We start from the raw sequence: 72,089 nt of genomic DNA, 5'->3' as shown, positions 1-72,089 counted from the left end.
ACTTATGGACTCCTTTAGATGTTAAATAAGCCATACAGAGGACCTTTTTTGACCTACTGAACAAATTTCTGGCCCAAGAGTACTTCATCTTGAAATTTCTATACACACTCATAGACTCCTTCTGATGCTTCAGAGGCCATATGAAAGTACATATCTCTCCTATTGATCTTTTTCTGCTATAAAAGGGTCCTCAAATTGTAACTTTATATCCTCATAGACTCTTTCTAATGTTAAATCTGCCAGACAGTAGTCCATATCGGACCTATTGAACTTTTTTCTGGTCAAAGGGTCCTCAAAAGGTTTAAACAATATAAACGTATAAACTTCTTCTGATGTTAAATCATCCATACAGAGGACCCTTTTTGAACTACTGAACAAATTTCTGGCCCAAGAGTACTTGATCTTGAAATTTCTATACACACTCATAGACTTCTTCTGATGCCTCAGATGCCATATAGAAGTCTATTGCTGACATATAGAATTTATTTCTGGTCAAAGGGTCTTCAAAAGGTTTAAACAATATAAAATTATAAACTTCTCCTGATGTTAAATCAGCCATAGAGAGGTCCCTTTTTGACCTACTGAACAAATTTCTGGCCCAAGAGAACATTATCTTGAAATTTCTATACATACTCATAGACTCCTTCTGATGCTTCAGATGCCATATAGAAGTCCATATCTCACCTATTGAACTTATTTCTGGTCAAAGGGTCCTCAAAATGTTTAAACAATATAAACTTATAAACTTCTTCTGATGTTGAATCAGCCATACACAGAGGACCCTTTTTGACCTACTGAACAAATTTCTGGCCCAAGAGTACTTGATCTTGAAATTTCTATACACACTCAAAGACTTCTTCTGATGCTTCAGATGCCATATAGAAGTCCATATCTCACCTATTGAACTTATTTCTAGTCAAAGGGTCCTCAAAAGGCTTAAACAATATAAACTTATGGACTCCTTTCGATGTTAAATAAGCCATACAGAGGGCCCTTTTTGACCTACTGAACAAATTTCTGGCCCAAGAGTACTTGATCTTGAAATTTCTATACACACTCAAAGACTTCTTCTAATGCTTCAGATGCCATATAGAAGTCCATATCTCACCTATTGAACTTTTTTCTGGTCAAAGGGTCCTCAAAAGGTTTAAACAATATAAACGTATATACTTCTTCTGATGTTAAATCATCCATACAGAGGACCCTTTTTGAACTACTGAACAAATTTCTGGCCCAAGAGTACTTGACCTTGAAATTCCTATACACACTCAAAGACTTCTTCTGATGCTTCAGATGCCATATAGAAGTCCATATCTCACCTATTGAACTTTTTTCTGGTCAAAGGGTCCTCAAAAGTTTAAAAACCATATAGACTCCGTCTGCTGTTAAATCAGCCATAGAGAGGTCCGTTTTTGACCTACTGAACATATATCTGGCAAAGGAGTCCTTGAACATGAAGTTACCATAAATACAGATTTACTTCTTAAAATGTTATTTTAGCCAGAGAGAAATTTGATCTGCTGAACATATTTTTGGCCAAAGGGCTCTTGAACATCAACTGACAGTACAAACAGATTGACTTGTTGAGATGATAAATCAGCCAGACATTTCACATTTGACCTACTGAACATATTTCTGGCCCAAGAGTACTTGATCTTGAACTTTCTATACATACTCATAGACTCCTTCTGATGGCTTCAGTTGCCATGTAGAAGTCCATATCTCACCTATTGAACTTATTTCTGTTCAAATGGTCCTCAAAAAAGTTTAAACAATATAAACTTCTTCTGATGTTAAATCAGCCATACAGAGGTCCCTTTTTGACCTAATTAACACATTTCTGGCTAAAAAACCCTTGAACATTAACTGCATATACATACAGATTGACTTCTTGAGATGATATATCAGCCAGACAGGAGTTCACATTTGACCTACTGAACATATTTCTGGCCAAAGAGTACTTGATCTTGAACTTTCTATACATACTCATTGACTCCTGATGCTTCAGATGCCATATCGAAATCCATATCTCAAATATTGAACTTATCTCTGGTCAAAGGGTCCTCAAAAGGTTTAAACAATATAAACTTACGGACTCCTTTCGATGTTAAATAAGCCATACAGAGGACCCTTTTTGACCTACTGAACAAATTTCTGGCCCAAGAGTACTTAATCTTGAAATTTCTATACACACTCAAAGACTTCTTCTGATGCTTCAGATGCCATATAGAAGTCCATATCTCACCTATTGAACTTATTTCTAGTCAAAGGGTCCTCAAAAGGTTTAAACAATATAAACTTATGGACTCCTTTCAATGTTAAATAAGCCATACAGAGGACCCTTTTTGACCTAATGAAAAAATTTCTTGCCCAAGAGTACTTGATCTTGAACATTCTATACATACTCATAGACTCCTTCTGATGCTTCAGAGGCCATATGAAAGTCCATATCACTCCTGTTGATCTTTTTTCTGCTATAAAAGGGTCCTCAAATTGTAACTTTATATCCTCATACACTCTTTCTAATGTTAAATCTGACAGACAGTAGTCCATATCGGACCTATTGAACTTTTTTCTGGTCAAAGGGTCCTCAAAAGTTTAAAAAACAAATAAACTCATAGACTCCGTCTGCTGTTATATCAGCCACAGAGAGGTCCCTTTTTGACCTGCTGAACATATTTTTGGCCAAAGAGCTCTTGTACATCAACTGACTGTACATAAAGATTTACTTCTTATGATGTTATTAAAGCCAGACAGAAATTTGACCTACTGAACATATTTCTGGCCCAAGAATACTTGATCTTGAAATTTCATCGAAAGGATGAAATTTCATCGAAAGGAGTCCATAAGTTTATATTGTTTAAACCTTTTGAGGACCCTTTGACCAGAGATAAGTTCAATATTTGAGATATGGATTTCGATATGGCATCTGAAGCATCAGGAGTCAATGAGTATGTATAGAAAGTTCTCTATACATACTCATTGACTCCTCCTGATGCTCCAGAGGCCATATAAAAGTCTATTGCTGACATATAGAATTTTTTTCTGGTCAAAGGGTCCTCAAAAGATTTTAAACAATATAAACTTGTAGACTCCTTTTGATGTTAAATCAGCCATACAGAGGTCCCTTTTTGACCTACTGAACAAATTTCTGGCCCAAGAGTACTTGATCTTGAACCTTCTATACATACTCATAGACTCCTTCTGATGCTTCAGTGGCCATTATAGAAGTCCATATCTCACCTATTGAACTCCTTTCGATGTTAAATAAGCCATACAGAGGACCCTTTTTGACCTACTGAACAAATTTCTGGCTAAAGTATCCTTGAACATTAACTGCATATCCATACAGATATTTTTGGCCAAAAAGCTCTTGAACATCAACTGACTGTACATACAGATTGACTTCTTGAGATGATATATGAGCCAGACAGGAGTTCACATTTGACCTACTGAAGACATTTCTGGCCAAAGAGTAGTTGATCTTGAACTTTCTATACATACTCATTGACTCCTGATGCTTCAGATGCCATATCGAAATCCATATCTCAAATATTGAACTTATCTCTGGTCAAAGGGTCCTCAAAAGGTTTAAACAATATAAACTTATGGACTCCTTTAGATGTTAAATAAGCCATACAGAGGACCTTTTTTGACCTACTGAACAAATTTCTGGCCCAAGAGTACTTCATCTTGAAATTTCTATACACACTCATAGACTCCTTCTGATGCTTCAGAGGCCATATGAAAGTACATATCTCTCCTATTGATCTTTTTCTGCTATAAAAGGGTCCTCAAATTGTAACTTTATATCCTCATAGACTCTTTCTAATGTTAAATCTGCCAGACAGTAGTCCATATCGGACCTATTGAACTTTTTTCTGGTCAAAGGGTCCTCAAAAGGTTTAAACAATATAAACGTATAAACTTCTTCTGATGTTAAATCATCCATACAGAGGACCCTTTTTGAACTACTGAACAAATTTCTGGCCCAAGAGTACTTGATCTTGAAATTTCTATACACACTCATAGACTTCTTCTGATGCTTCAGATGCCATATAGAAGTCTATTGCTGACATATAGAATTTATTTCTGGTCAAAGGGTCTTCAAAAGGTTTAAACAATATAAAATTATAAACTTCTCCTGATGTTAAATCAGCCATAGAGAGGTCCCTTTTTGACCTACTGAACAAATTTCTGGCCCAAGAGAACATTATCTTGAAATTTCTATACATACTCATAGACTCCTTCTGATGCTTCAGATGCCATATAGAAGTCCATATCTCACCTATTGAACTTATTTCTGGTCAAAGGGTCCTCAAAATGTTTAAACAATATAAACTTATAAACTTCTTCTGATGTTGAATCAGCCATACACAGAGGACCCTTTTTGACCTACTGAACAAATTTCTGGCCCAAGAGTACTTGATCTTGAAATTTCTATACACACTCAAAGACTTCTTCTGATGCTTCAGATGCCATATAGAAGTCCATATCTCACCTATTGAACTTATTTCTAGTCAAAGGGTCCTCAAAAGGCTTAAACAATATAAACTTATGGACTCCTTTCGATGTTAAATAAGCCATACAGAGGGCCCTTTTTGACCTACTGAACAAATTTCTGGCCCAAGAGTACTTGAACTTGAAATTTCTATACACACTCAAAGACTTCTTCTAATGCTTCAGATGCCATATAGAAGTCCATATCTCACCTATTGAACTTTTTTCTGGTCAAAGGGTCCTCAAAAGGTTTAAACAATATAAACGTATAAACTTCTTCTGATGTTAAATCATCCATACAGAGGACCCTTTTTGAACTACTGAACAAATTTCTGGCCCAAGAGTACTTGACCTTGAAATTCCTATACACACTCAAAGACTTCTTCTGATGCTTCAGATGCCATATAGAAGTCCATATCTCACCTATTGAACTTTTTTCTGGTCAAAGGGTCCTCAAAAGTTTAAAAACCATATAGACTCCGTCTGCTGTTAAATCAGCCATAGAGAGGTCCGTTTTTGACCTACTGAACATATATCTGGCAAAGGAGTCCTTGAACATGAAGTTACCATAAATACAGATTTACTTCTTAAAATGTTATTTTAGCCAGAGAGAAATTTGATCTGCTGAACATATTTTTGGCCAAAGGGCTCTTGAACATCAACTGACAGTACAAACAGATTGACTTGTTGAGATGATAAATCAGCCAGACATTTCACATTTGACCTACTGAACATATTTCTGGCCCAAGAGTACTTGATCTTGAACTTTCTATACATACTCATAGACTCCTTCTGATGGCTTCAGTTGCCATGTAGAAGTCCATATCTCACCTATTGAACTTATTTCTGTTCAAGTGGTCCTCAAAAAAGTTTAAACAATATAAACTTCTTCTGATGTTAAATCAGCCATACAGAGGTCCCTTTTTGACCTAATTAACACATTTCTGGCTAAAAAACCCTTGAACATTAACTGCATATACATACAGATTGACTTCTTGAGATGATATATCAGCCAGACAGGAGTTCACATTTGACCTACTGAACATATTTCTGGCCCAAGCGTACCTGATCTTGAACTTTCTAAATATACTCATTGACTCCTTCTGATTCTTCAGATGCCATATCGAAGTCCATATCTCACCTATTGAACTTATCTCTGGTCAAAGGGTCCTGAAAAGGTTTTAAACAATATAAACTTATAGACTCCTGATGTTAAATCAGCCATACACAGGTTCCTTTTTGACCTACTGAACAAATTTCTGGCCCAAGAGTACTTGATCTTGAACCTTCTATACATACTCATAGACTCCTTCTGATGCTTCAGTGGCCATTATAGAAGTCCAAATCTCACCTATTGAACTTATTTCTGGTCAAAGGGTCCTCAAAAGGTTTAAACAATATAAACTTATAAACTTCTTCTGATGTTAAATCAGCCAAAGAGAGGTCCCTTTTTGACCTACTGAACATATTTCTGGCCAAAGAGTACTTGATCTTGAACTTTCTATACATACTCATTGACTCCTGATGCTTCAGATGCCATATCGAAATCCATATCTCAAATATTGAACTTATCTCTGGTCAAAGGGTCCTCAAAAGATTTAAACAATATAAACTTATGGACTCCTTTCGATGTTAAATAAGCCATACAGAGGACCCTTCTTGACCTACTGAACAAATTTCTGGCCCAAGAGTACTTAATCTTGAAATTTCTATACACACTCAAAGACTTCTTCTGATGCTTCAGATGCCATATAGAAGTCCATATCTCACCTATTGAACTTATTTCTAGTCAAAGGGTCCTCAAAAGGTTTAAACAATATAAACTTATGGACTCCTTTCAATGTTAAATAAGCCATACAGAGGACCCTTTTTGACCTAATGAAAAAATGTCTTGCCCAAGAGTACTTGATCTTGAACATTCTATACATACTCATAGACTCCTTCTGATGCTTCAGAGGCCATATGAAAGTCCATATCACTCCTATTGATCTTTTTTCTGCTATAAAAGGGTCCTCAAATTGTAACTTTATATCCTCATACACTCTTTCTAATGTTAAATCTGACAGACAGTAGTCCATATCGGACCTATTGAACTTTTTTCTGGTCAAAGGGTCCTCAAAAGGTTTAAACAATATAAACGTATAAACTTCTTCTGATGTTAAATCATCCATACAGAGGACCCTTTTTGAACTACTGAACAAATTTCTGGCCCAAGAGTACTTGATCTTGAAATTTCTATACACACTCATAGACTTCTTCTGATGCTTCAGATGCCATATAGAAGTCTATTGCTGACATATAGAATTTATTTCTGGTCAAAGGGTCTTCAAAAGGTTTAAACAATATAAAATTATAAACTTCTGATGTTAAATCAGCCATAGAGAGGTCCCTTTTTGACCTACTGAACAAATTTCTGGCCCAAGAGAACATTATCTTGAAATTTCTATACATACTCATAGACTCCTTCTGATGCTTCAGATGCCATATAGAAGTCCATATCTCACCTATTGAACTTATTTCTGGTCAAAGGGTCCTCAAAATGTTTAAACAATATAAACTTATAAACTTCTTCTGATGTTAAATCATCCATACAGAGGACCCTTTTTGAACTACTGAACAAATTTCTGGCCCAAGAGTACTTGATCTTGAAATTTCTATACACACTCAAAGACTTCTTCTGATGCTTCAGATGCCATATAGAAGTCCATATCTCACCTATTGAACTTTTTTCTGGTCAAAGGGTCCTCAAAAGGTTTAAACAATATAAACGTATAAACTTCTTCTGATGTTAAATCATCCATACAGAGGACCCTTTTTGAACTACTGAACAAATTTCTGGCCCAAGAGTACTTGACCTTGAAATTTCTATACACACTCAAAGACTTCTTCTGATGCTTCAGATGCCATATAGAAGTCCATATCTCACCTATTGAACTTTTTTCTGGTCAAAGGGTCCTCAAAAGTTTAAAAACCATATAGACTCCGTCTGCTGTTAAATCAGCCATAGAGAGGTCCGTTTTTGACCTACTGAACATATATCTGGCAAAGGAGTCCTTGAACATGAAGTTACCATAAATACAGATTTACTTCTTAAAATGTTATTTTAGCCAGAGAGAAATTTGATCTGCTGAACATATTTTTGGCCAAAGAGCTCTTGAACATCAACTGACAGTACAAACAGATTGACTTGTTGAGATGATAAATCACCCAGACATTTCACATTTGACCTACTGAACATATTTCTGGCCCAAGAGTACTTGATCTTGAACTTTCTATACATACTCATAGACTCCTTCTGATGGCTTCAGTTGCCATGTAGAAGTCCATATCTCACCTATTGAACTTATTTCTGTTCAAATGGTCCTCAAAAAAGTTTAAACAATATAAACTTCTTCTGATGTTAAATCAGCCATACAGAGGTCCCTTTTTGACCTAATTAACACATTTCTGGCTAAAAAACCCTTGAAAATTAACTGCATATACATACAGATTGACTTCTTGAGATGATATATCAGCCAGACAGGAGTTCACATTTGACCTACTGAACATATTTCTGGCCCAAGCGTACCTGATCTTGAACTTTCTAAATATACTCATTGACTCCTTCTGATTCTTCAGATGCCATATCGAAGTCCATATCTCACCTGTTGAACTTATCTCTGGTCAAAGGGTCCTGAAAAGGTTTTAAACAATATAAACTTATAGACTCCTGATGTTAAATCAGCCATACACAGGTTCCTTTTTGACCTACTGAACAAATTTCTGGCCCAAGAGTACTTGATCTTGAACCTTCTATACATACTCATAGACTCCTTCTGATGCTTCAGTGGCCATTATAGAAGTCCAAATCTCACCTATTGAACTTATTTCTGGTCAAAGGGTCCTCAAAAGGTTTAAACAATATAAACTTATAAACTTCTTCTGATGTTAAATCAGCCAAAGAGAGGTCCCTTTTTGACCTACTGAACATATTTCTGGCCAAAGAGTACTTGATCTTGAACTTTCTATACATACTCATTGACTCCTGATGCTTCAGATGCCATATCGAAATCCATATCTCAAATATTGAACTTATCTCTGGTCAAAGGGTCCTCAAAAGGTTTAAACAATATAAACTTATGGACTCCTTTCGATGTTAAATAAGCCATACAGAGGACCCTTTTTGACCTACTGAACAAATTTCTGGCCCAAGAGTACTTAATCTTGAAATTTCTATACACACTCAAAGACTTCTTCTGATGCTTCAGATGCCATATAGAAGTCCATATCTCACCTATTGAACTCCTTTCGATGTTAAATAAGCCATACAGAGGACCCTTTTTGACCTACTGAACAAATTTCTGGCTAAAGTATCCTTGAACATTAACTGCATATACATACATATATTTTTGGCCAAAAAGCTCTTGAACATCAACTGACTGTACATACAGATTGACTTCTTGAGATGATATATGAGCCAGACAAGAGTTCACATTTGACCTACTGAAGACATTTCTGGCCAAAGAGTAGTTGATCTTGAACTTTCTATACATACTCATTGACTCCTGATGCTTCAGATGCCATATCGAAATCCATATCTCAAATATTGAACTTATCTCTGGTCAAAGGGTCCTCAAAAGGTTTAAATAATATAAACTTATGGACTCCTTTAGATGTTAAATAAGCCATACAGAGGACCTTTTTTGACCTACTGAACAAATTTCTGGCCCAAGAGTACTTCATCTTGAAATTTCTATACACACTCATAGACTCCTTCTGATGCTTCAGAGGCCATATGAAAGTACATATCTCTCCTATTGATCTTTTTTCTGCTATAAAAGGGTCCTCAAATTGTAACTTTATATCCTCATAGACTCTTTCTAATGTTAAATCTGCCAGACAGTAGTCCATATCGGACCTATTGAACTTTTTTCTGGTCAAAGGGTCCTCAAAAGGTTTAAACAATATAAACGTATAAACTTCTTCTGATGTTAAATCATCCATACAGAGGACCCTTTTTGAACTACTGAACAAATTTCTGGCCCAAGAGTACTTGATCTTGAAATTTCTATACACACTCATAGACTTCTTCTGATGCTTCAGATGCCATATAGAAGTCTATTGCTGACATATAGAATTTATTTCTGGTCAAAGGGTCTTCAAAAGGTTTAAACAATATAAAATTATAAACTTCTCCTGATGTTAAATCAGCCATAGAGAGGTCCCTTTTTGACCTACTGAACAAATTTCTGGCCCAAGAGAACATTATCTTGAAATTTCTATACATACTCATAGACTCCTTCTGATGCTTCAGATGCCATATAGAAGTCCATATCTCACCTATTGAACTTATTTCTGGTCAAAGGGTCCTCAAAATGTTTAAACAATATAAACTTATAAACTTCTTCTGATGTTGAATCAGCCATACACAGAGGACCCTTTTTGACCTACTGAACAAATTTCTGGCCCAAGAGTACTTGATCTTGAAATTTCTATACACACTCAAAGACTTCTTCTGATGCTTCAGATGCCATATAGAAGTCCATATCTCACCTATTGAACTTATTTCTAGTCAAAGGGTCCTCAAAAGGCTTAAACAATATAAACTTATGGACTCCTTTCGATGTTAAATAAGCCATACAGAGGGCCCTTTTTGACCTACTGAACAAATTTCTGGCCCAAGAGTACTTGATCTTGAAATTTCTATACACACTCAAAGACTTCTTCTAATGCTTCAGATGCCATATAGAAGTCCATATCTCACCTATTGAACTTTTTTCTGGTCAAAGGGTCCTCAAAAGGTTTAAACAATATAAACGTATAAACTTCTTCTGATGTTAAATCATCCATACAGAGGACCCTTTTTGAACTACTGAACAAATTTCTGGCCCAAGAGTACTTGACCTTGAAATTTCTATACACACTCAAAGACTTCTTCTGATGCTTCAGATGCCATATAGAAGTCCATATCTCACCTATTGAACTTTTTTCTGGTCAAAGGGTCCTCAAAAGTTTAAAAACCATATAGACTCCGTCTGCTGTTAAATCAGCCATAGAGAGGTCCGTTTTTGACCTACTGAACATATATCTGGCAAAGGAGTCCTTGAACATGAAGTTACCATAAATACAGATTTACTTCTTAAAATGTTATTTTAGCCAGAGAGAAATTTGATCTGCTGAACATATTTTTGGCCAAAGAGCTCTTGAACATCAACTGACAGTACAAACAGATTGACTTGTTGAGATGATAAATCAGCCAGACATTTCACATTTGACCTACTGAACATATTTCTGGCCCAAGAGTACTTGATCTTGAACTTTCTATTGTAAGGGGTGTACAGTCAAAGACCCAGAACCAGATATGAAGAATGAAGACCCGGAGTCAGAATTATAAAAAATTAAAGAAAAGTTTTACTGAAGATAGTTTGCATTTTCATCAGCAGAAGTCAGCTTCAAGACTCACACAGGAGTTCGTAGGCCGCCCCCCTTACAGTTACAAAGATCACAGCAGTTATACCATTTCCAAGGTCTAAGCTACGTCATTGCTTACAGGTTGAATGATTCTCATTGGCTAAGAAACATTAAAGCCTAAACAATTTAACACATGTGAGGAGATAGGGGTGCCTATCGCCATTAGTAAAGATAGTTGTCGTCCACTCATTGGATTTAGGCCTGTGGTGGCCTCGCAGGTTAGAGAAGGGCGCCGGGGTGTCTGGTCCGACCGTCCAAAACCTACATAGAATGTCATACGCACACACACAAATAACAGACACTAGCAAATAACAGCTCCCATCAAGGCTGAAGAGAGTCTGAGCTCCTTATTATCAGTTAAGTATACCAAAACATACTGCTAAAACATTCACTCGTTTGGGAGAAAAACAGATCACTGGCATTTACTCCCAAGGAAGGAAATATACTGGAAAGAATACATTTTAATACAACAATTAAAGTTTGATAGTAACGCTCAATATAGCTTGACCATATGTCCAACGAAGAATCATATGTGCCCACGCTGCCTTTAGGACCCTCTAACCTTTCTACTGATCCCAGAGAAAGAGACAAACGGCCTTGTGGGTTACGTGGCCTTCGTGTCCTGCGTGTACTAAGTGCAATCTCAAAGTAAGATTGGAATGCACCTAAAAGAAACTGGTTACTTGCATCCATGCATTTAAGAAAATATAATTTCACAAGCACAAGAATATAAAAATTATTATGTGATAATGAATATATTTGATTATTGATTTTTATAAAGGAAGTATATAACCATTCAAAATGATATATGATTATATATGTATTTGAAGAGGCAAGGGATTTTGACCAACCCTTCAGTCCCCCGTTTTAGACCAATGTGGGGTCCAATACCGCCACGTCTGGTCTAACCAGTGAGGTCACTACGGAAGGGAGGAGTGGTGACGCATGCTCCCCTGACGGGTCACACTTGTCTCTTCACCTCGTCATGGACATGCTGGATACTAAAAATTCCAGTCCCCATTAAGAGGCTCTCCCACCTTCCACTCACAACAGGACATCAATGTCATTCTTCCTCAGTTTATCAGTCAGGTTAAAATTTTTATAAAACACATAACTGATTACGAAACAAGTACATATTTTTTCTTTGGAAGCCAGGCTAAATAAGCAAGCACTATTGCTGTATTCCTACTAGCATGGGCTAGATCCACAGTCACTACTCAGATCCTAAATAAAGACATTGTCTATAATCATGAATACCAGAATATATGCACTAGTTTTTTTATTTTTTTATAAAATTATGATTTCCAAATCCTTTTATTATAAACAAAGTTGGATGGTTAATCCATTATTTTCACTACCCCTTTTATAGACCCTTTAGGTTTAAAACACAATGGTTGTCTAACTAAAAATAAACAACAAACAATAAAATATTAATAATTAAGACCCATAATAATCGATGTAAGCACTTTAAGTCTTTACTGAAATCATCCTTCAGTTTACAGTCACATAGCATGTACCATTTTAATTGTATAACATCTTATACGCTTTTTTGTTTGTTTCAAAAATAGAAATAAAATAAAACAAATTCACATCATCATTTCAGTCATTATTTTACCACTAAAATATAGGATCGTTCCCCATTCTGCTTAATAAAGCTTTTGTTCATTCCTTATCCTTATATCACTTGAATCCCTGTCAATCATACAATGTCTAACCCTAACCTTTTTCATACCATTTAAACTTAATTTGACTTCCATAAATCCTATCAGAAATTGTATTTTCATAACATACATTTTCTTCTACTATATTTCTTCCATCTTGCCCTACATGCCAGTTCCTTCTGCATCCGAGTCTCTCACCACTGTCAGCCTAGTGACACTTAAAGTTCCCTCGTTAGGGAAATCATGGTATTTTATTAATTCTTCAATACTCTTGTTTTCTTATCATTAACTTCAACTTTATTTTTCATTATAACTACTTCTCACAGTATTTGTCTCAGTTCCACTTATCTTTACAGTTTTACAGAAACCAAAATATTATGTTACTCAGATCCCAGCCCACAGCCATATAGCTGCTTTCTCTTTTTACCTTTATTAAATTGTAGTTTTCTTAGACATCTAATGTCATACATACATTTAAGGGATTGAGAAATAAAACCTTTTCTTTTTAGAAGTTATATTCACTCCTCCTTTGTTCGCCCTCCGGCCTTTCAATAAAAATGAGGGAGCTCACTCTGGATAATTTGGATAGTGACTTAGCCAATGTGCCACTTTGTCTCTCTGCCGTCAAGTCTATATATATATATATTTTTTTTTCCCTACGTTTAACCTTATGATCCCACCTAGTTGTCTATTTAAATTTAGACCCTCAGTTGAATTTAGACAAGAGTTTTACCCCAGAATGGACGGCAATCTTCTTTACAATTCCAATTTATATAAAATACTAATCCAGAGAGTAATTCAGTTCAATATCATAAATGACAAAAGCATTCATAATTACCAATAGCAGACAGAGCTGGAAAACCACTCCAATTAAAGCTCGTCCCATGTTCTGCATTGTCTTTTCATCAGATTGTCTTAGAATTATCAACTTTTTTAAAGTTGGTCATTTCACTTAACCCATCTGTAATGATAAAACACTAATTCCAGAGGTTAATGACACAATATCCTCAAAATCAGGAAATAATAGTACCCCAAACTAATACATACAAGACATAAAGTGCTGTCACCATCATACGCACTCATACTAGACACACATATGTTAACTGTTCATTTTCAATATTAATTTTTCTTTATATTATTGCTAAAAGATTTAAATTTTAAATAAGATTTTAAACTTCCCATTTTCCGGTAGCTTCTACCTAATTTTACATGGTCTCCCAACCAGTTTCAAAGCATGTCTTGTTCATTATTCATTAGAATTTAACAAGGTCAGCTGGGTTGTTTTGTTTCATTATCATTATTTTGCTTCAGCTTGCTCTAGCAGGCCGATAATGGAAAGACAGACACAGTTACCATCCCTTCCTCTGCTCAAGCAGTCTCTCTCACTATAAATAAATTTCTAAGACTGTAACTTATATAAAATGTAATATTAAATTCGTTACAATAATCTTTGACCATTCACCTTTGTTATCCAGACTTTTCTTAAATCAAAAGCTGTCTTCATCTTTAGCCACCACCATGTCTAACGACCTTCAGGAGTTAAAACTATGTCATAGACCTATTAGTTCAAAATCAACACTATGATTTTCCTTGCCCATAAGGCAAACCAGTACATAAAAAGTTTTGCTACTGTCTCCACAACAACTAATGGGAATCACTTAATGGCCTCAGCTGGCTCTTGAAAGCCCACTCCTGTTAGCCCTTTATCTATAATCTCCATCAGGGTGTTTTCCCCTGGCATATTTGCAGACGCTTGTAACAATAAAAAAAACAAGCCATACAATGAATGCGGTTTCTGGTGATTGGTATTAGAGGAACATCACGTTTCTGGGTCAGACTGCCTGTAACTCCTCACAGCTCATCCGCCCTAACGATAAAGGATGCTGCTGGCCTCACAGTCATCCGCTCCACTCTCATACCTTTCTCACATAAACACCTCCATCTTGAGATGCCCAGTGACTTTACGTGATCCACTCTGGCTTGGGTTGCCCCCTGTCTGGCCAATAGAAGGTCTTACCCGTCATCGAGATGGCCACTCGTGCCCACTGGTGACCGCTCTTTCCCATCACAGGCTGTTTGCTTCAACAGAACTCAGCTGTTTTCTAGAGCTTAGGAAAGGCACGTTCAAGAGTCACCAGAGCCATTCCGATTGCCTAATAGTGTTCACATAGGGAGACAGGTCAAAAACAACAGTATTTAATCACTTAAATCCATTAACTATCTTAAAAGCAGCAACCTAGCTACTTGGATTATACTCAGTGAATTCAGATCACAACTGTACATTCAGTGTACATTTCCGTCGGCCCCTCCCCCGTTTCATGGTGGGGACTAAGATCAGACAAAGAAGTTACGGGTCCTAAAATAACCTAATCAAAGATGTCACTACAAATAGCTTATTATCACTTATGACACCGACTCAGGTAACAGCTTTTAGCTGACATTGACTGAGAGAGAGACATTGAATGAGGGAGGGACTGGTACACTGCACTCTGAACGTCTAACTTTATCTACCATCTTTTAACTCTATTCCAGCTTAAGGCATCTTTGCCAGATATTACATACGGTTTCAAATAAACATATTATTTATATTTGTCTTTTGCCCACACATCAGGAAATTTAGGCATTACAAATTTCCACTCAGATTGAGTCTGTTGCACTGGCAGTTTCAGCCACAGCACACATCAGATTCAGATAAGCAAACTGTTTCATTACAGCCAATAACAAACTTATCTTTTGAAAGCAAAACATCAGCTTCTAGTTCTTTCATGGTCAACTTTTCAAGCTGTTTGTTTAATCAGCATTTAGCAACTGTTAATCCAGTACTGCTTTTGCTTATTTGTTCTTACATAAAAATAATTATTTTAGTTCTCAATAACGTTTCACATTTCTCAATCTCAATTTTAGTTGTCAAGTTCTCAATTACCATAACTTAATATTTGACTTAAGTTTTCTCTTGGAGTTTATCAATCTCCAATTAGGATTCACACTAAGTTTGAGGCAAGCACTCTCTGCTTGTGATACTTTTGCAGTTATTGTAAATCATCTGTGAGATTAGTCTCTCTATATCATCTAAAATCTTTTTAAAAATTTTAATTGCAACACAATCATCCTTTAAGTTACTTTGATATATTCTGCAACTCACATTTGTTGGAGTCATTAATTTTACATCAACTTATAAAAATTACTATTATAGATCTTTTCTTCAAAAGGATTCACTTTAAGACTTCAATCTTTTGACCTTGTTTTATCTCTTGTTCTTTCTCAGACGACAACTTTAATATCGTCATTTAAACACTGATCTACTTTCAAACTCACATTATTACCAGAAACGTGTTGTCATTCTATCACATTTTTAAACACCTTCTCGGTGGGAATTTAGAGTTACGTATTAAATGGTCCTGATGACCACCATTAAAACACTCTCTGTCATCTGGTGAATTTGTTTCAGCCTCAACTACAGTATCACACCCTTGAAGCAGTGTGTCCCATTCAGGAATGCAAACAGAGCTACTGATTAAGCAGTTCTCTGTATTCTTTTACAGTCCACCAGTGGCTGATTTAATCATAATAACCCAATCATAATCTTCATCATTATTATTGGCAGAACATTAATTTTCATAAGCTGCAAAATATTGTTTTCACAAAGTGTCTGTTTAACTTTAGTCGCTTGTCCAGGGAAATTATCCCTGACCCAGAATTTCTTTCACTTGCTTCTTGTAATCATCGTAAGCAATACGAGGCTAAACATTTTAATTTTTCAGTTTCTTTGTTTGTTTGTAGCCAGTCAAGTTTTTTAAATTTCCAATCAGAATCAAAATCCTGACTACCATTTACTTAATCATTTCTGCAAATTTATTTAAAGTGAGGGCTTTAGAGCACAGCTGCTTACAGCGTTTGCTTTTCCTGACTCACTATTTGTTTCAGGACTCTTCAGGTTACTGATTAAGTTATTACATTTTTCTGCCATATCCTAATCATGGTTCATACTCACCTGAAGTTATTGCAGAAATGGAGGCGGCGATCTTTGAACAACACAGCTTGGCTCCTGCGTGATGAAACTGCAAAGTATACTCCAAAATCACAGTTACATATACTGGTCCATGCCAATTTGGGTCACAACTTTTTAAATTTTTCTCTCGGAATTGTTCCTGATGCATCCCTGGCAAACAACCCTATTATTGTTAGTATCCCTAACTGCCTGATTCACTTCACTAAGTTCGGGGATCCCCTATCTGAGGTGGAAGAGATTGAGCAGGTTTACGGTGCCACTGGACCTCTAGCCCAGGGACGTGCTCTGCTGGGGTGGTGCTACACCAGTAATGCCCAGCGGGGCCCCCACAGAGCACGCTTCGCTTGCGCTGTCTGCTGCCGTTACCCTTAACGACGCTCTCAGCGACTTCTTATACTCTCAGCAGTATAATTAACTTACTCCTTCACTCGCCTCATCGGAGTGAAGCTTCACTCGCCTCATCGGAGTGAAGCTCTCCCGCTCTCCTTCAAAATCTCCTCCAGTCAGACAGCCCTAACAATTAACAAAAGCTTACTACCTTGTTTGTTGATTTGCCAGGGGTGTCACCGAGAATAATTGCCTGCGCATCCTCCACCATAACTGTAAGGGGTGTACAGTCAAAGACCCAGAACCAGATATGAAGAATGAAGACCCGGAGTCAGAATTATAAAAAATTAAAGAAAAGTTTTACTGAAGATAGTTTGCATTTTCATCAGCAGAAGTCAGCTTCAAGACTCACACAGGAGTTCGTAGGCCGCCCCCCTTACAGTTACAAAGATCACAGCAGTTATACCATTTCCAAGGTCTAAGCTACGTCATTGCTTACAGGTTGAATGATTCTCATTGGCTAAGAAACATTAAAGCCTAAACAATTTAACACATGTGAGGAGATAGGGGTGCCTATCGCCATTAGTAAAGATAGTTGTCGTCCACTCATTGGATTTAGGCCTGTGGTGGCCTCGCAGGTTAGAGAAGGGCGCCGGGGTGTCTGGTCCGACCGTCCAAAACCTACATAGAATGTCATACGCACACACACAAATAACAGACACTAGCAAATAACAGCTCCCATCAAGGCTGAAGAGAGTCTGAGCTCCTTATTATCAGTTAAGTATACCAAAACATACTGCTAAAACATTCACTCGTTTGGGAGAAAAACAGATCACTGGCATTTACTCCCAAGGAAGGAAATATACTGGAAAGAATACATTTTAATACAACAATTAAAGTTTGATAGTAACGCTCAATATAGCTTGACCATATGTCCAACGAAGAATCATATGTGCCCACGCTGCCTTTAGGACCCTCTAACCTTTCTACTGATCCCAGAGAAAGAGACAAACGGCCTTGTGGGTTACGTGGCCTTCGTGTCCTGCGTGTACTAAGTGCAATCTCAAAGTAAGATTGGAATGCACCTAAAAGAAACTGGTTACTTGCATCCATGCATTTAAGAAAATATAATTTCACAAGCACAAGAATATAAAAATTATTATGTGATAATGAATATATTTGATTATTGATTTTTATAAAGGAAGTATATAACCATTCAAAATGATATATGATTATATATGTATTTGAAGAGGCAAGGGATTTTGACCAACCCTTCACTATACATACTCATAGACTCCTTCTGATGGCTTCAGTTGCCATGTAGAAGTCCATATCTCACCTATTGAACTTATTTCTGTTCAAATGGTCCTCAAAAAAGTTTAAACAATATAAACTTCTTCTGATGTTAAATCAGCCATACAGAGGTCCCTTTTTGACCTAATTAACACATTTCTGGCTAAAAAACCCTTGAACATTAACTGCATATACATACAGATTGACTTCTTGAGATGATATATCAGCCAGACAGGACTTCACATTTGACCTACTGAACATATTTCTGGCCCAAGCGTACCTGATCTTGAACTTTCTAAATATACTCATTGACTCCTTCTGATTCTTCAGATGCCATATCGAAGTCCATATCTCACCTATTGAACTTATCTCTGGTCAAAGGGTCCTGAAAAGGTTTTAAACAATATAAACTTATAGACTCCTGATGTTAAATCAGCCATACACAGGTTCCTTTTTGACCTACTGAACAAATTTCTGGCCCAAGAGTTCTTGATCTTGAACCTTCTATACATACTCATAGACTCCTTCTGATGCTTCAGTGGCCATTATAGAAGTCCAAATCTCACCTATTGAACTTATTTCTGGTCAAAGGGTCCTCAAAAGGTTTAAACAATATAAACTTATAAACTTCTTCTGATGTTAAATCAGCCATATAGAGGTCCCTTTTTGACCTACTGAACATATTTCTGGCCAAAGAGTACTTGATCTTGAACTTTCTATACATACTCATTGACTCCTGATGCTTCAGATGCCATATCGAAATCCATATCTCAAATATTGAACTTATCTCTGGTCAAAGGGTCCTCAAAAGGTTTAAACAATATAAACTTATGGACTCCTTTCGATGTTAAATAAGCCATACAGAGGACCCTTTTTGACCTACTGAACAAATTTCTGGCCCAAGAGTACTTAATCTTGAAATTTCTATACACACTCAAAGACTTCTTCTGATGCTTCAGATGCCATATAGAAGTCCATATCTCACCTATTGAACTTATTTCTAGTCAAAGGGTCCTCAAAAGGTTTAAACAATATAAACTTATGGACTCCTTTCAATGAGCTTTTGATAAGCCATACAGAGGACCCTTTTTGACCTAATGAAAAAATGTCTTGCCCAAGAGTACTTGATCTTGAACATTCTATACATACTCATAGACTCCTTCTGATGCTTCAGAGGCCATATGAAAGTCCACATCACTCCTATTGATCTTTTTTCTGCTATAAAAGGGTCCTCAAATTGTAACTTTATATCCTCATACACTCTTTCTAATGTTAAATCTGACAGACAGTAGTCCATATCGGACCTATTGAACTTTTTTCTGGTCAAAGGGTCCTCAAAAGTTTAAAAAACAAATAAACTCATAGACTCCGTCTGCTGTTATATCAGCCACAGAGAGGTCCCTTTTTGACCTGCTGAACATATTTTTGGCCAAAGAGCTCTTGTACATCAACTGACTGTACATAAAGATTTACTTCTTATGATGTTATTAAAGCCAGACAGAAATTTGACCTACTGAACATATTTCTGGCCCAAGAATACTTGATCTTGAAATTTCATCGAAAGGATGAAATTTCATCGAAAGGAGTCCATAAGTTTATATTGTTTAAACCTTTTGAGGACCCTTTGACCAGAGATAAGTTCAATATTTGAGATATGGATTTCGATATGGCATCTGAAGCATCAGGAGTCAATGAGTATGTATAGAAAGTTCTCTATACATACTCATTGACTCCTCCTGATGCTCCAGAGGCCATATAAAAGTCTATTGCTGACATATATAATTTTTTTCTGGTCAAAGGGTCCTCAAAAGATTTTAAACAATATAAACTTGTAGACTCCTTTTGATGTTAAATCAGCCATACAGAGGTCCCTTTTTGACCTACTGAACAAATTTCTGGCCCAAGAGGACTTGATCTTGAACCTTCTATACATACTCATAGACTCCTTCTGATGCTTCAGTGGCCATTATAGAAGTCCATATCTCACCTATTGAACTCCTTTCGATTTTAAATAAGCCATACAGAGGACCCTTTTTGACCTACTGAACAAATTTCTGGCTAAAGTATCCTTGAACATTAACTGCATATACATACAGATATTTTTGGCCAAAAAGCTCTTGAACATCAACTGACTGTACATACAGATTGACTTCTTGAGATGATATATGAGCCAGACAGGAGTTCACATTTGACCTACTGAAGACATTTCTGGCCAAAGAGTAGTTGATCTTGAACTTTCTATACATACTCATTGACTCCTGATGCTTCAGATGCCATATCGAAATCCATATCTCAAATATTGAACTTATCTCTGGTCAAAGGGTCCTCAAAAGGTTTAAACAATATAAACTTATGGACTCCTTTAGATGTTAAATAAGCCATACAGAGGACCCTTTTTGACCTACTGAACAAATTTCTGGCCCAAGAGTACTTCATCTTGAAATTTCTATACACACTCATAGACTCCTTCTGATGCTTCAGAGGCCATATGAAAGTACATATCTCTCCTATTGATCTTTTTTCTGCTATAAAAGGGTCCTCAAATTGTAACTTTATATCCTCATAGACTCTTTCTAATGTTAAATCTGCCAGACAGTAGTCCATATCGGACCTATTGAACTTTTTTCTGGTCAAAGGGTCCTCAAAAGGTTTAAACAATATAAACGTATAAACTTCTTCTGATGTTAAATCATCCATACAGAGGACCCTTTTTGAACTACTGAACAAATTTCTGGCCCAAGAGTACTTGATCTTGAAATTTCTATACACACTCATAGACTTCTTCTGATGCTTCAGATGCCATATAGAAGTCTATTGCTGACATATAGAATTTATTTCTGGTCAAAGGGTCTTCAAAAGGTTTAAACAGTATAAAATTATAAACTTCTCCTGATGTTAAATCAGCCATAGAGAGGTCCCTTTTTGACCTACTGAACAAATTTCTGGCCCAAGAGAACATTATCTTGAAATTTCTATACATACTCATAGACTCCTTCTAATGCTTCAGATGCCATATAGAAGTCCATATCTCACCTATTGAACTTATTTCTGGTCAAAGGGTCCTCAAAATGTTTAAACAATATAAACTTATAAACTGCTTCTGATGTTGAATCAGCCATACACAGAGGACCCTTTTTGACCTACTGAACAAATTTCTGGCCCAAGAGTACTTGATCTTGAAATTTCTATACACACTCAAAGACTTCTTCTGATGCTTCAGATGCCATATAGAAGTCCATATCTCACCTATTGAACTTATTTCTAGTCAAAGGGTCCTCAAAAGGCTTAAACAATATAAACTTATGGACTCCTTTCGATGTTAAATAAGCCATACAGAGGGCCCTTTTTGACCTACTGAACAAATTTCTGGCCCAAGAGTACTTGATCTTGAAATTTCTATACACACTCAAAGACTTCTTCTAATGCTTCAGATGCCATATAGAAGTCCATATCTCACCTATTGAACTTTTTTCTGGTCAAAGGGTCCTCAAAAGGTTTAAACAATATAAACGTTTAAACTTCTTCTGATGTTAAATCATCCATACAGAGGACCCTTTTTGAACTACTGAACAAATTTCTGGCCCAAGAGTACTTGACCTTGAAATTTCTATACACACTCAAAGACTTCTTCTGATGCTTCAGATGCCATATAGAAGTCCATATCTCACCTATTGAACTTTTTTCTGGTCAAAGGGTCCTCAAAAGTTTAAAAACCATATAGACTCCGTCTGCTGTTAAATCAGCCATAGAGAGGTCCGTTTTTGACCTACTGAACATATATCTGGCAAAGGAGTCCTTGAACATGAAGTTACCATAAATACAGATTTACTTCTTAAAATGTTATTTTAGCCAGAGAGAAATTTGATCTGCTGAACATATTTTTGGCCAAAGAGCTCTTGAACATCAACTGACAGTACAAACAGATTGACTTGTTGAGATGATAAATCAGCCAGACATTTCACATTTGACCTACTGAACATATTTCTGGCCCAAGAGTACTTGATCTTGAACTTTCTATACATACTCATAGACTCCTTCTGATGGCTTCAGTTGCCATGTAGAAGTCCATATCTCACCTATTGAACTTATTTCTGTTCAAATGGTCCTCAAAAAAGTTTAAACAATATAAACTTCTTCTGATGTTAAATCAGCCATACAGAGGTCCCTTTTTGACCTAATTAACACATTTCTGGCTAAAAAACCCTTGAACATTAACTGCATATACATACAGATTGACTTCTTGAGATGATATATCAGCCAGACAGGAGTTCACATTTGACCTACTGAACATATTTCTGGCCCAAGCGTACCTGATCTTGAACTTTCTAAATATACTCATTGACTCCTTCTGATTCTTCAGATGCCATATCGAAGTCCATATCTCACCTATTGAACTTATCTCTGGTCAAAGGGTCCTGAAAAGGTTTTAAACAATATAAACTTATAGACTCCTGATGTTAAATCAGCCATACACAGGTTCCTTTTTGACCTACTGAACAAATTTCTGGCCCAAGAGTACTTGATCTTGAACCTTCTATACATACTCATAGACTCCTTCTGATGCTTCAGTGGCCATTATAGAAGTCCAAATCTCACCTATTGAACTTATTTCTGGTCAAAGGGTCCTCAAAAGGTTTAAACAATATAAACTTATAAACTTCTTCTGATGTTAAATCAGCCATATAGAGGTCCCTTTTTGACCTACTGAACATATTTCTGGCCAAAGAGTACTTGATCTTGAACTTTCTATACATACTCATTGACTCCTGATGCTTCAGATGCCATATCGAAATCCATATCTCAAATATTGAACTTATCTCTGGTCAAAGGGTCCTCAAAAGGTTTAAACAATATAAACTTATGGACTCCTTTCGATGTTAAATAAGCCATACAGAGGACCCTTTTTGACCTACTGAACAAATTTCTGGCCCAAGAGTACTTAATCTTGAAATTTCTATACACACTCAAAGACTTCTTCTGATGCTTCAGATGCCATATAGAAGTCCATATCTCACCTATTGAACTTATTTCTAGTCAAAGGGTCCTCAAAAAGTTTAAACAATATAAACTTATGGACTCCTTTCAATGTTAAATAAGCCATACAGAGGACCCTTTTTGACCTAATGAAAAAATTTCTTGCCCAAGAGTACTTGATCTTGAACATTCTATACATACTCATAGACTCCTTCTGATGCTTCAGAGGCCATATGAAAGTCCATATCACTCCTATTGATCTTTTTTCTGCTATAAAAGGGTCCTCAAATTGTAACTTTAAATCCTCATACACTCTTTCTAATGTTAAATCTGACAGACAGTAGTCCATATCGGACCTATTGAACTTTTTTCTGGTCAAAGGGTCCTCAAAAGTTTAAAAAACAAATAAACTCATAGACTCCGTCTGCTGTTATATCAGCCACAGAGAGGTCCCTTTTTGACCTGCTGAACATATTTTTGGCCAAAGAGCTCTTGTACATCAACTGACTGTACATAAAGATTTACTTCTTATGATGTTATTAAAGCCAGACAGAAATTTGACCTACTGAACATATTTCTGGCCCAAGGATACTTGATCTTGAAATTTCATCGAAAGGATGAAATTTCATCGAAAGGAGTCCATAAGTTTATATTGTTTAAACCTTTTGAGGACCCTTTGACCAGAGATAAGTTCAATTTTTGAGATATGGATTTCGATATGGCATCTGAAGCATCAGGAGTCAATGAGTATGTATAGAAAGTTCTCTATACATACTCATTGACTCCTCCTGATGCTCCAGAGGCCATATAAAAGTCTATTGCTGACATATAGAATTTTTTTCTGGTCAAAGGGTCCTCAAAAGATTTTAAACAATATAAACTTGTAGACTCCTTTTGATGTTAAATCAGCCGTACAGAGGTCCCTTTTTGACCTACTGAACAAATTTTTGGCCCAAGAGTACTTGATCTTGAACCTTCTATACATACTCATAGACTCCTTCTGATGCTTCAGTGGCCATTATAGAAGTCCATATCTCACCTATTGAACTCCTTTCGATGTTAAATAAGCCATACAGAGGACCCTTTTTGACCTACTGAACAAATTTCTGGCTAAAGTATCCTTGAACATTAACTGCATATACATACAGATATTTTTGGCCAAAAAGCTCTTGAACATCAACTGACTGTACATACAGATTGACTTCTTGAGATGATATATGAGCCAGACAGGAGTTCACATTTGACCTACTGAAGATATTTCTGGCCAAAGAGTAGTTGATCTTGAACTTTCTATACATACTCATTGACTCCTGATGCTTCAGATGCCATATCGAAATCCATATCTCAAATATTGAACTTATCTCTGGTCAAAGGGTCCTCAAAAGGTTTAAACAATATAAACTTATGGACTCCTTTAGATGTTAAATAAGCCATACAGAGGACCCTTTTTGACCTCCTGAACAAATTTCTGGCCCAAGAGTACTTCATCTTGAAATTTCTATACACACTCATAGACTCCTTCTGATGCTTCAGAGGCCATATGAAAGTACATATCTCTCCTATTGATCTTTTTTCTGCTATAAAAGGGTCCTCAAATTGTAACTTTATATCCTCATAGACTCTTTCTAATGTTAAATCTGCCAGACAGTAGTCCATATCGGACCTATTGAACTTTTTTCTGGTCAAAGGGTCCTCAAAAGTTTAAAAAACAAATAAACTCATAGACTCCGTCTGCTGTTATATCAGCCACAGAGAGGTCCCTTTTTGACCTGCTGAACATATTTTTGGTCAAAGAGCTCTTGTACATCAACTGACTGTACATTAAGATTTACTTCTTATGATGTTATTAAAGCCAGACAGAAATTTGACCTACTGAACATATTTCTGGCCCAAGAATACTTGATCTTGAAATTTCTATACACACTCATAGACTTCTTCTGATGCTTCAGATGCCATATAGAAGTCTATTGCTGACATATAGAATTTATTTTTGGTCAAAGGGTCCTCAAAAGGTTTAAACAATATAAAATTATAAACTTCTCCTGATGTTAAATCAGCCATAGAGAGGTCCCTTTTTGACCTACTGAACAAATTTCTGGCCCAAGAGAACATTATCTTGAAATTTCTATACATACTCATAGACTCCTTTTGATGCTTCAGATGCCATATAGAAGTCCATATCTCACCTATTGAACTTATTTCTAGTCAAAGGGTCCTCAAAAGGTTTAAACAATATAAACTTATGGACTCCTTTCGATGTTAAATAAGCCATACAGAGGACCCTTTTTGACCTACTGAACATATTTCTGGCCCAAGAGTACTTAATCTTGAAATTTCTATACACACTGAAAGACTTCTTCTGATGCTTCAGATGCCATATAGAAGTCCATATCTCACCTATTGAACTTATTTCTAGTCAAAGGGTCCTCAAAAGGTTTAAACAATATAAACTTATGGACTCCTTTCGATGTTAAATAAGCCATACAGAGAACCCTTTTTGACCTACTGAACAAATTTCTGGCCCAAGAATATTTGATCTTGAAATTTCTATACAAACTCATAGACTTCTTCTGATGCTTCAGATGCCATATAGAAGTCCATATCTCACCTATTGAACTTATTTCTGGTCAAATGGTCCTCAAAATGTTTAAACAATAAAAACTTATAAACTTATTCTGATGTTAAATCAGCCATACAGAGGTCCCTTTTTGACCCACTGAACATATTTTTGGTCAAAGAGTACTTGATCTTGAAATTTCTATACTGTAATGGTGGCAGCCGCCCTAATACAAATAAATGTCTTTAAAGGAAAGTTCGGGCTTCAGACAGGATTAAACCTGTCAAACAATTAACTTAACCCAGGATAGCAGAAAAGGTAACCACCTGTTACACAGCAAATTATAATAATAATCCCAGAAAAAAGGTCAGTTCGCAAGGGATATTTATTTTTCTTAACATTTTCATAATCATAAATCACACAAAAAACGAAATGGACCCAACCTATGGTTGTTTAGAAGGGAGAAAACGCAGATTAAAATCCTAGAAAATCTTCTTCATCAGAGGGTTCTTGAAACATATCCAGGAGTTTTTTCTTTTCCTGTAACTCCCATTCCGCAGCCGTTGGATAACACATTTTTATGTTACAAACGTGAGCTGTACGTACATCTTCTCCACTGTCTTCAAGGGCTATTTGATAGTTCAACGGACCCAGCTGTTTGAGAATACGGTAAGGACCTTTCCATTTTTGGGCTGGTTTTGCACTAAATTTAAGCTGTGCATCAGACTGTGGATAGTTACGCAACCATACTCGATCCTTGCTTTTGAATGTTACATCACTTCTATTTTTATTATAGTTTCTCAGTTGTCTCATTTTGGCTCTCTTGCTGTTTTCTTTGGCTTGAGTTTGCAGATGATAAAGATGATGAACTACATCATACGAGGCAGCGTCTGGGGTTAGATTAGGTCCAGAGAGCATTTTGTCCATTGGACTTTGGAGTTTCCTACCCAGCTGGAGTTCTGCTGGTGTTAATCACTGGATTGAGTGGTCTCTTGAACAGCTGAATTAAGGGGCGAATCTAAATTCAGGTAAGAACTGGTCCCACCTCTGATGGTTGTCATCCACATAGGCTGCCATCATGCTCTTGAGAGTCCGATTAACTCTTTCTGTCATGTTGGTTTAGGGGTGATAGGCTGTAGTTAATCTAGGAGTAACACTCCAGTTCTCACATAACTCTCTGAAAACAGATTAAACAAACTGAGCGCCTCTGTCTGAGAGAATGAAGTCTGGTACGCCCCATCGTGTCAGGATGTCTTTTCTGAAGATGGAGGCAACATTCTTCGCTGTGGCACTCCGAATGGGAAACAACTCAACCCATCGAGAATAATAATCAACATAGACAAGCAGGTATTCATTTTGATTTGTGCTACGTGGCAACGGACCCATGAGGTCGGCTCCCAGCATTTGGTTTGGGCGGCTTGTTGTGATTTGCTGTAATTTTCCAGCAGGCTTCCGGTTATCACTTTTCAGAGTTTGACATTTAACACAGGTTCTCACATGCTGTTTCACCGCTGACCACATTCCTGGCCAAAATACTACTTCCTGAAGACGCTTATAGGTCTTGTAGATTCCTCCATGGCCACAGATGGGAGTGGAGTGATAGTACTGAAGAAGGGTGGATCTGAGACTGCTGGGAATGTAGATTCTGTAATGCAGTTGGTTATTTGTCAGGTATGTTTTGTGATACAATTTGTCCTCAATGATTTCGTACTGGTCACTCAGACTGGCACAATTATCTGCAACTGATTGCAATAATTTTGAAACTTCGGGGTGGTTGTGCTGTTCTTCCCACAGGACAACATCTGATACAGGCAGTGCTGGGTCTTTTCCGCTGGTGTATAAGTTACACACTGGGGTATACGAAGACCTGGATAGAGCATCCGGAGCTACATTTAGCTTCCCTTTTCTGTACTCAATAAAATCGAATTTCTGCAATCGCAGAACCCAACGAATGAGGCGGCTGGTGGTTTTAGTGGAGTTCATGACCCATTGCAGTGCAGCATGGTCGGTAACAACTGTAAAAAGCTTGTGCTCCAAGTAATGTTGCCACCTTTCCAGGGCCCAGATGACTGCAAATCGTTCTTTCTCTGTTGCAGTATAATTGAGTTCGGCCCCAGTTAAGGTTCGGCTTGCATAGGCGATAACCTCCTCTCTGCCAGCATCCCTCCGTTGTCCTAATATGGCACCCAGACCGGTGTCACTGGCATCGGTGTACACGATGAATGGACGCTGAAGATCGGGATGGCCAAGAATAGGTGGTGAGGTGAGGCAAGTCTTGAGTTGGTCAAACGCTTGTTGACACTGGGTTGTCCATTTTGTAACTATGTCCCTTTTTTTTCAGTGCGTTGAGGGGTTCAGAAATCTTAGAAAAATTTGGAACAAACCTGTGATACCACCCCGCTAACCCGAGGAAACGCTGCACTTCCTTTACGTTCGCAGGCACAGGGTAGGCATGAATGGCTTGTGTTTTACATGGGTCTGCTGAAGTGCCTTGTACACTTACAACATGTCCTAGGAAAGTGAGTTCTTGAAGACAGAATTGACTTTTCTTTAAATTAATGGTGAGACCAGCAGTTTCGAGTCTATGGAGGACAGTTTGGAGGTCATGGAAATGTTGGGTTACGGAAGGCGAGTACACAATGATGTCGTCGATGTACACAAAGCATATTTTCCTCCTTAGTTCTCCCAGAACTGTCTCCATGAGCCTCTGAAAAGTTGCGGGAGCATTTTTGAGCCTGTTGTGGCAAAAATTCATCTCAAACAAACATCACTGCATAAGAGACACTCAGAGTCAAATTATATAAAATAGAAGTATTTATTCTTGCAAAAATAGGAGCAGTCTAATACACAGTTGTTACCCTGTGCAGAAGAGTGACACACCCCCAGACAGACTGAACTAGCTTTTATCTTAGTTTCAAGGCCTTCTTCCCCCCAGAGCCTTCCTCCCAGTAGTTTTCCATAGACATCACTAGTTGGCCCACTAAGCTCCCCTGCACCAAATGGCCTTCTGACATCTAGGTCAGAGGTCCTTGTTCGTCTGTTCTCTGGAGTGTCTCCCTATTCTGCCTCCCCAGGTACATAAACAGAATCTTCTCTCACTACAAGTGAGAGACACACATGTGACATTCTTTGAATCATCTATATTTTACTAAAGATCAATGAATATCATAAAATTGCCACCACAACTCCTCACTTTTTATCATTCTGATTACCCATAATCACAATAATAAACAAAAAGACAAATTTTAAGTCATATCATCACACTACTCTTCATCTCTGGTTTCCACATAACTGATCACTCTTCTTAAACATTTGTGAAAGAACATTTTGGAAAAGTAAAAAGCTTAGGCTGTTTTGTGGGGATAGTCCCTTAAGTATTAGCAAGCAAGTAAAGATTTTATCTGAAGCCGGGCTGAATGAATAAGCACTGTTATTGCACTCCTGACCTAGATCAGACCCTCAGTCACCTCAGAATAAACAAGAAATAGTTTACAGATTAGTAGGAAAACCATCAATCCAAACATAATGAATAAAAGTAGAAAAAAATCCCTCATTTCAAACCCTGTCCTTGTACGCCACCTCGTAACACGTATGACCGCTGTTTGTAACCTTCTTTAAATCTTTTGCCCTTAATCATTCTCAGAAAATAAACAAATAGAAGAAAAACAAACAGAACATACATTTAACACATATCTCACTGTAGCTCCCACTACCTGTATCGTCACATAATTTTGTTCATCCTTGGGATAGACTGTCATTTTCACCAATTGAACAGACAGCATGTTTCACCTGTCACTGTAATCGTATTCCCCCATGAATAACAAAATTATTAGAATAACAATCCTAACTGCTATCATTAAGCCTTTTCCATTAATCTACGCCCATCTCCATATTTCACCTCGGTTTTCCCAACCATATTTTGTTCACTTCTAATTCAATTTAGTAAGCTCTATTTAATGCCATATTTAACAAAATCTAACCAGAGAAGTCTTATAATTTTATCCATTCTTCTAACCAATGCAGTTGTTCAATATTAACTCTAATATTTCCATAACGGACACACTCAATATATTTTCTACATTTACAATCAAGTCAATACCTAGTTTGATTCAATCAAACAAAATCATCACAAAAACAGATTCTTCTGTTAAACTTAAACCATCAGTTGTGTTGATCATCTCGTTTGCCCCACGGACGTTCCGTGTTCTTTTACCTTTAACTTTTAATTCAAACATGCTGTGGTTCTACTTAATAAGCTTCAACAATTATGCCTATAATTTACATTAATTAATAGATCTTCTCTTCCCAAAAACATTTTCCTTAAATATTTCCTAATGAATAAGTAACCAATCAAATCTTTTGATCTACTGTATATCAATACTAAGCCCTATTTTGATTTAATCAAATAAAATCCTCAAAATAATCACAAAACCACATTCTTAAACCATTAGTTGGTTCACATCCTCCTCCAGGCGTGTTGATAATCTCGTTCGCCCCATGGACTATGGGATGGTTGTGGCCTGTTGGTGTAGGTGAGAGGCTTGGACCCAGGTGTCACACTCTCCAACCATTTTCTGATCCTTATAAGGTTTTCCCTTAAATCACGACCGCACCCCCACTGGAGTGAACTGTCACCTGTGAATGGAGACCTTAAGTATTTTGTTAGTGGCCGCTTGTCTTTCCCTCGTCCCTTTTGGTGTGACCTGTGGAATTTTCACCATCTGTTTACAAACTGAAACATTATCTCCGGATAATTTCTTGCTCACTTAATAGCACTCGGGGTCCTTTTACCCTGAAAAACACTCAACCCACTTTGCTCATGTCCACACAATATTTATACATTTGGAACAGAATTAGTTCTGTTTGATCCAATCCATCCTGACATTCTGTAAAAGGAAAATTTTAAGTTATGCGCTGCGCAGGTGTAGCACCTTTCTGCTACAATAATAACCCAGGCCAGGATAGTTAGCCAAATTCATCCATAGCCATCATTTTATTGGGCACATTTTGCCCTGTCTCCCAATCCTGCATGCTCTCTGTAAAGAGAAACAAATTTAGAGGTTATTGTCAGATAGTAAAGTACGTAGTTTCTTTTGTCTACTGTTCTCCCGTGGCCTTCGATGCCCTGGCGTTTCCTGTTGAAACAATCTTTGTTATTGGTGTGTGCGGCACACTCACAGACATCAATTTTGTTAGTCAGAAAAATGGCTTCTTTCAGGGCTTTTATCCAATTACCCCTAGTGTTCTCCCAACATTTCTTCAGCAAATGTGAACCCCTTAATAAACCAAATTTGGCAATTGTTATACCATCTCCCTCTTGATGCACGACACAACTCGAGCATCAATTTAACATAACATTTAACATAGTGTTTTTTTATAAAGTTTGCCATCAACACTAACCCAAACGTTGTCCTTCAGACAAATTTCCTCCAGACATCTTTCTCTGCCTCTGAAACAAAAATATTACATTCTTCACTTAAAGCCACAATCTCATCTTCTTATCGAAGTATTTGAAAGGCAACGGCCCTCAGTCTCACAGCGTATCCTGCTTTTCAGGCCTGTTGTTTGGTCTCTCAAGTCAGTCATCTACAAACATTTCCAAAGTCATCAATTTTCCCTATCAGGTCAGGTCGTGCTGTACAGACTTGGTCAATGTCAGTCAATCATTTCTCCCACTTTGTTCACAATAATCATAAATGTGAGGGGCTCTCTTGATAATTTCATGTTGACTTAGCCAATATGTCACTTTGTTGTTTCCCTCAAATCTACAACATTTTCATTTATCTCAGCCCATGCCAGATGGTGATCTACAACTACACAATTCCAATTTACTTAAACTGATCTTCAAATCTACATTATGTATGACAAAAGTATTACTACCAGACAGAGCTTGATGGCCAATCAACTTAAAGCTTGTCCCATGTTCTGTAATGTCTTTTCATCAGAATTATCAGCTTCTTTAAAATTTGTCATTTGCCTTAACCCATCTGTAATGATAAACTCATTCCAGAGGTTAATGACGCAATATACACACCATTCAGGCGCAATATTAGTGCCCCAAACTAATACATGCAAGACATAAAGTGATGTCACCATCACACACACTCATACTAGACACACATATGTTAACTGCTCATTCTCAATGTTCACTTTTCTTTATATTATTGCTAAAAGATTAAAATTTTAAATAAGATTTTAACCTTTCCATTTTCCTGTAGCTTCTATCTAATTTTACATGGTCTCTTAACCACTTTCAAAGCATGTCTTGTTCATTATTCATTTGATTTTTAGACAAGTCAGCTGGGTTGTTTTGATTCATTATCATTATTTTTCTTCAGCTTGCTCAGGCAGGCCGATAACAGAAAGACAGACACAGTTACCATCCCTTCCTCCAACTCAGGCAGTCTCTCTCACTATAAACAAATAATTTTTCCACCAGCCTCCTAAGGCTGTAACTTAGACAAAATTTGTATTCATTACAATAACCTTTGACCATTCACCTTTGTCATCCAGACTGTCCTTAATCAAAAGCTGTCTTCATCTTTAGCCACCACCATGTCTAACGACCTTCAAGAGTTAAAACTATGTCATAGACCTATTAGTTCAAAATCAACACTATGATTTTCCTTGCCCATAAGGCAACCAGTACATAAAAAGTTTTGCTACTGTCTCCACAACAACTAATGGGAATCACTTCATGGCCTCAGCTGGCTCTTGAAAGCCCACTCCTGTTAGCCCTTTATCTATAATCTCCATCAGGGTGTTTTCCCCTGGCATATTTGCAGACGCTTGTCACAATAAAAAACAAGCCATACAACTAATGCGGTTTCTTCTGGCGAGTGGTATATAGAGGAGCTTTGCTTTATTGGGGAGACATGCCGTGACTCGTCACAGCTTCATCTCCCTGTAACGGCATAAGGACGCTGCTGGCCTCACAGCTCCTGCTCAACCCTCATACCTGTCTCACATAACACACCTCCATTCAGGAGATGCCCAATGACTTTACGTGACCCCTCTGCCTTAGGTTGCCCCCTGTCTGGCCAAAGAAGGTCTTACCCGTCATAGAGATGGTCACTCGTGCCCACTGGTGACCGCTCTTTCCCATCACACAATCAGTTCTCTTCAACAGAACTCAGCTGTTTTCTGGAGCTTAGGAAAGGCACGTTCAAGAGTCACCAGAGCCATTCCGATTGCCTAATAGTGTTCACACAGGGAGACAGGTTAATAACAGCAGTATTTAATCACTTAAATCCATTAACCATCTTAAAAGCAGAAACCTAGCTGCTTAGATTATACTCAGTGAATTTAGATCACAACCGTACATTCAGTGTACTTCATCTGTAGCCGGAGCCATCGGTCCTGAATGGTGGAGACTAAATGAGACACAGAAGTTACTGGTCCTAAAATAAGCTAATCAAAATGTCATCTCTATCTGTATTATTATTTTAAATACTTCTTTAAAGTCAATCAGTTTTATTTTAAAAACATCTCTGTGTCTATGATCTTCAACTGAAACACTGTGCTTTACTTATTATCACAGATAACAGCTTTTAGCTGACTCATTGAATGAGAGAGACTCTGAGACTCTATTGGATGGTACACTGCTCTCTCATATACTTCTAACATCAAACTTTTATCTATCATCTTTTAACTCTATCCCAGCTTAAGGCATCTTTGCCAGAAATTACATACGGTTTCAAATAAACATATTATTTATATTTGTCTTTTGCCCACCTCAGGGAATTTAGACATCACAAATTTCCTCTCAGATTGAGTCTCTGTCGCACTGGCAGTTTCAGGCACAGCACACATCAGATTTTAGATAAGCAAACTGTTTCATTACAGCCAATAACAAACTTATCTTTTGAAAGCAAAAACATCAGCTTCTAGTTCTTTCATGGTCAACTTTTCAAGCTGTTTGTTTAATCAGATGCCTTTCAAGACATTTTACATTTAGCAACTGTTAATTCAGTAGCCTACTGCTTCTGCTTATTTGTTCTTACATAATGGTAATTATTCTAGTTCTCAATAACGTTTCACATTTCTCAATCTCAATTACCATAGTTTAATCTCTGACTTCAAAGTTTTCTCTTCTAGGAGTTTATCAGTCTCCAATCAGGATTCACACTAACTTTGACAAGGCTACTCTGCATCTTTTGCAGTTATTATAAATCATCTTTGAGATCTGTCTCTCTATATTACCTTTACATATTTTGCAACTCACATTTGTTGGAGTCACAAAAGGATTCACTTTAAGACTTCAATCTTTTGACCTTGTTTTTTATCTCTTATTTCTCAGACCAAAAATTGTCACTGTCGTCATTTAAACACTGATCTATTTTCAAACCAATATTATTACCAGAAATGTGTTGTCATTTTATCACATTTTTAACACCTTCTCCTCTTAACAGTTACCTATTAAATGGTCCTGATGACCACCATTAAAACACTCTCTGTCATCTAGTGAATTTGTTTCAGCCTCAACTTCAGCATCAGACACCTGTCCTTGACTATAGTTTGATCACTGTGAGCTTGCAAACGGCTCCAACTAACTGCACACCCTTGAAGCAGTGTGTGTCCCATTCAGGAATGTAAACAGACCTACTGATAAGCAGTTCTCTGTATTCCTTTGACCATGCACCAATGGCGGATTCAATCACAATAGCCAAATCATACTCTTCATCATTATTATTAGCAGAACATAATTTCATGAGCAGCACAGAAAATGCTCAAAATATTCGAATTTGTTTTCTGTCTTTACCTTACTAATTTGGTATTATCATCAACAACACCAATTACAATTACATGTCTAACATCCGGAAGCCGGGCGAATAAGCAAGCACTGTTGCTGTTATCCCAGCTTATCTTTTACAAAACATCATCTGCAAATCTCTTCAAAGTGAGATCTTCAGAGCAGAGCTGTTTACAGCATTTGCTCTCTTCTGTCTCACTATTTATTTATTTATTTATTTATTTATTTTCCTGGACTGTTCCGTTACTCTTCATAAAGTGTAACAATTTGTACATCATTATTTTTTAATTACAACTGGTTTGAAGCCTTTTTCCTTCCATCACATGGTTACCGGTAGTCTGCAGATTCAACTTAATATTATCATTATTGTCTCAGTCTTATCTCTACTGTTTCTCCAAAACAGATTATATTACTCAGTCCGTAAATTACACAGACAACCATTATAGCTACTTGCTTCAATACCCTTATTTTCTTAACATTAATAAAATAAAGCAGATATATCATCATTTCAATCATTATTTTATCAAAATCTAGAATTGTTCCCCATTCTGCTTAAAACATTCTTCATATCATGTTAATCCCTGTCAATCATACAATGCCTTAAGTTATTTTATTCTAAAACTTTTCATATCATTTAAACAGTTAATTTGACTTCCATAAATTCTGTCAGACCATGTCTATTTTCATCACATATAGTTTTCTACTATATTTCTCCTTTCTTTTCCCTACATGCCAGTTCCTTCATTATCCTCTCCTTTCTTTTCTCAAACATGCCAGTTCCTTCATTATCTAACCAGTACATGATTGTTTGCACAATCCCCACACACACCAACCTTTTTGTTTTTTCACTTCCCTCTTCCACCAAGTCTCCCTTACAGTTCCCTCTATTTCACACAGACAGCCTTATTGCTTCTTGCTACTTCAATCCTTGTCATATAAATTTAAGTTCTATAGACATCTAATGTCATGCATCCATTTACTGGATGAAGAAGTAAAAAACATTATTTCTCCTGGCAGTTCGACATTTTATCTTCAAGCCAACAATCCATTATCTGTTCACATTTTTTACACACATGTTGAACGCAGCCACAACAACCTTTTGTCCCGCTGCCCTGTTCCACTGATTCTCGCACACTCTTAGTCTATTTGTGCTCAGTGTTCCAGTTCTCAGTTTTTTCAATATCTAAAACATACATTTTCCCCCATACTTTCCTAGTTCTACAGAAAACCGGTGTATCAAATTTGGCATGCCTACTCTGAGATTTTCCCATACTGGCTGTTTTCTGTTCCCTGTGGATTTCTCTTCAACGCGCGTTTTCTCTAATCTGTTAGGCGTCCCCAACAGACCCGATTCTTTCTTTTAACCCAAATCGGTCGGGTTGCACTATTAGTGCCCTCCTAATTAAGGTTTACCAAAAACTGTTCTGGTTCCCCCAAATTAGCCTCAGTACCTAAAAACAATTTGCTCCGTCGTGGAACACCTAATTTTCAAGTTACCTATCTGTTTGAAATCTCTTGATCTGTCACAGTTCTCACTTAATCCCAGATTATTTATCTGCTTGAAATTTCTTGTTCTGTTACAGACCTCAATTAATCTCAGATCATTTTCCCTCGTATCTGTTTGAAATTTCTTGATCTATATAGATCTCAATTAATCTCAGATTACGTACCACAGAAACAGCCTTCAGCCAATATGGTTCAATTTCACTCTTCTCCCCAATTAAACTGAATTTAATTAACTTACCCAAAAGAAAATAAATTGAACTGTCTCTTACCAGAGATGCTTCTGTTGCCACCGGGTACTTTCAATTGATTCCAGTGGAGTTTCTCCTGGCCCTGATAGCGGTCGGCCCCTCTCTCTGAAATTTACGAGGTAGAGCTGGAACTGCTCAGTCCAGGTGGCCAAACACCGTCCGCTCTCAGGTCCAGAAGGCACTTCCAAGGAATCCCACTATTCTGACACCAATCTGTTGTGGCAAAAATTAATCTCAAACAAACATCACTGCATAAGAGACACTCAGAGTCAAATTATATAAAATAGAAGTATTTATTCTTGCAAAAATAGGAGCAGTCTAATACACAGTTGTTACCCTGTGCAGAAGAGTGACACACCCCCAGACAGACTGAACTAGCTTTTATCTTAGTTTCAAGGCCTTCTTCCCCCCAGAGCCTTCCTCCCAGTAGTTTTCCATAGACGTCACTAGTTGGCCCACTAAGCTCCCCTGCACCAAATGGCCTTCTGACATCTAGGTCAGAGGTCCTTGTTCGTCTGTTCTCTGGAGTGTCTCCCTCTTCTGCCTCCCCAGGTACATAAACAGAATCTTCTCTCACTACAAGTGAGAGACACACATGTGACATTCTTTGAATCATCTATATTTTACTAAAGATCAATGAATATCATAAAATTGCCACCACAAGCCCAAACGGCATAACATTAAATTGTTAGAGACCTACAGGAGTGATGAAGGCTGTCTGGGTTTTGCTATTGGGGTCCATGGTCACCTGCCAATATCCACTGTTTAGATCAATCGTAGAGAAGATGGCTGCCCCAGAGAGTGATTCCAGAATTTCTGTTATATTGGGAAGAGGATAAGCGTCACTTTCTGTTACAGAATTAACTTTTCTATAATCCACACAGAATCTGAATTTGCCGTCTTTTTTAGGCACCAAGACCACCGGTGATGCCCAACCAGAGTGGGAGGGTTCAACTATTCCTTGTCTCAACATTTTATCAAGTTGCTCATCCAGTGCAAGTTGCTTGATGGGAGACAAACGGTATGGTCGTTGTTTGATGGGTACTTGGCTGGTGGAATAGATGCGGTGTTGGAGTACCTCAGTACGTCCAGTACGGAGAGTACACACCTGAGGGCTGCCTTTCAAGATTTGGAGTAACTGTAGCTTACCTTCAAAGGGTAAATGAGTAGCATCCACAGCACAGAGGCAACAGAAGTTAATAAGGAAAGGTTTTGTGTGGCTTCCTTAAATTGACACCTCTCTTTTTGGGGACTTGCATTCGGCACACTTGGATTTCCTGGTTGAAAGGGGTACTCCTTTGAAGGATCAAGCTTGAAAGAGTATTTCTGATCAATGACATTGAGTTGCAGGCCACTGAAGAAAATAAAGTCCAACCCCAAGACTACAGCATAGGCTAGAGCTTGGGAGGAAAGTACAGCAGGTAGTTAAGGTAAATGATTGGTCGTCTAAATGGATTGTGGTGTTCAGCCATCCTAATGGAATCTCTGCTTTTACATTTGCCAGATAAAGAGGACCACGGCACCACGGTTGCAGCTGGTCCGGGGATGTAAGTTGCCTCATGAGATTCAGATCATTGATGAGTGTGTAGCTTGCACCAGTGTCCACAATGGCCTTTCCTGACCAGGCATCGATACAAAGTGGGACAACTAGTTGTTGAGGTACCGCTACACGTTCATTAGAGCTTGTGGATGAGGAGGAGGTTTTCTTGGTTGCTGATTGTGACTTATGAATTCTCAATGCAGCAACAGAGTTGTTGGACGGGTGACCACCTGACTTGGGGTGATAAGGTTGTTTGCCGCTGATAGAATACTGTGGACCAGGTGCTTGGGATGACTGGGGAGAGGTATAGTGTGGACATTTTCCGGGTGGATGCTGTCCTCTACATCTCCAACACTGGACTGGGATTTTCTCAGTAGGTTGGTTTAAGGAGGGTCTTTGTGATGTGGATAGATGTTTAGGGCCCATTCGACCACAATCATAACGAAGCTGTTGCTCATAATCTTTTTCCAGTTGATGTCCTAATTTTACCAGCTCTTCCACAGTATTCACCCGACTACGCAATTGGCTGGCAAGGTATTCTTGATATTCTTGAGTATCATCTTCACAATTTCACCCTCTGTAAAATCTGCCTTCCATCTTTTACAGAGAGCTCTATAAGAAAACGCAAAATCTCTAATAGATTCTGTCTCTCTCTGAATTCGAGTACGGACAGTCGGACACGTTCTGCCAGTTCGTCCTCATAATCCTCAGAAAGGAAAGCAGATAAAAATGCAGCCTCAAACTCATTCCAGGTGGTTATGTTGGACCGTCTGACTTCCCACCAGTCACGTGCTGTTCCGTATAAAACAGTACGGAAGGTAGCCAAGATGTCTGCATCTGTCAGGGGATGTAGAGCCAAAAAATCCTGACATTTGGTTAAGTACAGTAAGGGGTCTGCATCGTCTGAAGGCCTTCCAAATGTGGGGAACGTTAATCTTAATCTTCCTCTTTCGTTAATCTTATATGGTCACTCTTAACCACAGATGTTGAAAGAGGGGTTGAAGAAGATGATGTCACTGGAGCAGAAACAGATGGCAGAGATGAAGTGGTGGTGCTAGGATCTGGTGGTGTCAATACACTTAACTTTCGTTGATCCCCACTTTCTTTGACACTTTGAAATCCTTTCTCCACTTCACTTTTCAATTCTTTGAAACTGGTGAGACATTGATCAGTTTGTGTAACACATTGTTGGAGTTGTGAATTTATCTTATCATGGCTTGTTTGGAATACGTTTTGAACAGCTTTGATGTCCTGCTGAACCTCTGACTGGAGCTGATCAATCATGAAACGTAGTTCAGATACCAAGGTAGATTCCACCTTTTGAAGTTCTCCTGTGATCATCAACTTCATTGCTTTAGTCAGATTGTCTGCTTCAGACTCTTCTTGTTGCTTAGTGGTAGTAAACAGAGTTAAAACTTGATTTTTGTTATCCTCCACTTTTGCAGCAAGATTAGCCATCTGGCTCTGGTGATGAGAAGAGGTATCTTTCACTTCCTTGGTAAGTTCATTCACTCTTATTTCTTGTCTTGCCATTAAATCAAACAAGGTATCCCAATTCCCTTGTACGCGGGCAGTGACTTCTTGTATTTCCCTTCCAGGAGTTGGTAGAATGTGGGGCAGGTCATGTTGTGCCACTGAAGAAGGAGTTCCACCTTCAGATGAGGTGCAAAGTTGCATGTTATCTACTTGTGGTGCCCAGGTGAGGGTTTGCACTGGAGTGCTGCCAGCCAGAGCAGGAAAAGACGTGTGCACATGGGTTCCAGGATGAACAGGGCTGAGTGGAATGGGGGTATGGTAGAAGGCAGGAACACTTGGAGGTGGTACCAGAGACATCGGAGGTCGCAGTACAGGCGGCCTTACTGGAGTTGAGATGTCTGGTGGAGGCTCCATTTCCACAAAAGTAGATTGGGAAGGAGGGGTATTTGCCATGAGTGTTGGAGTGTAAGAATGTTGGGTGTAAAAAAAAAATTTAAATAAATGTATCAGTAAATGAGATGTGTGTCAGTTTGTTTGTCCCCCCAAATTTTTCCAAAACAACAAAATACAACTTTTCACAAATGTTCAATCAATATTTTCAACACACACAAAAAAAAAACATTAAGTCAAAAACAAAAAGCATTCAAAGTAAATCACCTTCAATTATCTCAATTATTGTGACTCCTTACACTAATTATTCACTTAACGTTCACAGTTTACACACACAAAAAACTAATTTCAGAAATATAAACAATTTATAAGATTAAGTCAGTCAATTTCATTGTTTCACTAGTTTTCCATCAGAAAATAAAGTTTACAAATCACTATGTTCCAGAGTTTTTTTTTCTCAAATGTTCAATGGTTCACAGGGATTTTCAAAATCAAATGCTCAAGTTTCAAGTGTCCAAGTGTTTGGTTTCATCTCCCTGTTCGGGCGCCACTCTGTAACGGTGGCAGCCGCCCTAATACAAATAAATGTCTTTAAGGAAAGTTCGGGCGCCAGACAGGATTAAGGATTAAACCTGTCAAACAATTAACTTAACCCAGGATAGCAGAAAAGGTAACCACCTGTTACACAACAAATTATAATAATAATCCCAGAAAAAAGGTCAGTTCGCAAGGGATATTTATTTTCCCACACATGCTCATAATCATAAATCACACAAAAAACGAAATGGACCAATACACAATACACACTCAAAGACTTCTTCTGATGCTTCAGATGCCATATAGAAGTCCATATCTCACCTATTGAACTTATTTCTAGTCAAAGGGTCCTCAAAAGGTTTAAACAATATAAACTTATGGACTCCTTTCGATGTTAAATAAGCCATACAGAGGACCCTTTTTGACCTACTGAACAAATTTCTGGCCCAAGAATACTTGATCTTGAACATTCTATACATACTCCTGATGCTTCAGAGGCCATATGAAGGTCCATATCTCTCCTATTGATCTTTTTTTTGCTATAAAAGGGTCCTCAAATTGAAACTTTTTAGCCTCATAGACTCTTTCTAATGTTAAATCTGACAGACAGTAGTCCATATCGGACCTATTGAACTTTTTTCTGGTCAAAGGGTCCTCAAAAGTTAAAAAAACAAATAAACTCATAGACTCCGTCTGCTGTTATATCAGCCAGAGAGGTCCCTTTTTGTACATCAACTGACTGTACATACAGATTTACTTCTTATGATGTTATTTTAGCCAGACAGAAATTTGACCTACTGAACATATTTCTGGCCAAAGAATACTTGATCTTGAAATTTCTATACACACTCATAGACTTCTGATGTTTCAGATGCCATATAGAAGTCCATATCTCACCTACTGAACTTATTTCTGGTCAAAGGGTCAAAGGTTTAAACAATATAAACGTATAAACTTCTTCTGATGTTAAATCAATCATAGAGAGGTCCCTTTTTTGACCTACTGAACAAATTTCTGGCCCAAGAGAACATTATCTTGAAATTTCTATACATACTCAAAGACTCCTTCTGATGCTTCAGATGCCATAAAGAGGTCCATATCTCACATATTGAACTTATTTCTGGTCAAAGAGTCCTCAAAATGTTTAACATCGAAAGGAGTCCATGAGTTTATATTGTTTAAACCTTTTGAGGACCCTTTGACTAGATATAAGTGTATATTGTTTAAACCTTTTGAGGACCCTTTGACCAGAGATAAGTTCAATATTTGACATATGGATTTCGATATGGCATCTGAAGCATCAGAAGGAGTCAATGAGTATGTATAGAAAGTTCAAGATCAAGTACTCTTTGGCCAGAAATATGTTCAGTAGGTCAAATGTGAACTCCTGTCTGGCTCATATATCATCTCAAGAAGTCAATCTGCATGTGCAGTCAGTTGATGTTAAAGAGCTTTTTGGCCAAAAATATCTATATGTATATGCAGGTAATGTTCAAGGATTCTTTAGCGAGAAATTTGTTCAGTAGGTCAAAAAGGGACCTCTGTATGGCTGATTTAACATCAGAATAAGTTTATAAGTTTATATTGTTTGAACATTTTGAGGACCATTTGATCAGAAATAAGTTCAATAGGTGAGATATGGACTTCTATATGTGGTCTATGAGTTTGTATAGAAATTTCAAGATCAAATATTCTTGGGCCAAAATAATATGTTCAATGGGTCAAAAAGGGACCTCTGTATGGCTGATTTAACATCAGAAGAAGTTTATATTGTTTAAACTTTTTGAGGACCATTTGAACAGAAATAAGTTCAATAGGTGAGATATGGACTTCTATATGGCAACTGAAGCATCAGATGGAGTCTATGAGTATGTATAGAAAGTTCAAGATCAAGTACTCTTGGGCCAGAAATATGTTCAGTAGGTCAAATGTGAAATGTCTGGCTGATATATCATCTCAACAAGTCAATTTGTATGTACTGTCAGTTGATGTTAAAGAGCTATTTGGCCAAAAATATGTTCAGCAGATCAAATTTCTCTCTGGCTAAAATAACATTTTAAAAAGTAAATCTGTATGTATGGTAACTTCATGTTCAAGGACTCCTTTGCCAGATATATGTTCAGTAGGTCAATAAACGGACCTCTCTATGGGTGATTTAACAGCAGACGGATTCTATATGGTTTTTAAACTTTTGAGGACCCTTTGACCAGAAAAAAGTTCAATAGGTGAGATATGGACTTCTATATGGCATCTGAAGCATCAGAAGAAGTCTTTGAGTGTGTATAGAAATTTCAAGATCAAATACTCTTGGGCCAGAAATGTGTTCTCTAGGTCAAAAAGAGTCCTCTGTATGGCTTATTTAACATCGAAAGGAGTCCATAAAGTTTATATTGTTTAAACCTTTTGAGGACCCTTTGACCATAGATAAGTTATAGAAGTGTATAGAAAGTTCAAGATCAAGTACTCTTTGGCCAGAAATATGTTCAGTAGGTCAAATGTGAACTCCTGTCTGGCTATAATAACATTTCAAGAAGTCAATATGTATGTTGAGTCAGTTAAAGTTCAAGAGCTTTTTGGCCAAAAATATCTGTATGTATATGCAGTTAATGTTCAAGGATTCTTTAGCGAGAAATTTGTTCAGTGGGTCAAAAAGGGACCTCTATATGGCTGATTTAACATCAGAAGAAGTTTATAAGTTTATATTGTTTAAACCTTTTGAGGACCCTTTGACCAGAAATAAGATCAATATAGGTGAGATATGGACTTCTATAATGGCCACTGAAGCATCAGAAGGAGTCTATGAGTATGTATAGAAGTTTCAAGATCAAGTACTCTAGGGCCAGAAATATGTTCAGTAGGTCAAAAAGGGACATCTATATGGCTGATTTAACATCAAAAAGAGGTAACAAGTTTATATTGTTTAAAATCTTTTGAGGACCCTTTGACCAGAAAAAAATTCTATATGTCAGCAATAGACTTCTATATGGCCTCTGAAGCATCAGGAAGAGTCAATGAGTATGTATAGAAATTTCATGATAAAGTTCTCTTGGGCCAGAAATATGTTCAGTAGGTCAAATGTGAAATGTCTGGCTGATACATCATCTCAACAAGTAAATCTTTATGTACAAGAGCTCTTTGGCCAAAAATATGTTCAGCAGGTCAAAAAGGGACCTGTCTGTGGCTGATATAACAGCAGACGGAGTCAATAAGTTTATATGGTTTTTAAACTTTTGAGGACCCTTTGGCCAGAAAAAAAGTTCAATAGGTGAGAAATGGACTTCTATATATCCTATGAAGCATGAGAAGGAGTCTATGAGTATGTATTCAATTCAAGATCAAGTACTCTTGGGACTGAAATTGTTCAGTAGGTCAAAAGGGAGCTCGGTACGGCTGATTTAACATGAAAAGGAGTCTGTCAGTTTATATTATTTAAAAACTTTTGAGGACACTTTGACCAGAAATAAATTCTATATGTCAGAAATATACTTCTATATTGCCTCTGTAGCATCAGAAGGAGTCAATGAGAATGTATAGAAAGTTCAAAATCAAGTACTCTTGGGCCAGAAATTTGTTCAGTAGGTCAAATGTTAACTCCTGTCTGGAGGATATATCATCTCAAGAAGTCAATCTGTATGTATATATGCAGTTAATGTTCAAGGATTCTTTAGCCAGTAATGTGTTCAGCTAACAGCTAATTGATTCCATTTTGAATTGAAGAGATAAGAGCTGTTCCATTACAATGCATAGAATAACTACCTAATTACAATACTCCTATGTGTAACGAAGAGATAAGTGTATTATTGCACACAAAAATAACATTTAAGCAAAGCGAAGAACTAAGTTATTCCGATGTTCATTGAAGAGATAACATGCATAAGATAACATTTGTTGTGACATTTAATTGAATATCTCACTTATAAACAAAAATAATAAACTGTACATATCGGTGAAAAAAAGCACAGAGAAAAACCTTAGAAATTACTTTGTCAATATACAACTGATCTTAGACACAAACATTTATTTTGTTGTTTCAGATTAAGTTGTGCAATGAAAAGAAAACACAAATATAGGTTATGCATAATACAACTAACTTGTTAATTTGTGTTTTGAATGAAAATTATTGCATTAGCAGGACTAAATGCAATTTGGATTGCATTGCACACACGATCTAACGATTAGCGTTGAACAAAACATATAAGCAAATCACATGGTGCATTACAATGCATGCCAGATCTTACTCATTCCGATGTGCTTTAAAGAGATAACATGAGTGCGGTTATATTGCATAGCATACACGATGTACCGTTGTACATTGAAGAATATCATATAAGCTATGCGCTTGTTGCATTACAGTGAGTGCCAGAACTAACTCACTCCGATAAGATAACATCTCTACTGTTGCATTTTATTGCATAAAAGATCTAACTTACTGCTCTGTGCAATAAAAACTGAAAACAACCAACTCATTCTGTTCTTCAACGAAGAAACAATATATGCTGTTGCTTGCATTGGACACATGATCTACCGTTGTGCATTAAAGAATAACATATAAGCTTTGCACTTGTTGCAGTGCAATGCCTACAATAACTAACTCATTCCGAATTGCATTGAAGAAATAACATTTTTACAGTTGCATTGCATTGCAAGAAAGATCTAACCTATCAATGAAAAGAAAGCACACAACATATGTGCTTTCGAACATTTGTTCATTTGTGTTTTGAAGGTAGATTATTGCATTAGCTGTTATTGCATTAGTTGCATTAACTATTATATGCATTGTTATATGCATTGTAATGCAACAGCTAATGCAATAATCTACCTTCAAAACACAAATGTTCGAAAGCACATATGTTGTGTGTTTTCGTTTCATTGATAGGTTAGATCTTTCTTGTAATGCAATGCAACTGTAAAAATGTTATTTCTTCAATGCAATTCGGAATGAGTTAGTTATTGTAGGCATTGCACTACAATGCCTACATTATATGCGGGGTAGTTACCCCATTCCATTGTGCAATGAAGAGATATAAAGTGTTGCATTGCATTGCACACACGATCTAACGAGTAGCGTTGAAGAATAACATAAGCAAATCAAATGTTGCATTAAAATGCATGACTAGCTCATTCCGTTGTGCATTAAAAAGATAACATGAGTGCTGTTTCATTGCATTGCACACAAAATCTGACGTTGTGCATTGAATAATAGCTTATAAGCTATACACTTGTGCAAGCCTACAAGAACAAACTAATTCCCTTGTGCATTAAAAGATAACATGAACGCTTTTTGTACTGCATTACACACACGATCAAACGTTTTTGCATTGAGAATAACATATTAGGAATGTACTTGTTGCAGTACAATGCATCCAAGAACTAAGTCATTCCGTTATGCATTGAAGAGATAACATTTTTGCTGTTACACAATGCATTGCATTCTCAATATTTAACTTATTCCGTGCAATGAAAATAAAACGCAAATATATGTCTCGCAATTGCATTGCAACTAACTTGTTAATTTGTGTTTTGAAGGGAAATTTTTGCATTAGCTTTTGCATTACAATGCATAGAATAAATACCCCTTCACTAAATGCACACACGATCTAACAATTAGCGTTGAAGAAAAACACAGGAGCAAATCACATGTTGCATTACAATGCATGCCAGTACTTACTCATTCCGATATGCTTTAAAGAGATAACATGATTGCGGTTATATTGCATTGCATAGGCCTACACGATGTAACGTTGTTGAAGAATATCATATAAGCTATGCGCTTGTTGCATTACAGTGAGTGCCAGAACTAACTCACTCCGAAGAGATAACATCTCTACTGTTGCATTTGATTGCATAAAATAACTAACATTGCTCTGTGCAATAAAAACACATAACATATGTGCTTTCGCATTACATACTAAGCTATCCATTTTTCTATTGAAGGGAAATTATTGCAAAAGACATTCCATTATAATGGACACACAATAACAAACTCATTCCGTTGTGCGTTAAAGAGATAACATGAGTGCGGTTGTATTGCATTGCACACACGATCTAACGATTAGCGTTGAAGAAAAATACATAAGCAAATCACATGTTGCATTACAATGCATGCCAGAACTAACTCATTCCGTTGTGCATTAAAGAGATAAAATGAGTGCGGTTATATTGCATTGCATACACGATGTAACGTTGTAACATTGAAGAACATCATATAAGCTATGCGCTTGTTGCATTACAATGCATGCCAGAACTAACTCACTCCGAAGTGCAGATAACATCTTAATGATACATATGATTGCATAAAAGATCTAACTTATTGCTCTGTGCAATAAAAACACATAACATATGTGCTTTTGCAATGCATACAAGAACTCGCTTATTCCGATGTGCATCGAAGAGATAACGTTTTTGCTGTTGTATTGACTAACTTAGATCTTAGATAACAATGAAATGAAAACACATAACATACGCTTTCTCATTGCATGCTACAACTAAATGATTAATTTATTTATTGAAGGGGAACTATTTCATTTCACATTTTATTTCAACTATTTCACATGTTGCACTGCACACACGATCAAACGTTTTGCATTGAGAATAACATATAAGCTATACACTTGATGCAGTGCAATGCATACAATAACTAACTCATTCCGAATTGCATTGAAGTAATAACATTTTTACAGTTGCATTGCATTACAAGAAAGATCTAACTTATCAATGAAAAGAAAACACACAACATATGTGCTTTCGAACATTTGTTCATTTGTGTTTTGAAGGGAGATTATTGCATTAGTTGTTGCATTACAATGCATATAATAACTACCCCATTCCATTGTAAAATGAAGAGATATAGTGTTGCATTGCATTGCACACACGATCTAACGAGTAGAGTTGAAGAATAACATATAAGCGAATCAAATCTTGCATTAAAATGCATTACTAACTCATTCCGATGTGTATTGAAAAGATAACATGAGTGCTGTTAACGTTGTGCATTGAAGGATAACATAGCTTATATGTTATTCTTCAATGCACAACGTTAGATTGTGTGTGCAATACACTTGTGCAAGCCTAAAAGAACAAACTAATTTCGTTGTGCATTAAAAGATAACATGAACGCTTTTTGTACTGCATTACACACACGATCAAACGATTTTGCATTGAGAATAACATATAAGGAATGTACTTGTTCCAGTGCATGGCATCCAAGAACTAAGTCATTCCGATATGCATTGAAGAGATAACATTTTTGCTGTTACACAATGCATTGCATTCTCAATATTTTATTTATTCCTCTGTGCAGTGAAAATAAAACGCAAATAACTAACAAAATACCTAAATAACTAACAAATAACTAACATTGCTCTGTGCAATAAAAACACATAACATATGTGCTTTCACATTACATACTAAGCTATCCATTTTTGTATTGAAGGGAAATCATTGCAAAAGAACTTATTCTACTAAGAAAGGAAACTTATTCCTCTGTGCAATGAAAAGAAAACACACAAGATATGTGCTTTCGCAATTCTAACTTGTTGATTTGTGGTTTGATGGAAAATTATTGTATTAGCTGTTGCTTTACAATGCATATAATGACTACCCAATTCCATTGTGCAACGAAGAGATAACAAGTGTGGCATTGCATTGCAGAGACGATTAGCGTTAAAGAATAGCATATAAGCAAATCAAATGTTGCATTACAATGCATGCCAGAACTAACTCATTCCGTTGTGCATTAAAAATATAACATGAGTGCTGTTGTTGGATTGCTGTTGTGCATTGATGAATTGATGAAGCTATGTACTTGCATTCCAACTCATTCCGTTGTGCATACGCTTTTGTATTTCACTGCACACACGATCAAACATTAAAGAATAACATATAAGCTATGCACTTGTTGCAGTGCGATGTGCATTAAAGATATAGCATTTTTACAGTTGTATTGTATTGCAAAAAAGATCTAACTTCAGTGCCATGAAAACATAGAACATATGTGCTTTCGCATTACAACTATTCATTTTTTATTGAAGGGAAATTATTGTAGTAGATTCCATTACAATGCACACACAATAACTAACTAATTCCGTTGTGTAACGAAGAGATAACATATGCTGTTGTATTTTATTGCACTTATGGTCGAACTTGGTTATTGAAGAATAATTTATTGTTCATTGCAATGCACAAAAATTGACACACGCCGATTTGCATCGAAGAGACACAAGTTTCAGTTGCAATGCATAAAAGATCAAACTTACATTTGTGTTTTCGCAATTCATTGCATAATAACTTGTTCATTTGTGTTTTGAAGGGAGATTCTTGCATTAGCTGTTGCATTACAATGCACATAATAACTATATACTATATACTATATTCCATTGTGAGAGATAACAAGAGTGGCGTTGTATTGCGCACACGATCTAACGATTAGCCTTGAAGAATAACATAAACAAATCACATGTTGCATTACAATGCATGCCAGAACTAACTCACTCCGTTGTGCATTGAAGAGATAACATTTTTGCCTGTTACAGACGGCATTAAAGATCTAACATTCTCTGTGCAATGAAAAGAAAACATGAATATATGTGCTTTTCCCAATTCATTCAATAATACAACTAACTCATTCATTTGTTTTTTGAAGGGAAATCATCGCATTAGACGTTGCATTATAATGCATGCAAGAACTGACTCATTCCGTTGTTCATTAAAAAGATAGCATTTGTGCGGTTGCATTTTATTGCACACACAATGAAACGTGCATTAAAGAATAACATATAAGCTGTGCGCTTGTTGCTTGTTGCACTGCAACACATACAAGAATTAAGCCATTCTGATGTGCATTAAAGAGATAACATGTTTGTTTTCGCGTTGCATACAACAATTAACTTCATTTGAGTGTTGAAGAGAAAACATTACAGTGTTGAAGAGAAAACATTATATGACCTGATGTTTTACAACGCAAACAATAACTAACTCATTAAGATGTGCAACTAAGAGATTAAACATATGCATTGCACAGACGATCTAACATTGTGCATTGAAGAATAACCTAAGCATGCGCTTGTTGCATTGAAATTGCATACATTAATTATTCATTCCGTTGTGTATTGAAGAGATAACATATTTGCTGTTGCATTGGATTGCATACAGGATCTAACTTATTCCGTTCTGCATTGCAGACTACACATAACAAATTTAAATTTTGGCTGCTGTAACGAAAGAAGAAGTCTATGACTATTTATAGATATATTCTTTCCGTTGTAAACGGAGAAAACATATGAGATGTTGCATTGCTTTGCATAAAATATCTTATTCCTCTGTGCAATGAAAATAAAACATAACATATGTGCTTTCGGACTGAATTGCATACTACAAACTATTAATTTGTATATGAAGGGAAATCATTGCATTAGCTTTTACAATGTACTGAAGAACTTCCTCATTCCGTTGTGCAACGAAGAGAACATATATGCTGGTGCATTGCATTGCACACAGGATCTGACGTTGTGCATTGAAGAGATATGTTCTGCTGCATAGCATTGCTGACACGATCACATTTAAGAACAACATATGCATCTATGCAATTGTTGCATTATAAATGCATACTCATTACGTTGTGCATTAAAGGATAATATTTTTTTCTCTTTTGCGTTGCAATGCATATCCTCTGCGCAATGAAAAGATACCACATAACATTTGTAGTTCCGTATTATTTATCTCTTGCATACTAAAACTAATTTTTCATTTGTGTATTGAAGGGAAATCATTGCATTATCTGTTCCATTACATTGCATTGCATTACAAACTTTTCTAATCCATTACAAACTTCTTCTGATGTTAAATCATCCATACAGAGGACCCTTTTTGACCTACTGAACAAATTTCTGGCCCAAGAGTACTTGATCTTGAAATTTCTATACACACTCAAAGACTTCTTCTGATGCTTCAGATGTCATATAGAAGTCCATATCTCACCTATTGAACTTTTTTCTGGTCAAAGGGTCCTCAAAAGTTTAAAAACCATATAGACTCCGTCTGCTGTTAAATCACCCATAGAGAGGTCCGTTTATTGACCTACTGAACATATATCTGGCAAAGGAGTCCTTGAGCATGAAGTTACCATACATACAGATTTACTTCTTAAAATGTTATTTTAGCCAGAGAGAAATTTGATCTGCTGAACATATTTTTGGCCAAAGAGCTCTTGAACATCAACTGTACATACAGATTGACTTGTTGAGATGATAAATCAGCCAGACATTTCACATTTGACCTACTGAACATATTTCTGGCCCAAGAGTACTTGATCTTGAAATTTCTATACACACTCATAGACTCCTTCTGAAGGCTTCAGTTGCCATATAGAAGTCCATGTCTCACCTATTGAACTTATCTCTGGTCAAAGGGTCCTGAAAAGGTTTTAAACAATATAAACTTATAGACTCCTGATGTTAAATCAGCCATACACAGGTTCCTTTTTGATCTACTGAACAAATTTCTGGCCTAAGAGTACTTGATCTTGAAATTTCTATACACACTCAAAGACTTCTTGTGATGCTTCAGATGCCATATAGAAGTCCATATCTCACCTATTGAACTTTTTTCTGGTCAAAGGGTCCTCAAAAGGTTTAAATATAAACTTATGGACTCCTTTCGATGTTAAATAAGCCATAGAGAGGACCCTTTTTGACATACTGAACAAATCTCTGGCCCAAGAATACTTGATCTTGAACATTCTATACATACTCATAGACTCCGTCTGATGCTTCAGAGGCCATATGAAAGTCCATATCTCTCCTATTGATATTTTTTCTGCTATAAAAGGGTCCTCAAATTGTAACTTTATAGCCTCATAGACTCTTTCTGATCTTAAATCCGCCAGAAAGTAGTCCATATCGGACCTATTGAACTTTTTTCTGGTCAAAGGGTCCTCAAAAGTTAAAAAAACAAATAAACTCATAGACTCCGTCTACAATTATATCAGCCACAGAGAGGTCCCTTTTTGACCTGCTGAACATATTTTTGGCCAAAGAGCTCTTGTACATCAACTGACTGTACATAAAGATTAACTTATTATGTTATTAAAGCCAGACATAAATTTGACCTACTGAACATATTTCTGGCCCAAGAGTACTTGATCTTGAAATTTCTATACACAACTCATAGACTCCTTCTGATGGCTTCAGTTGCCATAAGAAGTCCATATCTCACCTATTGAGCTTATCTCTGGTCAAAGGGTCCTGAAAAGGTTTTAAACAATATAAACTTATAGACTCCTGATGTTAAATCAGCCATACAGAGGACCCTTTTTGACCTACTGAACAAATTTCTGGCCCAAGAGTACTTGATCTTGAACATTCTATACATACTCATAGACTCCTTCTGATGCTTCAGAGGCCATATGAAAGTACATATCTCTCCTGTTGATCTTTTTTCTGCTATAAAAGGGTCCTCAAATTGTAACTTTATATCCTCATAGACTCTTTCTAATGTTAAATCTGCCAGTCAGTAGTCCATACCGGACCTATTGAACTTTTTCCTGGTTAAAGGGTCCTCAAAAGTTTAAAAATCAAATAAACTGATAGACTCCGTCTGCTGTTATATCAGCCACAGAGAGGTCCCTTTTTGACCTGCTGAACATATTTTTGGTCAAAGAGCTCCTGTACATCAACTGACTGTACATAAAGATTTACTTCTTATGATGTTATTAAAGCCAAACAGAAATTTGACCTACCGAACATATTTCTGGCCCAAGAATACTTGATCTTGAAATTTCTATACACACTCATAGACTTCTTCTGATGCTTCAGATGCCGTATAGAAGTCTATTGCTGACATATAGAATTTATTTCTGGTCAAAGGGTCCTCAAAAGGTTTAAACAATATAAACTTATAAACTTCTCCTGATGTTCAATCAGCCATAGAGAGGTCCCTTTTTGACCTACTGAACAAATTTCTGGCCCAAGAGAACATTATCTTGAAATTTCTATACATACTCATAGACTCCTTCTGATGCGTCAGATGCCATATAGAAGTCCATATCTCACCTATTGAACTTATTTCTGGTCAAAGGGTCCTCAAAATGTTTAAACAATATGAACTTCTAAACTTCTTCTGATGTTAAATCAGCCATACACAGAGGACCCTTTTTGACCTACTGAACAAATTTCTGGCCCAAGAGTACTTGATCTTGAAATTTCTATACACACTCAAAGACTTCTTCTGATGCTTCAGATGCCATATAGAAGTCCATATCTCACCTATTGAACTTATTTCTAGTCAAAGGGTCTTCAAAAGGTTTAAACAATATAAACTTATGGACTCCTTTCGATGTTTAATAAGCCATACAGAGGACCCTTTTTGACCTACTGAACAAATTTCTGGCCCAAGAATATTTGATCTTGAAATTTCTATACAAACTCATAGACTTCTTTTGATGCTTCAGATGCCATATAGAAGTCCATATCTCACCTATTGAACTTATTTCTGGTCAAAAGGTCCTCAACATGTTTAAACAATAAAAACTTATAAACTTATTCTGATGTTAAATCAGCCATACAGAGGTCCCTTTTTGACCTAATTAACACATTTCTGGCTAAAAAAACCCTTGAACATTAACTGCATATACATACAGATTGACTTCTTGAGATGATATATCAGCCAGACAGGAGTTCACATTTGACCTACTGAACATATTTCTGGCCCAAGCGTGCCTGATCTTGAACTTTCTAAATATACTCATTGACTCCTTCTGATTCTTCAGATGCCATATCGAACTCCATATCTCACCTATTGAACTTATCACTGGTCAAAGGGTCCTGAAAAGGTTTTAAACAATATAAACTTATAGACTCCTGATGTTAAATCAGCCATACACAGGTTCCTTTTTGACCTACTAAACAAATTTCTGGCCCAAGAGTACTTGATCTTGAACCTTCTATACATACTCATAGACTCCTTCTGATGCTTCAGTGGCCATTATAGAAGTTCATATCTCACCTATTGAACTTATTTCTGGTCAAAGGGTCCTCAAAAGGTTTAAACAATATAAACTTATAAACTTCTTCTGATGTTAAATCAGCCATATAGAGGTCCCTTTTTGACCTACTGCACACATTTCTGGCCAAAGAGTACTTGATCTTGAACTTTCTATACATACTCATTGACCCCTGATGCTTCAGATGCCATATCGAAATCCATATCTCAAATATTGAACTTATCTCTGGTCAAAGGGTCCTCAAAAGGTTTAAATATAAACTTATGGACTCCTTTCGATGTTAAATAAGCCATACAGAGGACCCTTTTTGACCCACTGAACAAATTTCTGGCCCAAGAGTACTTATTCTTGAAATTTCTATACACACTCAAAGACTTGTTCTGATGCTTCAGATGCCATATAGAAGTCCATATCTCACCTATTGAACTTATTTCTAGTCAAAGGGTCCTCAAAAGGTTTAAACAATATAAACTTATGGACTCCTTTCGATGTTAAATAAGCCATACAGAGGACCCTTTTTGACCTAATGAAAAAATTTCTTGCCCAAGAGTACTTGATCTTGGCTAAATTTCTGGCTAAAGTATCCTTGAACATTAACTGCATATACATACAGATATTTTTGGCCAAAAAGCTCTTGAACATCAACTGACTGTACATACAGATTGACTTCTTGAGATGATATATGAGCCAGACAGGAGTTCACATTTGACCTACTGAACATATTTCTGGCCAAAGAGTACTTGATCTTGAACTTTCTATACATACTCATTGACTCCTGATTCTTCAGATGCCATATCGAAATCCATATCTCAAATATTGAACTTATCTCTGGTCAAAGGGTCCTCAAAAGGTTTAAACAATATAAACTTATGGACTCCTTTCGATGTTAAATAAGCCATACAGAGGACCCTTTTTGACCTACTGAACAAATTTCTGGCCCAAGAGTACTTAATCTTGAAATTTCTATACACACTCATAGACTCCTTCTGATGCTTCAGAGGCCATATGAAAGTCCATATCTCTCCTATTGATCTTTTTTCTGCTATAAAAGGGTCCTCAAATTGTAACTTTATATCCTCATAGACTCTTTCTAATGTTAAATCTGCCAGACAGAAGTCCATATCGGACCTATTGAACTTTTTTCTGGTCAAAGGGTCCTCAAAAGTTTAAAAAACAAATAAACTCATAGACTCCGTCTGCTGTTATATATCAGCCACAGAGAGGTCCCTTTTTGACCTGCTGAACATATTTTTGGCCAAAGAGCTCTTGTACATCAACTGACTGTACATAAAGATTTACTTCTTATGATGTTATTAAAGCCAGACAGAAATTTGACCTACTGAACATATTTCTGGCCCAAGAATACTTGATCTTGAAATTTCTATACACACTCATAGACTTCTTCTGATGCTTCAGATGCCATATAGAAGTCTATTGCTGACATATAGATTTTATTTCTGGTCAAAGGGTCCTCAAAAGGTTTAAACAATATAAACTTATAAACTTCTTCTGATGTTAAATCAGCCATACACAGAGGACCCTTTTTGACCTACTGAACAAATTTCTGGGCCAAGAGTACTTGATCTTGAAATTTCTATACACACTCAAAGACTTCTTCTGATGCTTCAGATGCCATATAGAAGTCTATTGCTGACATATAGAATTTATTTCTGGTCAAAGGGTCCTCAAAAGGTTTAAACAATATAAACTTATAAACTTCTCATGATGTTAAATCAGCCATAGAGAGGTCCCTTTTTGACCTACTGAACAAATTTCTGGCCCAAGAGAACATTATCTTGAAATTTCTATACATACTCATAGACTCCTTCTGATGCTTCAGATGCCATATAGAAGTCCATATCTCACCTATTGAACTTATTTCTAGTCAAAGGGTCCTCAAAAGGTTTAAACAATATAAACTTATGGACTCCTTTCGATGTTAAATAAGCCATACAGAGGACCCTTTTTGACCTAATGAAAAAATTTCTTGTTCAAGAGTACTTGATCTTGAACATTCCATACATGCTCATAGACTCCTTCTGATGCTTCAGAGGCCATATGAAAGTCCATATCTCTCCTATTGATCTTTTTTCTGCTATAAAAGGTTCCTCAAATTGTAACTTTATATCCTCATAGACTCTTTCTAATGTTAAATCTTTTTTCTGGTCAAAGGGTCCTCAAAAGTTAAAAAACAAATAAACTCATAGACTCCGTCTGCTGTTATATCAGCCACAGAGAGGTCCCTTTTTGACCTGCTGAACATATTTTTGGCCAAAGAGCTCTTGTACATCAACTGACTGTACATAAAGATTTACTTCTTATGATGTTATTAAAGCCAGACAGAAATTTGACCCACTGAACATATTTCTGGCCCAAGAATACTTGATCTTGAAATTTCTATACACACTCATAGACTTCTTCTGATGCTTCAGATGCCATATAGAAGCCTATTGCTGACATATAGAATTTATTTCTGGTCAAAGGGTCCTCAAAAGGTTTAAACAATATAAACTTATAAACTTCTCCTGATGTTAAATCAGCCATAGAGAGGTCCCTTTTTGACCTACTGAACAAATTTCTGGCCCAAGAGAACATTATCTTGAAATTTCTATACATACTCATAGACTCCTTCTGATGCTTCAGATGCCATATAGAAGTCCATTTCTCACCCATTGAACTTATTTCTAGTCAAAGGGTCCTCAAAAGGTTTAAACAATATAAACTTATGGACTCCTTTCGATGTTAAATAAGCCATACAGAGGACCCTTTTTGACCTACTGAACAAATTTCTGGCCCAAGAGTACTTGATCTTGAAATTTCTATACACACTCAAAGACTTCTGATGCTTCAGATGCCATATCTCAACTATTGAACTTTTTTCTGGTCAAAGGGTCCTCAAAAGTTTAAAAACCATATAGACTCCGTCTGCTGTTAAATCAGCCATAGAGAGGTCCGTTTTTTTACGTACTGAACATATATCTGGCAAAGGAGTCCTTGAACATGAAGTTACCATACATACAGATTTACTTCTTAAAATGTTATTTTAGCCAGAGAGAAATTTTATCTGCTGAACATATTTTTGGCCAAAGAGCTCTTGAACATCAACTGACAGTACATACAGATTGACTTGTTGAGATGATATATCAGCCAGACATTTCACATTTGACCTAGCGAACATATTTCTGGCCCAAGAGTACTTGATCTTGAACATTCTATACATACTCATAGACTCCTTCTGATGCTTCAGAGGCCATATGAAAGTCCATATCTCTCCTATTGATCTTTTTTCTGCTATAAAAGGGTCCTCAAATTGTAACTTTATATCCTCAAAGACTCTTTCTAATGTTAAATCTGCCAGACAGTAGTCCATATCGGACCTATTGAACTTTTTTCTGGTCAAAGGGTCCTCAAAAGTAAAAAACAAAACAAATAAACTCATAGACTCCGTCTGCTGTTATATCAGCCACAGAGAGGTCCCTTTTTGACCTGCTGAACATATTTTTGGCCAAAGAGCTCTTGTACATCAACTGACTGTACATAAAGATTTACTTCTTATGATGTTATTAAAGCCAGACAGAAATTTGACCCACTGAACATATTTCTGGCCCAAGAATACTTGATCTTGAAATTTCTATACACACTCATAGACTTCTTCTGATGCTTCAGATGCCATATAGAAGCCTATTGCTGACATATAGAATTTATTTCTGGTCAAAGGGTCCTCAAAAGGTTTAAACAATATAAACTTATGGACTCCTTTCGATGTTAAATAAGCCATACAGAGGACCCTTTTTGACGTACTGAACAAATTTCTGGCCCAAGAGTACTTGATCTTGAAATTTCTATACACACTCAAAGACTTCTTCTGATGCTTCAGATGCCATATAGAAGTCCATATCTCACCTATTGAACTTTTTTCTGGTCAAAGGGTCCTCAAAAGTTTAAAAACCATATAGACTCCGTCTGCTGTTAAATCAGCCATAGAGAGGTCCGTTTTTTTACCTACTGAACATATATCTGGCAAAGGAGTCCTTGAACATGAAGTTACCATACATACAGATTTACTTCTTAAAATATTATTTTAGCCAGAGAGAAATTTGATCTGCTGAACATATTTTTGGCCAAAGAGCTCTTGAACATCAACTGACAGTACATACAGATTGACTTGTTGAGATGATATATCAGCCAGACATTTCACATTTGACCTAGCGAACATATTTCTGGCCGAAGAGTACTTGATCTTGAACATTCTATACATACTCATAGACTCCTTCTGATGCTTCAGAGGCCATATGAAAGTCCATATCTCTCCTATTGATCTTTTTTCTGCTATAAAAGGGTCCTCAAATTGTAACTTTATATCCTCAAAGACTCTAATGTTAAATCTGCCAGACAGTAGTCCATATCGGACCTATTGAACTTTTTTCTGGTCAAAGGGTCCTCAAAAGTAAAAAACAAAACAAATAAACTCATAGACTCCGTCTGCTGTTATATCAGCCACAGAGAGGTCCCTTTTTGACCTGCTGAACATATTTTTGGCCAAAGAGCTCTTGTACATCAACTGACTGTACATAAAGATTTACTTCTTATGATGTTATTAAAGCCAGACAGAAATTTGACCCACTGAACATATTTCTGGCCCAAGAATACTTGATCTTGAAATTTCTATACACACTCATAGACTTCTTCTGATGCTTCAGATGCCATATAGAAGCCTATTGCTGACATATAGAATTTATTTCTGGTCAAAGGGTCCTCAAAAGGTTTAAACAATATAAACTTATAAACTTCTCCTGATGTTAAATCAGCCATAGAGAGGTCCCTTTTTGACCTACTGAACAAATTTCTGGCCCAAGAGAACATTATCTTGAAATTTCTATACATACTCATAGACTCCTTCTGATGCTTCAGATGCCATATAGAAGTCCATTTCTCACCCATTGAACTTATTTCTAGTCAAAGGGTCCTCAAAAGGTTTAAACAATATAAACTTATGGACTCCTTTCGATGTTAAATAAGCCATACAGAGGACCCTTTTTGACCTAATTAACACATTTCTGGCTAAAAAACCCTTGAACATTAACTGCATATACATACAGATTGACTTCTTGAGATGATATATCAGCCAGACAGGAGTTCACATTTGACCTACTGAACATATTTCTGGCCCAAGCGTACCTGATCTTGAACTTTCTAAATATACTCATTGACCCCTTCTGATTCTTCAGATGCCATATCGAAGTCCATATCTCACCTATTGAACTTATCTCTGGTCAAAGGGTCCTGAAAAGGTTTTAAACAATATAAACTTATAGACTCCTGATGTTAAATGAGCCATACACAGGTTCCTTTTTGACCTACTGAACAAATTTCTGGCCCAAGAGTACTTGATCTTGAACCTTCTATACATACTCATAGACTCCTTCTGATGCTTCAGTGGCCATTATAGAAGTCCAAATCTCACCTATTGAACTTAATTTCTGGTCAAAGGGTCCTCAAAAGGTTTAAACAATATAAACTTATAAACTTCTTCTGATGTTAAATCAGCCATATAGAGGTCCCTTTTTGACCTACTGAACATATTTCTGGCCAAAGAGTACTTGATCTTGAACTTTCTATACATACTCATTGACTCCTGATGCTTCAGATGCCATATCGAAATCCATATCTCAAAAATTGAACTTATCTCTGGTCAAAGGGTCCTCAAAAGGTTTAAACAATATAAACTCATGGACTCCTTTCGATGTTAAATAAGAGGACCCTTTTTGACCTACTGAACAAATTTCTGGCCCAAGAGTACTTAATCTTGAAATTTCTATACACACTCAAAGACTTCTTCTGATGCTTCAGATGCCATATAGAAGTCCATATCTCACCTATTGAACTTATTTCTAGTCAAAGGGTCCTCAAAAGGTTTAAACAATATGAACTTATGGACTCCTTTCAATGTTAAATAAGCCATACAGAGGACCCTTTTTGACCTAATGAAAAAATTTCTTGCCCAAGAGTACTTGATCTTGAACATTCTATACATACTCATAGACTCCTTCTGATGCTTCAGAGGCCATATGAAAGTCCATATCACTCCTATTGATCTTTTTTCTGCTATAAAAGGGTCCTCAAATTGTAACTTTATATCCTCATACACTCTTTCTAATGTTAAATCTGCCAGACAGTAGTCCATATCGGACCTATTGAACTTTTTTCTGGTCAAAGGGTCCTCAAAAGTTTAAAATACAAATAAACTCATAGACTCCGTCTGCTGTTATATCAGCCACAGAGAGGTCCCTTTTTGACCTGCTGAACATATTTTTGGCCAAAGAGCTCTTGTACATCAACTGACTGTACATAAAGATTTACTTCTTATGATGTTATTAAAGCCAGACAGAAATTTGACCTACTGAACATATTTCTGGCCCAAGAATACTTGATCTTGAAATTTCTATACACACTCATAGACTTCTTCTGATGCTTCAGATGCCATATAGAAGTCTATTGCTGACATATAGAATTTATTTCTGGTCAAAGGGTCCTCAAAAGGTTTAAACAATATAAACGTATAAACTTCTTCTGATGTTAAATCAGCCATAGAGAGGTCCCTTTTTTGACCTACTGAACAAATTTCTGGCCCAAGAGAACATTATCTTTAAATTTCTATACATACTCATAGACTCCTTCTGATGCTTCAGATGCCATATAGAAGCCCATATCTCACCTGTTGAACTTATTTCTGGTCAAAGGGTCCTCAAAATGTTTAAACAATATAAACGTATAAACTTCTTCTGATGTTAAATCAGCCATACAGAGGCCCCTTTTTGACCTACTGAACAAATTTCTGGCCCAAGAGAACATTATCTTGAAATTTCTATACATACTCATTGACTCCTCCTGATGCTCTAGAGGCCATATAAAAGTCTATTGCTGACATATAGAATTTTTTTCTGGTCAAAGGGTCCTGAAAATGTTTAAACAATATAAACGTTTAAACTTCTTCTGATGTTAAATCAGCCATACAGAGGACCCTTTTTGACCTACTGAACAAATTTCTGGCCCAAGAGAACATTATCTTGAAATTTCTATACATAATCATAGACTCCTTCTGATGCTTCAGATGCCGTATAGAAGTCCAAATCTTACCTATTGAACTTATTTCTGGTCAAAGGGTCCTCAAAATGTTTAAACAATATAAACTTATAAACTTCTTCTGATGTTGAATCAGCCATACACAGAGGACCCTTTTTGACCTACTGAACAAATTTCTGGCCCAAGAGTACTTGATCTTGAAATTTATATACACACTCAAAGACTTCTTCTGATGCTTCAGATGCCATATAGAAGTCCATATCTCACCTATTGAACTTATTTCTAGTCAAAGGGTCCTCAAAAGGTTTAAACAATATAAACTTATGGACTCCTTTCGATGTTAAATAAGCCATACAGAGGACCCTTTTTGACCTACTGAACAAATTTCTGGCCCAAGAATACTTGATCTTGAACATTCTATACATACTCATAGACTCCTTCTGATGCTTCAGAGGCCATATGAAAGTCCATATCTCTCCTATTGATCTTTTTTTTGCTATAAAAGGGTCCTCAAATTGAAACTTTTTAGCCTCATAGACTCTTTTCAATGTTAAATCCGCCAGACAGTAGTCCATCTCGTACCTATTGAACTTTTTTCTGGTCAAAGGGTCCTCAAAAGTTTAAAAAACAAATAAACTGATAGACTCCGTCGGCTGTTATATCAGCCACAGAGAGGTCCCTTTTTGTACATCAACTGACTGTACATACAGATTTACTTCTTATGATGTTATTTTAGCCAGACAGAAATTTGACCTACTGAACATATTTCTGGCCAAAGAATACTTGATCTTGAAATTTCTATACACACTCATAGACTTCTGATGTTTCAGATGCCATATAGAAGTCCATATCTCACCTATTGAACTTATTTCTGGTCAAAGGGTCAAAGGTTTAAACAATATAAATGTATAAACTTCTTCTGATGTTAAATCAGCCATAGAGAGGTCCCTTTTTTGACCTACTGAACAAATTTCTGGCCCAAGAGAACATTATCTTGAAATTTCTATACATACTCAAAGACTCCTTCTGATGCTTCAGATGCCATAAAGAAGTCCATATCTCACCTATTGAACTTATTTCTGGTCAAAGAGTCCTCAAAATGTTTAACGTCGAGTCCATGAGTTTATATTGTTTAAACCTTTTGAGGACCCTTTGACTAGAAATAAGTTCAATAGGTGAGAAATGGACTTCTATATGACATCTGAAGCATCAGAAGAAGTCTTTGAGTGTGTATAGAAATTTCAAGATTAAGTACTCTTGGGCCAGAAATTTGTTCGGTAGGTCAAAAAGGGTCCTCTGTATGGCTTATTTAACATCGAAAGGAGTCCATAAGTGTATATTGTTTAAACCTTTTGAGGACCCTTTGACCAGAGATAAGTTCAATATTTGACATATGGATTTCGATATGGCATCTGAAGCATCAGAAGGAGTCAATGAGTATGTATAGAAAGTTCAAGATCAAGTACTCTTTGGCCAGAAATATGTTCAGTAGGTCAAATGTGAACTCCTGTCTGGCTCATATATCATCTCAAGAAGTCAATCTGTCTGTGCAGTCAGTTGATGTTAAAGAGCTTTTTGGCCAAAAATATCTATATGTATATGCAGGTAATGTTCAAGGATTCTTTAGCGAGAAATTTGTTCAGTAGGTCAAAAAGGGACCTCTATATGGCTGATTTAACATCAGAAGAAGTTTATAAGTTTATATTGTTTAAACCTTTTGAGGACCCTTTGACCAGAAATAAGTTCAATAGGTGAGATATGGACTTCTATAATGTCCACTGAAGCATCAGAAGGAGTCTATGAGTATGTATAGAAGGTTCAAGATCAAGTACTCTTGGGCCAGAAATTTGTTCGGTAGGTCAAAAAGGGTCCTCTGTATGGCTTATTTAACATCGAAAGGAGTCCATAAGTTTATATTGTTTAAACCTTTTGAGGACCCTTTGACCAGAGATAAGTTCAATATTTGAGATATGGATTTCGATATGGCATCTGAAGCATCAGGAGTCAATGAGTATGTATAGAAGGTTCAAGATCAAGTACTCTAGGGCCAGAAATATGTTCAGTAGGTCAAAAAGGGACCTCTGTATGGCTGATTTAACATCAAAAGGAGTCTACAAGTTTATATTGTTTCAAAATCTTTTGAGGACCCTTTGACCAAAAAAATTCTATATGTCAGCAATAGACTTCTATATGGCCTCTGAAGCATCAGGAAGAGTCAATGAGTATGTATAGAAATTTCAAGATAAAGTTCTCTTGGGCCAGAAATATGTTCAGTAGGTCAAATGTGAACTCCTGTCTGGCTGATATTGTTGTGGCAAATTCTCGATCTTTGGTTCAATTCTTCAGAGTCGAAGTTTCAGGTCTCAGAAGAATAACTTTATTGAGCAGTTCAACAAAGTGAGAAGCCAGCTGGACATCTGACTCCACAAGGGCCAGCGCTCAGGTCTTATACCTTTTTCTTATCAGGTGTCCGAATAGCGCTCATACAGTTATCTTTTGCTACTTACTCCTCCTTGGTCTGTCGCCAAACTAACTTAAAACGATCAAACTAACTGTTATACTCCCTTTTTTCTTGATCACACGAACTTCAAAAGGATCAAACTAACTGTCATACTCCCCTTTTTCTTGATAAAACTAACTTCAAACAATTAAACTAACTGTTACCATCATTTTGACAGAAAGTTTAACCGCAAGGGGCGGAAGATCAAAGGTCACCATCCATCATTTTGACAGAAAGTTCAACCGCATCAATGCCTTTTTCTTATTGGTGGCACATCGTTACATTGTATACAATATGTTTCTCTTCCAGTGCTTCCCAACACCTGCATCTGTGCTACAAGTCTTTTGGGTACTTTTCCACTCTCTCGTCCATGTCCTCATGTGCCCTATCCTCACATCCAGACCTAGTTTTTCTGCTTGGCATTACAGCATTCAGACCTGGTTTTCTCTAGCATTACAGAATTTTATATTCAGACCCATATATGAGACAAATGAAATTCCCCAACACATATCATATCAAGAAGTCAATCTATATATACAGTCAGTTGATGTTCAAAAGCTCTTTGACCAAAAATATGTTTAGAGGGTCGAAAAGGGACCTCTGTATGGCTGATTTAACATCAGAATAAGTTTATAAGTTTATATTGTTTGAACATTTTGAGGACCATTTGATCAGAAATAAGTTCAATAGGTGAGATATGGACTTCTATATGGCATCTGAAGCATCAGAAGTGGTCTATGAGTTTGTATAGAAATTTCAAGATCAAATATTCTTGGGCCAAAATAATATGTTCAATGGGTCAAAAAGGGACCTCTGTATGGCTGATTTAACATCAGAAGAAGTTTATATTGTTTAAAATTTTTGAGGACCATTTGAACAGAAATAAGTTCAAGAGGTGAGATATGGACTTCTATATGGCAACTGAAGCATCAGAAGGAGTCTATGAGTATGTATAGAAAGTTCAAGATCAAGTACTCTTGGGCCAGAAATATGTTCAGTAGGTCAAATGTGAAATGTCTGGCTGATATATCATCTCAACAAGTCAATTTGTATGTACTGTCAGTTGATGTTAAAGAGCTATTTGGCCAAAAATATGTTCAGCAGATCAAATTTCTCTCTGGCTAAAATAACATTTTAAAAAGTAAATCTGTATGTATGGTAACTTCATGTTCAAGGACTCCTTTGCCAGATATATGTTCAGTAGGTCAATAAACGGACCTCTCTATGGGTGATTTAACAGCAGACGGATTCTATATGGTTTTTAAACTTTTGAGGACCCTTTGACCTGAAAAAAGTTCAATAGGTGAGATATGGACTTCTATATGGCATCTGAAGCATCAGAAGAAGTCTTTGAGTGTGTATAGAAATTTCAAGATCAAGTACTCTTGGGCCAGAAATGTGTTCTCTAGGTCAAAAAGAGTCCTCTGTATCGCTTATTTAACATCGAAAGGAGTCCATAAGTTTATATTGTTTAAACCTTTTGAGGACCCTTTGACCATAGATAAGTTATAGAAGTGTATGGAAAGTTCAAGATCAAGTACTCTTTGGCCAGAAATATGTTCAGTAGGTCAAATGTGAACTCCTGTCTGGCTATTATATCATTTCAAGAAGTCAATATGTATGTTGAGTCAGTTAAAGTTCAAGAGCTTTTTGGCCAAAAATATCTGTATGTATATGCAGTTAATGTTCAAGGATTCTTTAGCGAGAAATTTGTTCAGTGGGTCAAAAAGGGACCTCTATATGGCTGATTTAACATCAGAAGAAGTTTATAAGTTTATATTGTTTAAACCTTTTGAGGACCCTTTGACCATAAATAAGTTCAATAGGTGAGATATGGACTTCTATAATGGCCACTGAAGCATCAGAAGGAGTCTATGAGTATGTATAGAAGTTTCAAGATCAAGTACTCTAGGGCCAGAAATATGTTCAGTAGGTCAAAAAGGGACATCTGTATTTCTGATTTAACATCAAAAAGAGGTAACAAGTTTATATTGTTTAAAATCTTTTGAGGACCCTTTGACCAGAAAAAAATTCTATATGTCAGCAATAGACTTCTATATGGCCTCTGAAGCATCAGGAAGAGTCAATGAGTATGTATAGAAATTTCAAGATAAAGTTCTCTTGGGCCAGAAATATGTTCAGTAGGTCAAATGTGAAATGTCTGGCTGATACATCATCTCAACAAGTAAATCTTTATGTACAAGAGCTCTTTGGCCAAAAATATGTTCAGCAGGTCAAAAAGGGACCTGTCTGTGGCTGATATAACAGCAGACGGAGTCAATAAGTTTATATGGTTTTTAAACTTTTGAGGACCCTTTGGCCAGAAAAAAAGTTCAATAGGTGAGAAATGGACTTCTATATATCCTATGAAGCATAAGGAGTCTATGAGTATGTATTCAATTCAAGATCAAGTACTCTTGGGACTGAAATTGTTCAGTAGGTCAAAAGGGAGCTCGGTACGGCTGATTTAACATGAAAAGGAGTCTGTCAGTTTATATTATTTAAAAACTTTTGAGGACACTTGCCTCTGTAGCATCAGAAGGAGTCAATGAGTATGTATAGAAAGTTCAAAATCAAGTACTCTTGGGCCAGAAATTTGTTCAGTAGGTCAAATGTTAACTCCTGTCTGGAGGATATATCATCTCAAGAAGTCAATCTGTATGTATATATGCAGTTAATGTTCAAGGATTCTTTAGCCAGTAATGTGTTCAGCTAACAGCTAATTGATTCCATTTTGAATTGAAGAGATAAGAGCTGTTCCATTACAATGCATAGAATAACTACCTAATTATAATACTCCTATGTGTAACGAAGAGATAAGTGTATTATTGCACACAAAAATAACATTTAAGCAAAGCGAAGAACTAAGTTATTCCGATGTTTATTGAAGAGATAACATGCATAAGATAACATTTGTTGTGACATTTAATTGAATATCTCACTTATAAACAAAAATAATAAACTGTACATATCGGTGAAAAAAAGCACAGAGAAAAACCTTAGAAATTACTTTGTCAATATACAACTGATCTTAGACACAAACATTTCTTTTGTTGTTACTACGGAGCCCGGGAAGTCACCTGTGGGGGGGAAAAAACAATCCGAGGCGACGGTTTTGCAATCCGTCCCCTCAGTTTATAAACTGTACTCACGAATTCTTAAACTGTTCCCTCGGTTTAACAATTCGTGCCCACGGATTAATAAACCGTACCCACGAGTTCCTAATCCGTGCTCTCAGATTTGTAAACAGTGCCCTCAGTTTTTGCAATCTGTACCCACAAATTCATAAACCGTGCCCACGCTTTCGCAATCCGTACTCACGGGTTTGTAATCCGTACTCACGGGTTTGTAATCCGTACTCACGGGTTTGTGGCTCGTCCCCCAGAGTGTGCCGCGTGATTCAAGCAGGCCTCTTGTTTAGATGCGGGATGCATTGCATTGTTTTTAAAACCATTTTTTTAAATGGATAATTTCTTGCATTTTCTAAAGAAAACTGCATTTATAAATGAGTTTAGCCTGTAGGCTACTTTTATCTTTAAAGTCCATTTTTTAGAGGAAAAAGCTCAGTATAATAATTAAGCAAAAAAATAAAATAAAATAATAATAACACACAGTTCAAAAACTGTAAAAGATTTGGTTATAAGTTATAAATTATTTTATGTTAGGCTAAACATATTACTGTCTTCGGTGAACTCATTCATAGTAATAAACGCAAATAATAATTAGCTATCAAATCCATTCAGGCTACATAGGCCTATTTAGAAGACGCTTTTATCCACACAAACAAAAGAAAAAAAAAAGAACAAAGCAATTCGTCAAATGTCAGTCTTAGACAATAATAATGGGCTAAGATTATAACAAACAAACACAGGTTTTTAACGCATATCCAAGTGTTTGTGTGGAGAGCGCACTGCACGTCACTGAGCCGCGGCCGCAAACACTTGCATGTTCCTATCAACAGTGGAACAACTTAAAATAATCTAGCATTTCTGGTCATACAGAAAAAATACATTATACATAATACATTATTTGCAACTACTTTTAATTGTGTAAACTCACAATAACATGAAAAGTTGTGTAGCCTATTTGTAAAATAAAATAAAACAATCAGGCGCGCTTTCATGATCTCCGGAGCGCGTCTCATAAATGAACTGAAACAAAAGCCTATATAAAGCTTGAAATGTCCACTTTTAAACGAACAAATTCGAATCGAAAGCAAATACCGTCTGATTATAGCCTACAATCCGAAAGTTGCATTTCTCTAAAGGTGCATCCTTTACAGCGGAGATGGAGATATGTTTAGCCCGTCACTAGAAAACTGTTCATTTAAACAATAAAAATCCATCGTTATTTTTCAGAAACATTTATTATGATTAGCCTATAAATCACCTATAAATCATCTCTCTTTATGGTTCCAGAGATGTTCTTCTCATTTAGCACTGCGGGCAAAATATAGTTTTTAGAAAGTAAAATCTATTTTTTTTCCATATTAATTTGCGAAAATTTTAAATGTTTAATAAAGGCAAAAAGTCACTGGTATTTCTTTTTTGTGCACAAACACTTGGATATGCGTCAAAATCTTGTGTTTATTTATGATAATCTCAGCCCTGTATTATTGTCTAACCTGTATTATGACTGACATTTGACGAATTGCTGTGTTTCTTTTTTTGATAAAAGCGTCTTATATCTAAATATGTAGCCTAAATGTAATAATAATAGCCTAATTATTATTATTAGGCCTATTATTTGCGTTTATAACTTTAAATGAGTTCACTTAAGACAGGAATATGTTAATCATAAAACAATTTATGAATATTTTATTTTTATAGGCCTATAACTTTGTGTTTGTGTTAGGCCTATATATATATATATATATATATATATATATATATATTTATTTATATGTATATATATTGTATGTGAAGTCCTTTTAAAAACAATGCATCCCGCATCTAAACAGGAGGCCTGGTTGAATCACGCGGCACACTCTGGGGGACTAACCCGTGAGTACGGATTACAAACCCGTGAGTACGGATTGCGAAAGCGTGGGCACGGTTTATGAATTTGTGGGTACAGATTGCAAAAACTGAGGGCACGGTTTACAAATCTGAGAGCACGGATTAGGAACTCGTGGGTACGGTTTATTAATCCGTGGGCACGAATTGTTAAACCGAGGGAACAGTTTAAGAATTCATGAGAACAGTTTATAAACTGAGGGGACGGATTGCAAAACCGTCGCCTCGGATTGTTTTTTTTTCCCCCACAGGTGACTTCCCGGGCTCCGTATGTTTCAGATTAAGTTGTGCAATGAAAAGAAAACACAAATATAGGTTATGCATAATACAACTAACTTGTTAATTTGTGTTTTGAATGAAAATTATTGCATTAGCAGGACTAAATGCAATTTGGATTGCATTGCACACACGATCTAACGATTAGCGTTGAAGAAAACATATAAGCAAATCACATGGTGCATTACAATGCATGCCAGATCTTACTCATTCCGATGTGCTTTAAAGAGATAACATGAGTGCGGTTATATTGCATAGCATACACGATGCAACGTTGTACATTGAAGAATATCATATAAGCTATGCGCTTGTTGCATTACAGTGAGTGCCAGAACTAACTCACTCCGATAAGATAACATCTCTACTGTTGCATTTTATTGCATAAAAGATCTAACTTACTGCTCTGTGCAATAAACACTGAAAACAACTAACTCATTCTGTTCTTCAACGAAGAAACAATATATGCTGTTGCTTGCATTGCACACATGATCTACCGTTGTGCATTAAAGAATAACATAAGCTTTGCACTTGTTGCAGTGCAATGCCTACAATAACTAACTCATTCCGAATTGCATTGAAGAAATAACATTTTTACAGTTGCATTGCATTGCAAGAAAGATCTAACCTATCAATGAAAAGAAAGCACCCAACATATGTGCTTTCGAACATTTGTTCATTTGTGTTTTGAAGGTAGATTATTGCATTAGCTGTCGCATTACAATGCATATAATAGTTATTATATGCATTGTAATGCAACAGCTAATGCAATAATCTACCTTCAAAACACAAATGTTCGAAAGCACATATGTTGTGTGTTTTCTTTTCATTGATAGGTTACATCTTTCTTGCAATGCAATGCAACTGTAAAAATGTTATTTCTTCAATGCAATTCGGAATGAGTTAGTTATTGTAGGCATTGCACTGCAACACTGATAACTTGCGCAAGCCTACAAGAACAAACTAATTCCCTTGTGCATTAAAAGATAACATGAACGCTTTTTGTACTGCATTACACACACGATCAAACGTTTTTGCATTGAGAATAACATATTAGGAATGTACTTGTTGCAGTACAATGCATCCAAGAACTAAGTCATTCCGTTATGCATTGAAGAGATAACATTTTTGCTGTTACACAATGCATTGCATTCTCAATATTTAACTTATTCCGTGCAATGAAAATAAAACGCAAATATATGTCTCGCAATTGCATTGCAACTAACTTGTTAATTTGTGTTTTGAAGGGAAATTTTTGCATTAGCTTTTGCATTACAATGCATAGAATAAATACCCCTTCACTAAATGCACACACGATCTAACAATTAGCGTTGAAGAAAAACACAGGAGCAAATCACATGTTGCATTACAATGCATGCCAGTACTTACTCATTCCGATATGCTTTAAAGAGATAACATGATTGCGGTTATATTGCATTGCATAGGCCTACACGATGTAACGTTGTTGAAGAATATCATATAAGCTATGCGCTTGTTGCATTACAGTGAGTGCCAGAACTAACTCACTCCGAAGAGATAACATCTCTACTGTTGCATTTGATTGCATAAAATAACTAACATTGCTCTGTGCAATAAAAACACATAACATATGTGCTTTCGCATTAGATACTAAGCAATCCATTTTTCTATTGAAGGGAAATTATTGCAAAAGACATTCCATTATAATGGACACACAATAACAAACTCATTCCGTTGTGCGTTAAAGAGATAACATGAGTGCGGTTGTATTGCATTGCACACACGATCTAACGATTAGCGTTGAAGAAAAATACATAAGCAAATCACATGTTGCATTACAATGCATGCCAGAACTAACTCATTCCGTTGTGCATTAAAGAGATAAAATGAGTGCGGTTATATTGCATTGCATACACGATGTAACGTTGCAACATTGAAGAACATCATATAAGCTATGCGCTTGTTGCATTACAATGCATGCCAGAACTAACTCACTCCGAAGTGCAGATAACATCTTAATGTTACATATGATTGCATAAAATATCTAACTTATTGCTCTGTGCAATAAAAACACATAACATATGTGCTTTTGCAATGCATACAAGAACTCGCTTATTCTGATGTGCATCGAAGAGATAACGTTTTTGCTGTTGTATTGACTAACTTAGATCTTAGATAAAAATGAAATGAAAACACAAAACATACGCTTTCTCATTGCATGCTACAACTAAATGATTCATTTATTTATTGAAGGGGAACTATTTCATTTCACATTTTATTTCAACTATTTCACATGTTGCACTGCACACACGATCAAACGTTTTGCATTGAGAATAACATATAAGCTATACACTTGTTGCAGTGCAATGCATACAATAACTAACTCATTCCGAATCGCATTGAAGTAATAACATTTTTACAGTTGCATTGCATTACAAGAAAGATCTAACTTATCAATGAAAAGAAAACACACAACATATGTGCTTTCGAACATTTGTTCATTTGTGTTTTGAAGGGAGATTATTGCATTAGTTGTTGCATTACAATGCATATAATAACTACCCCATTCCATTGTAAAATGAAGAGATATAGTGTTGCATTGCACACACGAACTAAGTCATTCCGATATGCATTGAAGAGATAACATTTTTGCTGTTACACAATGCATTGCATTCTCAATATTTTATTTATTCCTCTGTGCAGTGAAAATAAAACGCAAATAACTAACAAAATACCTAAATAACTAACAAATAACTAACATTGCTCTGTGCAATAAAAACACATAACATATGTGCTTTCACATTACATACTAAGCTATCCATTTTTGTATTGAAGGGAAATCATTGCAAAAGAACTTATTCTACTAAGAAAGGAAACTTATTCCTCTGTGCAATGAAAAGAAAACACACAAGATATGTGCTTTCGCAATTCATTGCATTTTAAAACTAACTTGTTGATTTGTGGTTTGATGAAAAATTATTGTATTAGCTGTTGCTTTACAATGCATATAATGACTACCCAATTCCATTGTGCAACGAAGAGATAACAAGTGTGGCATTGCAGAGACGATTAGCGTTAAAGAATAGCATATAAGCAAATCAAATGTTGCATTACAATGCATGCCAGAACTAACTAATTCCGTTGTGCATTAAAAAGATAACATGAGTGCTGTTGTTGGATTGCTGTTGTGCATTGATGAATTGATGAAGCTATGTACTTGCATTCCAACTCATTCCGTTGTGCAGTGAGACAACATGAACGCTTTTGTATTTCACTGCACACATGATCAAACATTTAAGAATTAACATATAAGCTATGCACTTGTTGCAGTGCGATGTGCATTAAAGATATAGCATTTTTACAGTTGTATTGTATTGCAAAAAAGATCTAACTTCTGTGCCATGAAAATATATAACATATGTGCTTTCGCATTACAACTATTCATTTTTTATTGAAGGGAAATTATTGTAGTAGATTCCATTACAATGCACACACAATAACTAACTAATTCCGTTGTGTAACGAAGAGATAACATATGCTGTTGTATTTTATTGCACTTATGGTCGAACTTGGTTATTGAAGAATAATTTATTGTTCATTGCAATGCACAAAAATTGACACACGCCGATTTGCATCGAAGAGACACAAGTTTCAGTTGCAATGCATAAAAGATCAAACTTACATTTGTGTTTTCGCAATTCATTGCATAATAACTTGTTAATTTGTGTTTTGAAGGGAGATTCTTGCATTAGCTGTTGCATTACAGTGCACATAATAACTACCCCATTCCATTGTGAGAGATAACAAGAGTGGCGTTGTATTGCACACACGATCTAACGATTAGCCTTGAAGAATAAACATAAACAAATCACGTTGCATTACAATGCATGCCAGAACTAACTCACTCCGATGTGCATTGAAGAGATAACATTTTTGCCTGTTACAGACGGCATTAAAGATCTAACATTCCTCTGTGCAATGAAAAGAAAACATGAATATATGTGCTTTCGCAATACATTTAA

This window comes from Rhinichthys klamathensis, unplaced genomic scaffold (genome assembly GCF_029890125.1).
Source record: "Rhinichthys klamathensis goyatoka isolate OS25496 unplaced genomic scaffold, OSU_Roscu_1.1 h1tg000236l_1, whole genome shotgun sequence".
Taxonomy (NCBI): Eukaryota; Metazoa; Chordata; class Actinopteri; order Cypriniformes; family Leuciscidae; genus Rhinichthys; species Rhinichthys klamathensis.
This window is presented reverse-complemented; position numbering follows the sequence as displayed.